A 72,089-nucleotide genomic window follows, 5' to 3' on the forward strand; every position below is an offset into this window, starting at 1 on the left:
TTTAGCTTGCACAAAAGAAGGTGGAGAGGAGACTTAATTGCTGTCTACAAATATCTAAAGGGTTGTCAAGGTGCAGAGGGATCAGCCCTATTCTTCTTTGCACAAGGAAAGACTAGAAGAAATGGGATGAAACTGAAAGGGAGGAGACACAGATTAGATATTAGAAAAAAGCTTTCTGACAGTGAGGGTGATCAGTGAGTGGAACAGGTTACCGCAGAAGGTGGTGAGTTCTCCTTCAATGGAAGTGTTCAAACAAAGGCTGGACAGACATCTGTCTAGGATGATTTAGTGATCCTGCATTGAGCAGGGGGTTGGACCTGATGACCCTGGAGGTCCCTTCCAACTCTACCATTCTGTGATTCTATGAACCCATCAATCGTCCTTCTATCAGCTATTTCCACAGTCCAGCTTTCACATCCACACATGGCTATAGGGGCAATAATGTTTTGCACTATCCTGTGTTTAGTTGCTATACTTATAGCCCTACTTTTACAGATTTTGTCCATATTTAGCATCACGCTTTGTCCCAATGCTATCCTATGTTTTATCTCTGGCACAGATTTTCCAACCTGGTCAATTTTGGAGCCCATTTTTTCACTTTCAGTTTTAATTTTACATGTCAGCTGCTTCAGACCTGCTTCTGTTTCTGCAAGCAGAATTGTGTCATCTGCAAAATGGAGATTGTTGATGTTTCTGCCACCTATTTTCACCCCGATTTCCAATTCATCTAGGTTCATTTTCCGCATGATCACTTCCGCATATAGGTTAAACAAGAAGGGTGAAAGGATGCAGCCCTGTCGTACGCCTTTGCCAATCCCAAACCAATCTGTCTCCCCATACTGTGTTTTCACAGTGGCTTCTTGATTGATATAAAGTGATTTTATCGGCTTGACTAGATGTGCCGATATGCCCAGTTCTTGTAGGGCATGCCACAGCCTGTCATGGTTGACGCAGTCAAAGGCCTTAATGTAGTCGATAAAGCACATGTATATATTCTTTTTGTATTCTCGAGATTTTTACATGGTTCATTGCAGGTTTGCAATATGGTCACGGGTGCTGTGTCCTCGCCAGAATTTTGCCTGTGCATCATTGACTGCTGATCTCAGTCTTTCCTGTATAATTTTGAGATGGACCTTGCTTGCATGCAGAATAAGGGCTATTGTTTGGTAGTTGGAGCAATTTTGGGATTTGCCTTTCTTTGCTAGAGGGATGAAGACAGATCTTTTCCAGTCCCGTGGCCATTGTGTGGATGCCCATACTACCTAGCACAGTGCTGTGATTGTTTTCACTGGTACTGGCAGCAATAGCTCTGCCGATATGTTATCTATGCCTAGTGCTTTATTTTTGGCTAGTTGTTTTATTGCTATAACCACTTCTGACTCCATAATGGAGGCTCCAAGTCTGCAGGCTCCACCTCATGGTCCAGGTATGTGATTGCAGACATATAGTTCCTCTGAGTATTCCTTTCACCTATCCTTGACACTCTGTTGGCCATTAAGTTCCTTCCCATTTTTGCCTTTGATTGTGCCGTTGTGTGCAATGAAAGGTTTTCAGACCATCTTGAGCTGTGGGAATCGGCCTCACATATGGCCTTTCATGGCTTCTGCTTCGCGTTGTTTGCAACGCTCATTCCAATCCATTTCCTTGTCTTTCATTGCCGCTTGCTGAAAATCCACATTTAGTTGCTGAACTTCATCTTTGCTGCCAGCTACCTTTATTGCTCTTTTTTATTGGCTATTCTGAAGGTTTGCTCGGACAACCAATAGCGTTGTTTTTTCTGCTTATAGGTCAGATGCTTACTGGCTGTTTTCATAACTGTGGACTGCATATCATGCCATAGTTCCTCTGGATGCTTTTCTGATGCGTCAAGCAGTTTGAATCTTTTTGCTACCTCAGTAGTATATGATTGGGGGATTTTAGTGGTAACGAATATTCTCACTGGAGCACCTTTATTAATGCTATGGACTTTGATCTTGATCTGCAAGGAGTTCATGATCAGTGCCGCAGTCGTAGCCAGGAAAGGTTTTTACTGCAGCGACTGAATTTCGCCAAATATGATTACACAGGATGTAATCAATCTGATTTCGATGGAGGCCAATGGGAGATGTCCATGTGTACAGTTGACGTTTGGGTTGCATAAACCATGTGTTCGTTATCCTGAGCTGATTTTCTTGGCAGAACTGTATGAGACAATCATCGGCTTCATTTCTTTTACCAAGCCCAAATCGTCCTGTGATGGTTGCTGCTGGCTGGCTGGCGACTTTGGAATTGAAGTCACCCATAATGTAAATGATGTCCTTCTTTGGCACTTTGTTTAGAGTTTTCGGCATAAAAATCTTGATTGGTTTCCTCATCGGCATCAGTCGTTGGGGCATAGACCTGTATGATTAGGATGTTCACTGGCTTACCACTTATCTGGATAGCAAAGATATGGTTGCTGATTGTTCTAAAACTTTCTACTGTCTTTGAGGTCTGCTTGTTTGTAATAAAGGCTACTCCATTTCCTAATCTCCGGCATAGTGCAATGTAAAGTCATCAGACTGAAAATATCCATTACCTGTCCAGTGCAATTCGCTAATTCCAAAAATATTGATGTTCAGTCTTGTCATTTTGCTTTTCACAATGTCCAATTTCCCTAGGCTCATGCCACGCAAATTCCATGTTGCTAGTATGTAAGCTTTGGTACAGCGCTGTCCTTTCCTTTTATCGTGAGTTGCATCAGCAGCTGGGCTTCCCTATGGCTTATATTGTACATCCAGTTGCATCATGAGGAAAACCCTGACTACTTGTACTCAGACCTTGCTCTTTCCCAGTAGCAATTAAAGAATCATTTGGCCTGGAGGGCCTACCATTGCATACCATAACTGAATCATTTGAGAGCTTTTTCGTAGGGTTTTCAAGACAATTTTTTTTACTGGGTAGTTTGGCAGGTCGTTCCCTAAACCTCCCATTTACCAGGGCTTGGGACTGGCATATAGGGATGATGCCTACACGGCTGGGTTACAGTATACTACTGGTATATTCTTATGTAGCAGATGCATGGATAACCTTAGTTACATGCGACTCGTACTGTTGCATGGGGCAGCGGCCATCAGCATGTAAGGGGGACACCTGGCCAGATCATCTTCTTCCTTCATGTGGCAGCGTCCTGTGGAGCTACATGAACCACCCCCCTTCTGGCTCTGTCTCATCTCTGATGTTCTGAGGAGCCATTACCAGCCCACTGGCACGCCTGAAGCACAATTACTTCGTTCTGTTACTGTGTACATGTTATGGGCTTTATTCTTGGACTGTATCTATGTACAGAGGTTGGTTTGTGTTGTATGTATATTTTGATCTAATTCCTGGGGCTGTATTTATGTACAGAAAATTGGTTTGTACTGTATTTATGTTATAAACTTGGTCCCAGTATTGTTTCTATGTAATTAGCTTGGTTCTGCTTCTGTATTTATGTACTGAGTTTGGTTCTGGTACTGTATGTACTGAGGTTGGTTCTGGTGCTGTATTTATGTTATGAGCTTGGTTTTCATGCTGTATTTATATTATATGCTTGGTTCTGGGGCAATATTTATGTTATAAGCTTGGTTTTGGGGATGGATGTATGTATGAGCTAAGATGGTTCTGGTGCTGTACTGAGGTTGATTTGTGCTTTTTTATGTACTTAAGTTTGTTCTGGTACTGTATTTATGTTATGAGTTATGTTCTGGTGCTTTATTTATGTTATGAGTTTGGTTCTGGGGTGGTATTAATTTAAGAGCCTGATTGTGGTACAGTATTTGTTCACTTAGCTGTTCTGGTGTGGGTATGTATATTGTAGCTTTCATGCCAAGCAAAATTCAGACAGACTGCCTATCACAGCTATCGAACCACACCACTATCGATCTGATGACCTCATGGCCAGTTGCCAAATTGGTAGATATGGGAGCCCGTGATGAGAAGATTGCTAGCAGTATCTATGAATAATGTGAAGCACCTTGTGTTATAGCAAGACACTTCTCATGAGAACCCAAGAGAATTCTGTTTAATTGAAGACATTACAAGTTCTTATACAAAAAGAGAGAGGGCATTATCATACAAAGGTTATTATTACAAAGGTTACAAAAATTATTATTACAAAGGTTACAAAAATTATTGATCATAAGACTTATTGACATTCTAGACAAAACAGTCTCAAAGGTCTTAAGACTCGCCTAGATAAGAAAATAGCTGCAGTCAGCCTATTGATATCTCATTATAGTCTAATTCTGCCGGCTTTGTATGTCTTTAAGTTTACATAGTTTAGTATTGCTGTTTTTTTGTTGACTTCCCTTATCTTTTGATTCTTGATTCCGGCAGTACCCAGCATAGGTTTAGTTTCTATATAAGGGTCAATAGTCCAAATACAATTAGAAATATTAACTTAATAAACTTAACAGTTTATGTGCCATTACACTGCAATATTTATATAGATTTCTATATAGTTTTTTTTACTTATCATTGTCAAGGGGGAGCAAAAAAAAAAAAAAAAATCAGGGTGCTATTTAACCCCAATTTTCCAGACACCTGATCTTTGGCAAAACATGTTGGGGGAGGGGGGGGGGGCTAAGTGCTTTCTTTTAAATCAGATCCCCATGTTAAGTTTTTGCCCTACTTGGTTGGTTATGCTTTAACCTTATGGTGTTTGAATGTGTAGCTGTAGAGGAGGGATCACTCCCTCACCTACATTTATATATACTTATGGACATTTATAGCTACAGGACACTGTTTGCCTGACTATGTTGTGCTATACAATGAGACAGTATGGGTTATGGGTTTTTAATTGTTCATATAAAAAGTGTAACATTTTATTAGCTTTCAATAAAAGTTATTTTGTAGGGGATCCCATATAGAGTTTTTGGTTGCCTTTGGCATATAATTGAGATTATTGCCCTCAGTACCAAGGCTTGGGTGCAACTGTTACCTCTGCACCCACTATAGTTACAATCAGGGGCATAACTATAGGGAATGCAGAGGATGTGATTGCATCTGGGCCCAGAAGCCTTAGGGAGACCATAAGGCCTCTTTTCTCCATTGGGCTTATCGGTCGGCCGATATACATTACCATCTGATGCACTGGATTACAATGCATCAGATCACACAGGCATATTCCCGTGGCGTAAAAGTGCCCGGCCAGCCAATAAAGCATTGGGTACTTTTACGCCAGGCAGCAAAGATAGTCCTGAGACTATCTTTCTGCCTGGAATATGTCAGCTGCTGCATAAACACCTATGGGAACCAATCATAGTGGCTGGAGACGGGAGGTGGGAGTGAATTTAGCAGTTTGACTGCTAAACTCCCTCCCCTTCTCTCCTCCTCTCTCTTCCCCTCTGGCTGTTTGCAATGGGAGGGGGTTGGACGGGGTGGAGCTAAGCTCCGCCCCGCTCCCCTCCCACTTACCCCCGTTTCTTCCTGCAGACAAGGGGTGGGGAAGGTGCGGGATCTTAGCTACACTCCTGTCCTGCCCCCTCCCATTGCAAACAGCCAAAGGCGAGGGGGAGGGGAGGGAGAGACAACAGCATTGCGGCCTCAGCATATATGCGCCAGGCCTGGGCCATCTGAACGGGCGCACAAATCTATATTTGTGCACCCATTCACGCATTTTTATGGTGCCGGCGGATGCACATAAAAATGCCCTTATAGTAAGCCCAGTACTATGAATAAAGCATTGGGGCCCAGAAGCTTCAAGTTACACCTCTGCTTGTATATGTTCTTCACTATTATGTAGCAGCTTTTACAGCATCTACTTCAAATTTTCAGTTGTTTTTCTCCTCACAACACTCAGTGACTTTTTGTTCTGATAATATTAAATATCTTCATAGTATAGAACATTTTTTTTCTGCAGCCCCTAGCCCCCTATAATCAGGCAATTTGTGCATTCTCAAGCTGCTCATTTAAATGACACTGTTATATACAGTAATGTATTGCCTAAAATAATTTTTTTGTTCGGGTCACTTTTCCATTGATTTAGTGAAATATGTTTAGCACTTTTCGAAAACAGAAAAAACAGCAGGGATGTAATTATGGTGGCGTAACCCGTGCTTTTTTTTTTAGAAATCTTGTAATGTCGAAAATAATGTGACTCTTTGAAGCTGAAGTGCGGCACCAAATAGGGCTCAAATCTAAAATCAGTTTTTCCTTTATGTGTCGAAAAATAAATAAATTATATATATACATATATATATATATATATATATATATATATATATATATATATATATATATATATTTCTGTAGATAAATAGATAAAAATCAATAAACTTCAGAAAATGAAATAACGGAGAAAAATGTTATGGAAACCAATACTGTACACTGAGTACTGGTGGTGAATAAGTTGTCTTAGACTGCTCTGAACAAACAGTGCTGCTCACATGAGCAGCTCTGGCCAATCAGAAAGCAGCATTGGCTGATTATGCACAGCGTGCATCAAGTAGTCTAGGAAGCCAACTTGGATCATTGGAGCAGGGCACAGGGACTGGTGGAGTAAATGAGGACACCAGGTAATATAACCCGCCCATTCTCTGGTTCTTGGCCAAAATTTTGTTCTGGGATCAAAGAGTCGCTTTAAGGAACAAAGTTATGATCACTTTGAAAATTGATTTAATTGATTGCAACCAGCATTGCAACCAAACACTTTTATTTCACGTCATTCTTACAGAATTACTCCCCTGTTCTTTTCTACAGAATTGCTATATAAAACAGTGGAAGGTTTTTCTGCATGATCAGCATGTTTCCAGTTCTGTCTGCTCTGAGCTTAGGTTTCAGGCTGTGGGTTTGGTGCATGCACAGGCTTCCAGCATCTTCAAGGGGCAATGCACAGAAAATGCCCTTGACCTCAACGAATGGTATTCACTCAAAGTCTCTCTGGTGAACTCTTTCTGCAATACAGTAGATCATGACCATAGTTCCCTCATCCTGATTATCCAGACTAACCAGGTACTCTCAGCTCTGGGGCTTCAACCGCAGCCCAACTTCAGGCTGCACCCAATTTTTTTTAGCAGGCTACAGGGCTTTTCTTGCGGCTTATAATTTAGGTTGCACCCAACTTTTTGCAGACTGCTTGTACTTGCTCTCTTCACCACTGTGGTAACTATGGAACTCAACTTGCATGCCACACCCCGCTATTTATACCAAACATCGGCACCACCCTGCAGAACAAGAAGTGCTCTATCATTCGTCCATCATATGCCCATCATGGTGAACAGCTATGCAAATCTTCAAAATGTCCATCATGACTGGGATTGATACCATTCATAATCTGGGGAGTATTTATCATCATGGGAATTTTTGACATAAGTAGTGATGGTTGAAACAAGGCAGATTATAATTACATACAAATGAAGGTATTATTATGGCAATACCAAATATATATAGTTTTTTTCTTACTACTTTTGCACTATAGAACATTTAACTCGCCATATTCTAAGAGCCATAACCTGTTTTTCCCATGAGTGCAGCTGTTTGAGGAACTGGTTTTTACAGAAAGAGTTGTTTTCATTTATACCATTTTGGGGTACACACAGCTTTTTGAATGTCTATGAGCCATGATGATAGTTCTTCATAGTGATAGCAATTACCGTACAGTTACCTTCAGTGATCACAGTTGACGCCTTCTCTGATTGATGATGGGCTTTCTCTAACTGAGCCCAAAACTCCATCAGTATTTATGACTCTGCACACTCTTCCGATTCTGATGCTACCCTCAATGCCCTTCTCAGTAATTCTCCCATAGTAATTAGTGCCCCTAAGTGGCCCCTCTTAGTTATGCTGATCCTCTGCCGGCTCCTCTTATTTATGCTGACCCCCTGTGCCCCCTCTTAGTTATTCTGACTCTATGTGGCCCATTTTATCTATGCTGTAGTCCACTGTAGTCTTTCTTAGTTGTGGTGAACCTCTGTGGCCCCTTTGGTTATTGTTCCCCACTTCCACTAACTCCTCTATTATACAGTCTGATGCAAAGAAAGATCACTCCCCTCCCTTCATCCCCAACATACAGTCCCATGTAAATACCACATTCTCCCTCCCATCATCTCCTTTAACAATCGCATGTAATAAACTCAACACTTCTCCCACCTTCAGCCTCTTAGTATACCCCTCTAACATACAGTCCCATGTAAAACATATCTGTACCCCTCCTTTCAGAAGGTCTTATATACAGTCCCATGTAAAACACATTTCTTATACTCTACTCTGCCCCATCCAGCATACCGTCCCCTGTAAAATTCTCTCCTCCTTTCACCAGTATGCACATGTAGATGAGCTCTATGCTGACTCCTGCTATGAGCCAGAGTGTAGCTTCACTTCTCCCTCACTCCTGACTCCTGTTCTCAAGATTAACGAGATCCAATGGAGATATGAACAGTAGAGATGAGCGAATGTACTCGTTTCGAGTAATTACTCGATCGAGCACCGCGATTTTCGAGTACTTCCGTACTCGGGTGAAAAGATTCAGGGGGCGCTGGGGGGCGGGGGAGGCGTGGCGGAGTGGGGGGTAGCAGCGGGGAACAGGGGGGAGCCCTCTCTTTCTCCCTCTCCCTCCCACTCCCCGCTGCAACCCCCCACTCACCCACGGCGCCCCCCGAATCTTTTCGCCCGAGTACGGAAGTACTCGAAAATCGCGGCGCTCGAGCGAAAAAGGGGCGTGGCCGAGTATGCTCGCTCATCTCTATTGAACAGCTTTGCATTTGTCCCCCGGACCACCTGTTAAGTACCCCTGCTCTATAACCTTAGCAATAATGCAATTATCCACAATGACTACCACTCTTACGCAACTATACAAAGTTACCTTTTTTATCCCCCTTACATATCGCTATATAGTGTGCATGGGAAGGGTGTATTGCATACTGAACCATCTATGTTTATCTAGATTTTGGATTTTTTTTCCCATAATCACTGATGCCTCTAAATATCAGGTCTATAGAGACAGCCGAAAACTAATTAATCAACTTTGCAAACTGCAGAGATTTCTCCAAGTCGACACTGCAGAAGTAACTACCTTGGGAGTCATTTTCTTGTATTTTTTCATGCATTTTCCTTATCTAATTATTGTACATCTAAATAAAGGTTTTACTCCTACAAGACTTGATTAATTGGATATGTATTTCTCTATCAGGTCAGTAATCACCAAAGGATTGATGATAAGCTTCAAAAAATCAAGAAAGACTTGGTGTAAAGAAATGCAATTACTTCACAATTAAAAGATCTCCTGACATATATGACACATTAGTCGGAAATTAAATTTGTTATTAAGCAAAATAATTAAAATAAATCAATGTTTCCAGCAGACGGAGAAAATGCTTTAATCAAATGTTTGAGCGGCGTAGCTGGTGCGCAGATACTGCAGATGTAATGAATGACGGTTCCCTCGCAGGCTTCATGCACGGAATAGTTAAGCGATATTTAATCTATAGAAAACAAAACCTGCATTTTAAATATTTAAAACCGATGCGATGCAGCAATTTCATTAAAGGGGCTCGCTATAATATCTAGGAGATAGCGCGGGTTACATTGTTGCAACTATAGGAAAACATCAATCCAAAGTACAGAGGATGTGGAACATGTATGTTCATTCATAAGAGCAGCAATTAATTGTCATGCGGGATATGCTGTTCCTTTGTATCGTATCACTGATATGCCAAAAGTCATAGGATAGTGGTATGTAAGTTGATGATGAAGTGGCACACCTGTAGTGAGGTGTTATCTTGTGAGTGCGGTTGAACACCGGCTAGCCTGATCACAGCAAAGCAACATGAATTATTGGAACCATGATAGTTGGCACCAGATGGTGGAATACTCCATTTCCGAAGTTATGTAGGCATTTATCATTCTTTGATCCACAGTGTCACATATTTTCTGGAGATACATCATGGAAGACATTACCGCCAACAGTGGACAGGGCAGTGACGGTGACCTTTGGTGCCTGGCTAGAATTGTCCGAATAGACAGACAACCAACTCTGGCAAAAATTATATGCACATTGCAAAAGGCTGCACACATAGATCCCGCCGGTCGGCGCAGCGTTCTGTAGCTTCCATGGAATATGGGAGCAGAAGACCACCTAGAAAGCCTCTGTTCTCACCCCAACACTGGACACAGCACCTCATCTTGGCTCATGAGCATGCTAACTGGACCCTAGAGGACTGGCAACATGTGATGTGGTCTAATGAGTCATGGTACCAATTGGTTTGGGCTGATGGAAGGGTTTGTGTATGGCACAGACCCTATGAAGCCATTGACTCCAGTTTTCAACAAGGCACTGTGCCAGCTGATGGTGGTTCCATACTGGTGGGGGGTGTTCTTATAGCATGGGTTGGGACCACTTATCTGCCTAAACATTGCCATTAACCAGTGTCTCCTACATTTCACTGCTTGGTGACTATTTCCAGCCTTTTATGGACTTTTACGTACTCTCACAATGATGGGATATTCCAAAAGGGTAATACACTGTGCTATAGGGCCATATTGTCCAAAATTGGTTCAAGGAACATTCTGGAGAGGTCTTATAAATGGAATAGCCTGCACATTCACCTGACATGAGCCCAATTTAGCATTTATGGGATAGAGTGCAGAGGTCAATTCACAACAAGATCCTGCACCTACAAATATCCCGGAGCTGCATGGCTCAACATCCCTCCAGACATTATGTGTGCACTTGTGGAACTGATGCCACATCAAGTTGCTGCATTTAGCTAGCCCAGGTGAAATTTTATATATTAGTTCCTATCCCATGATTTATGGCACGCCAGTGTAATTTCAGTGGTATAAATACTGCAGTACTCCATGTTAAGCCCCAAACATATACAATGTTAGATGTAGCCTTAGGGCTTAAACAGAAGAACGTGTCTGCGCGGGTTTTTGTTCGCATGGATTTGTTCTCATAAGCGTGTTTCTCGCACGCAAATCCTGCATGCGAAAAAAGATAGGACCTGCTCCATCTTTCTGCGTGTTATTTAGAAAGCTGTCATAGAGGTCTATGGGAGTTTTAAAAAAATCACAGTGAAGGTATGATAACCCTTTATTATGTGCAAACGCGCTCCGTTCCCCCAAGCATATTTGCACAGTCCGTCTGTGAAACCCCCATACTCATATTTTGCAGTATCGGAGGTTATGAAAAGATTCAGAATTGTGTTTACAGATGTGACTACCCTACCCTCAACTTGAAATTGCTTAAAAGGTTGTTCACCTCTACACTGTTGATGACCTACCCTCAGGATAGGTCAGTCATCTATAGTTGATCATCGGGGGCCGCCACCTGGGACCCCTGGCGGTCAGCTGTTCCCTCAGGGGCTGTCGCGGTGTACGTAGCAGGATGCAGAGACTGTAGCTCTGTACACATTGGAGCAGCCTGGGTTTGTAATGCAGACAAGTCTCCTGTTTTAATTCACTGTTTTCTTCTCCACTTTAAAAAATCATAACTCTTTTACTTTTCTGGCCTCACGAGGTCTTGTTTTTCGGTGAACTAGTTGCATTTTTAGTGGTATCCTTTATCGCATTATATAGGGGAAAAAATTTTAATAAAATGCAATTGCGCAATTTTTAGTGAGCATTTAATTTTTCAGCATTCCTGATGCAGTAAAAATGACATGTAATATTTATTCTTTGGGTTAGTATGATTATGGTAATACCAGATTTATATAGTTTTTTATGTAATAAGACTTATTATTATTATTATATACAGTAAGAATACCCTGCCGGACGTCTTCCAACATCAGAGCTGTACAGCCTTCAATCAGAATGTCTGAAGAGTGGAGTGGAAAGGGTTAATGACTCACAGGCCACAGTGATGCCTATAAATTACTCAGGACACAGTAGGGCCTATGAATTAAAGGGGCACAGTAGAGCCTATAAACTACTAAGGAGGCATTGTGGAGCTGTCACGCTGCATCACCGGAGCTCACCTACCCTGGGATTGCAGTCAGACACTGCTGCCTGTCGTATGCTGCACTAATGCGCCTGCTTGCTTCCAGTCCTCTGTCTGCAAGACTCTTGTTAGTTCCTTCAGGAACCGCAATATATAGAAAGATCCAGCTCACCGACCAAATCCAAGCGCTTCAACCAGAGCAAATGCCCACTCAGCAGAACGTGAAATTATGTAGACTGTACAAAAGCCAACTCATACCAGGCCTGGAACAGTTTAAAATAAAAAGAACTTTGTTAGGTACCTCGTGTCCGCCAAGTGCAGTGGGTGCAGCCGCACTACCGGGACTATCTGGACAGGTAAGAGTTTGAGGACCTCACAGCAAAAATCATATCCCACTTCAAGGATGAAAAACAGGATTCCTCATGTGCTGCCTCCTCAGATAGCCCAAACATAAACCTGTGTGCAGCAAGGTAGATCCACACCTTCCTGACAGGGGCCTACAAATTGCTAAAGGGTAGAGCGGAGCTACAACTTAATATAAATTATGAAGGGGGCATGGTGGAGCCTATAAATTACAAAGTGGGCATTGCAGGAACTACAAATTACTAAGGAGACCCACTGTGACTTTGTCATATTGGCCCATGTAAACCTGGAAATGGTCTTGCCTACCCCCAAAAGGTGTGGATGGAGTCTTATGGGTATTTTCAGCTTTACAGACAAAATATCAATCAAACTATGAAGAAAATGCACCTAAATCTCAAGTTCTCAATGTTGTCACATATTTTTAGAACCAGTATTTTGCGTCGTCTATTCAGCCAAGATATCACCAGGTGCCGTAACAACCTCCAAACTCCTAAAATATCTGCAGAATTATCCATCTTCCCATAACGTCCTTCACGACAAGAAACATTTCTCCAAACTCTGCGACTCTTTACTTTGCAATATATGATTATCCTGGCAATTAATATTTCCTGAGTTGCATTCTTATTTGTTTGTTGTTCTCAGCAAATACTTTGGAATGAGACATTTAGATATGCAGAGACATGATTTAAATGTTTGTTCATGCCGTTTTATAATTCAAACATAGCGACCAACCACACTCCTCATAAGAAAGTAATAATTATTCAGCTCTGAACTTCAAATATGATCCTGAATTACATTTATAGAATCATATTTCTTTTATGAATATTTGCTTTCCCTGTGTGGTTTATTTCAGAAACGGAGAGAGCTTGGAAGATGTTCAATTGAAATATCCAAGCAATGAAATGTGATGTTTTTTTGTAACTTGATTAAACAAATTCAAACTTAAAATATTTATGCATTGAAAGTGCTTGGTGAATGTTTATCAAGCAGGAGCTGCCGAGAAAAGTGCAACACAGTAGCAGCAGGTAAAGACGAACAGCTGATAAATCCTGACAACCAGGGGGAAATAAGAAAGAAAGGGGAAGGTGATTTATAGTTAATAATTGGATCCTCTTTGGCTTGTAGTCGTGGGACCTCTATATTCAATTGTCCTACTACACTATATATTACACCAGTTATGAATTATTACATTATCTTTGCACTTTTTCCAGTTCTTTTTTAGCCTACTTTCATAACTGCTTGCGGATCTAAAGGTCCAGAGCTCAGTAACCCTTCCTCTCTAGAGATGAGCGAGCGTACTCGGTATGGCAAATTACTCGAGCGAGTATTGCTATTTCCGAGTACATGCCTGCTCGTCCCAAAAGATTCAGGGGGCCGCGAGGGAGAGCGAGGAGGAACGGGGGGGGGGGGGGGGGGGGGAAATCTCTGCGGCATCCATGAGCAGAGAATCATAGCGATTCTCCACTCGCGGAATCTAAATCGTGGCATGCCGCGATTTCCGGTGATTGTCCGCGGTGAGCCTATCTGTCAGATAGGCTCACCATAAAGAACTGACAGCAGCCCCCCTGCTTTCGCCGTGTACATGGGGCCTCTGTCTCTTCTGCTCTCTCTCATTATTCTCTGTTTTTCTTTCTTTCTCTCTCTCTCTCTTTCCCTCTTCTTCTCTCTTTCTGTTGCTTTCTTTCTCTCCCACCTATTTTTCTTCCTTTCTCTGTTTCTCTATGTCCTTTTTCTCTTTTTCACTTTCTCTCTTTTGCTGTCTCCTTCTTTTTCTGTGTCTCATTCTTTCTATTTTCTCATACACTTTTGTCTGAGAAGCATGGAGTCTAGATAACGTGAGGTAATTATCCCCCTCTACTCTTCCTTAGTCAGACCTCATCTGGAATAATGTGTCCAGTTCTGGGCACCCCACTTTAAAAAAGACATAGACAAAGTGGAGCAAGTTCAGAGAAGATTAACCAAGATGGTAAGCGGTCTGCGAACCATGTCCTATGAGGAACGGTTAAAGGATCTGGAAATGTTTAGCTTGCAGAGGAGAAGCCTGAGAGGAGACTTAATAGCTGTCTACAAATATCTGAAGGGCTGTCACAGCCCAGAGAGATCAGCCCTATTCTCCTCTGCACAAGGAAAGACTAGAAGCAATGGGATGCAACTGAAAGGGAGGAGACACAAATTAGATATTAGACAGTAAGGGTGATGAATGAGTGGAACGAGTTACCACGGGAGGTGGTGAGTTCTCCTTTAATGGAAAGGTTCAAACAAAGGCTGGACAAATATCTACATAGGATATTTTAGTGATCCTGCACTGAGCAGGGGGTCAGACCAGATGACCCTGGAGGTCGCTTCCAACTCTACCACTCCAGGATACTATGATTTTCTTCTTCACTCTCTCTTTCCTTTTTATCCTCCTTTTCTTCCTTTCTCTTTCTCTATATATTTTTCTTTCTTTATCTCTTTATTTCCTTCCTTCCACTCTCTCACCCACCGTGGCTGTACAGCACCGAACTAATCTGAACAGAGTAAAAAAAAAATCTTGGTATTTGTATAGCGCCAACTTATTACGCAGCGCTTTCAGGTAATTATTACTTAATTACCCCCCACCAAGCTGGGTTCTCATTTTACCGACCTCGGAAGGATGGAAGGCTGAGTCAACCTTGAGCCGGCTACCTGACGCATGTGGGGATTGAACTTGCAACCTCCAGGTCGTAGGTGAGAGCTTACACTCTGTGCCACACGAGAGTAGCCTTAATATCCTCAGAACGAGTTCAGCATAGTGTAAATCAAGAATACATGACTGCAGAACACACTGCACATTAGTTTGTTTGTCGTCTGTAATCATGCAAAAACATGGGGGCACATTTGGGACAGATTTACATGAGCGTATGCGTATTTGCATGTGCATTTCCACCACGTTTGTGCATGTTGGGTCCTGTGTTTATTTGCATGTACAACTGCATTTTTTACTGTACTTCTTCCTTGCACATGTCATGCGCATATGAAATGGCCAATTAGTGTAATTAGTTTCATATGTTCTATTTTCCTGCACGAATGCACAAAAAATAGAACATGCTGCACATTTTTTTTGAGCAACAGAATTGCGCATGCAAATTATACACCTGTGAACGAATCCATTGAAATCAATGAGTTCTATTCACTGTGTGCACAAATACGGTTGTGTGAATCCAGCTTAAGCTACTCTTATGCCAGTTTCCAGTGTAAAAAATTCCCCAATTTTTGTGCAAGTGGATAATTGTACAACAATTTGTATTTTTTCTTCTTCTCTAAAAGTAGACGGGGTTTGTCAGGAGGGGGCATGGCTGCCTCAGATCAACAGATTAATCCATTATTTACAACAGAAATTGGTGCAAACTATACCAGAAATGTTCACTATGTCAAACTTGGCATTTTGGAAGGGACACATGAAAGGGGTGGGAATATGCGTAATACATGAAGACTCATGCACCTCTTCATGCATTAAGTGCATTGTGTATCGAGGAAAATGTACGAAGACTAATTGTACTAAGATTTTCATATAAACTGCACACACAAAAAGTATTAAAATTTCCTCTTTTTTTTTTTCTTTTAGATGCCCTCAAAAAAGGAAATCTAAGATTTGAAACGCACACAAAGCCTTTAAATCACGTATAAGAAAGCTGAAAGAAAGCAACAAAATGCTGTAATAAATTGTTGATGTAATGGCACTTCACGTGGAGCTTATACCATCTTGCTTCAGGGGATGCGTTAGAAGAGAACTTTCCTTCACGTATGGTGGGGATATTAAGAAGCAGGAAGCTTGAAGAAATCCCCTCATGAGACACTTAATAAACCTCTTCCAGATGTCATTCTAAGAATTAATAGACATGAGTTATCTAGATATTTACTAGCTAGAGTGACTCTATGTGAGGCATAAAAAAATCCTAATATTGACTGATCTTAGCAGAGAAAGCATTAACTAGGCCATGATTTATCAACTCACATTCATCAACAAAAAAATAATTGAAGGATTTTGTTGTGCTGTCTCAATAAGACATCTTCAATCATTGGATGTGTCTTGAGCTATAACTCCTCCTCTTCCTCCTTCTCCCCCTCTTCCTCTTCCTCCTTCTCCTTCTCCAGCAATAAGACATATGTATGAAAAATTGTCTTCATGTTGTGGTGTTGTTGAGCTGTAAGCAAGCTGGCGGTGCAACTGAGGATTACAACTGCTCATAAAATGAAATGTACCTACTATATCTGCAGATACCTAGTCCATTTTATTATGAAATAAAAAATAGTATGAAAAAATAATGATAATGGCTCCTTTCTTTTCTCTTATGTACTTATTTCTACCTAAATTGTTATATGAAGAGAGGCACAACAAAGACTGCAATAGCAAGGTGCAGAAAGTTACAATCAGCAGGATAATTCCTGCTGAATTGTTATCTCCTGGTTGCTAAGTTGGTGTTGGGGCAGTTACTACTGGAGGGGATCTGTAAGTCACACTGATCTGCCTCATTACAGAGAGGAATGTCTGATTGGTTAGCTTCCCTATAAATACTTTTGGTTTCTGCAGTGTGGTGCCAATGATAGCTGTGACAACATGTGTACTATCTAATATTCCTTGTTCTAGTATTAGGGCAGCATCATGAGTGTGTTTGCACATGCTTCTGCATGTGCCCAAATCTGTGCATGCTAAACACACAGGATAAAAGCCACTGTTTTTATTGGGTTTGTTCTCATAGGTGTGTTTTGCATGCACATTTTGTGGTGCACAAAAAATAGTTCTAGCTTTCTGCATTTTGGAGCTGTGAAACTGCCATAGAAGTCTATGGCAGATGTGCAAATACACAGGAGGAACGGTCATACAGTGTACAAAATGCAGGAAAAGAAGACATTTGGTCCGTATTAAACTTTAATAGCCATTAAATTCCATGGAAAAGGTGTGTCATGCACGCCTGTGAACTGGTTTTGCACGCAAAAATACAGTAATATTGGCAGACACATGCAAAACCTTGATTATAGCCTTCGCCAAACCACATTTATGTGCAAATATGCTGAGGCGAGCATATTTACACAAACACTTGTGTGACACCACCTTTAGTGCTAGTCCAGTCTCATCTAGTCGATTCAACCAGTATGTCTTCCACCTTGGTTTTTCTAATCCAGTCTGTGTTTTCCTAGTATATGGTTTATTTAATCTTTGCTTGTTTCTTTCTGTCTGCCTTGACCCAGTCCAGCATTTTCTTCTTCAGCCTCTTATTTATTTCCCAGTTCCCTTCTCAGGTATAGTATGTTAGACAGGGCCATCCATACGGATAACTAAGTGCTATTTGAGGACAGTGAGGTCTCGTGTTGAGGGAAAGAGTCAGGGGAATTTAGAGAGAGATGTCCTGATGTAACAATTGTTAAATTAGCATTTAACACATTCTGATAATTGTTATACAATGTAAGTTAATGCTGTAGATTGAGTTCTCTTGATACACCAATTCATCTTAATGAGTGCTACATCTGTGGGGAGAGACAGTATTAGGGTCAGCATTTTTATGGTTTTTATTTCAGTTCCATACCACCTGTACCAGTCTCCACTGCCAATTTCATTATTATATTCTCATCATAGAATCATAGAATGGTAGAGTTGGAAGGGACCTCCAGGGTCATCGGGTCCAACCCCCTGCTCAATGCAGTATTCACTAAATCGTCCCAGACAGATATTTGTCCAGCCTTTGTTTGAAGACTTCCATTGAAGGAAAATTCACCACCTCCTGTGGTAGCCTGTTCCACTCATTCATCATCCTTACTTTCTCATATCCAATCTGTGTCTCCTCCCTTTCAGTTTCATCCCATTGGATCTAGTCATCCTTGTGCAGATGAGAATAGGGCTGATCCCTCTGCACTGTGAAAGCCCTTCAGATATTTGTAGGCAGCCATTAAGTCTCCTCTCAGCCTTCTTTTTTGCAATCATTATCCTCATCATCTGGTTACCATGACCATCTGCCCATTATCTAAGTTATCTAAGGCAAATTCATAGTTACATCTTGTTTTCACTGTGTTGATACATGCTTCATTTCACAGTTATGTATTTTTCTTCCAACATCCAGGTATTACGCTCTTTAGCTCTACTGTAAGTCCTGGGGTACTGGCAGAAACTGAACAGATTCAATATTGAGAATTTGACAGTTTTCTTGTGCAAATTGCAGCAGAAAACTGTCTAACATACTTTGCAACGCATTTATTATATGTTTTAGACACTTTCAGACACTTTTTTCGACATGTACACTACGGTTCAAAAGTTTTAGAACACTTCAATTTTTTCAGTTATTTTTGACATTAACACAGTTCATATCTATCAAATAAAATTTAATGGTTCAAAATTTCAAAAGTAAGTCAAAAACATAAAAATATTATGAAATTTTAACCTGAAACGCAATGGTAGTCTGAATTTCAGATTGTAACCAAAGGGCTTATTTCAGGAAACACATCAAGGACCGCTGCTCTGCAGCACAGAATAGAAATGTGGTTTGAAATTTTAGGCAAACTATTCCTACTGATGTCTCAAGTCTTGCAGTTTTTTTTAAAAACCCTCTGTTATATATAACCAGTGCTGGAACAGACTGCATTATAACACCCTTTAGGACGGGATTTGGGCAGTTTTGCTCTTCAGAACAAAGAACATTGCTATCATAATGGCAAGAAAAAGGTAATTAACCAAAGAAGACAGACAATTATAACTCTTAGACGTGGAGGTCTATTCTACAGAGATATTACCAATAGAGATGAGCGAACCTACTCGGCCACACCCCTTTTTCGCCCGAGCGCCGCGATTTTCGAGTACTTCCGTACTCGGACGAAAAGATTCGGGGGGCGCCGTGGGTGAGTGGGGGTTTGCAGCGGGGAGTGGGGGGGAGAGGGAGAGAGAGAGGGCTCCTCCCTGTTCCCCTCTGCAATCCCTCACTCCGCCACGCCTCCCCCCGCCCCCCGAATCTTTTCACCCGAGTACGGAAGAACTCGAAAACCGCGGTGCTCGATCGAGTAATTACTCGAAACGAGTACGTTCTCTCATCTCTAATTATCAATAAAGCCAAGGTGTCAGTCAGTGCAGTTTCTTATACCATCAAAAGCTGCTTGGAAACAGGAGGAAACTGACAGGAAGAGATCTGGTAGACCAAAGTCCTCAACAAAATCAGATAAGTTTTTGAGAGTTGACAGCTTGCATAATGGGTACCTCACAGCACAAAATCTACAAGCACAGCTTAAGGCCTCGGTCAGACGAGCATTTTCTCTGTGCTGTCAGCCGCGCACAGAACGCACATCTAATAGGAAATCAATAGGTTCCTATAGAAGCACTCACATGAGAGAATGTTAGGCATTCGAAACTACAAACAACTAACAAAGATAGGACATGCTGCAGGTCACATGTAGCTCTGCTGTGCGCATCAAAGATAGGACCTGACCTATCTTTGGTGCGCTGCGCTGCAGAGGAGTTTCCATTGACTCCTATGGGAGCAGGAGTTTATGGAAATTCTTGCACAGGAAAAGAAAATTCCCCGCAGCTTACAGCAGGACATTTAAAACCTGCTGCCCAGAAGCACATTTTAAATAGCCACTGTAAACTCCTCTTAGTCCCCGCGGGGATTAAGGGAACCCTCAGGGAGTCCACTTATTCTCATGGGGACTAACAGGAATTTACAGTGACATATGTAAAATGTGTTTCTGGACAGCATGTTTTAAATATTCTGCTGTAGACGGCGGGGTATTCCCCCAGCCCCGCTGCTGGGTAATTCCCCAGCGGGGCTCAGTAGGGGACTCTCTCCACTTTTCTCCCCAAGGAATTTCCCTATAGCGAGGAAAGAGATGGCGCGGGGTTACAGGGCTTTCCCCGAGAGTGAGGGAAGGAGGGGAGGCTAGAGTGATTTGCCCTCTTGCACCACCCCCTCTATATTTGCTCTGCGGAATCTCTGTGAGAAGCCCTATAGACCCATTCACTCTCCCTGCACAATGGGGATATCCCTTGGTGGTCCCTAGAACTTGGAGAGAGAAAACGGGACTATGGATTAATCCCCCATAGCAGGGAGAGAGAGCGGAGCTAAGGGGAATTAACCCATAGCTCTGCTCCGTCTCCCCCTGCTATGGGTCAATCCTCCATAGCTCCGCTCTCTCTCTCCCTGCTGTGGGGAAATCCCCAAGCCCTGCGGGGCTTCTTCTCTCTCTCTCCTCCTGGAGCAGCTGGCTTTTTAAAGCGAAGCTGCTCCAGTGAATGGGCAATTTTATGCACGTGAAGCTTGGGTCTTTTGCGCCCAGTCAAGCGATTTTTATACATGCGTACGGTGACCTTTTTGCGCTGCTATTCGTTCGCGAAAAAGACATTCATCTGACTGAGCCCTAATGCAGCAAAAAATAAGCAAGTTTGCATTTTAACTGTGAATAGAAGACTTCTATCTGCAGGTCTGACGGGTGGAGGATCAGTAAGAAACCACTGCTAAGATTGCAAAATAAAAAGACCTGCGTGGACAAAGCAGCCCCTCCAGTGGACTACTGAAGAGTGAAAGAGAGTCTTATGGACTGATGAATCAAAATTTGACATCTTTTATACATCATCCAGGGTTTTCTATGCTGTTGAGTAGGTGACAGGATGGATCCTGAGTGTCTCACCAACTGACAAATATGGAGGAGGAAGCGTGATGGTCTGGGACTCTTTTCCTGGATCCAGAGCTGACTGGCATACTGGACAAAAAGGCCTACCACAGCATTTTCATACACAATGCAATACCCTCTGGTGTGGGCCTAGTTGTTCAGGGATTCATATTACAGCAGGACAATGATCCAAAATATACTTCTGTCAGAACTACTAAATAAGAAAACAAGATACCAACAGGCTGCAAACAATGGAATGGCCGACACAGTCTTCAGACTTAACCCTTTCCAATCCACTGTCTGACGTCTTCCTACATTCTGATTGAAACTTGTACAGCTCCAATGTCTGAAGACGTCAAACAGGGTATTCTTACCGTCTATTGCCAGCCACTCTGTTGTCAAAGTCTTTCTGGTGCACACACACACTGGCTTTAACCAGCAGATGGCACCGTTATACAACAGCAAAAAGAGAAAGCCTTTTAGGAAACCCTGAATCGAAAATTGAATTGGAAAGTGTTAAACCCTACTGAGCTTGTTTGGGATGAACTGAACAGAAGGGAGAAAGCAAAGCAACCTAAAAGTGCAGCACATTTGTGGGAACTTCTGCAACAATGTGGGGAAGAAATTCCTGAACAATATCTGAATGTAATTATAAAAAGAATGCCTCAATGGTGTAAAGCTGCTATATCAGCTAGAGGGGGCTACTTTGAAGTGTCTAAAATCTAGACTTAATTTACTGAAACAAAGTTAATTATTTGCATTTGTCTTAACTTACGTTTGTTCTCTGCTTTAATGTCAAAGTATGTTTGAAACTTTATACTGTGTAAATAGCAATAAAAACTGGAAAAAATTGAGGTGTTCTAAAACTTTTGACTGATAGTGTATGTAGAGCTTGGAGCTCCTATCAGTGCACACTAGGGAAACAAAGTAGGTAAGCATATAACTTCTTAGGTAAGATGCAGGAAATGTATTTTACCATTGAACCAATGGCTAATTGTCTGTCACACTCCGGACATCTCCAAGGTATACTGCACTCAATTCCATCACAGTCTGGAGTTGGCATTTTTCTTATTTTTAAGCATAGAGGGGGAAGTGAACAAAAACGTTTTGTATTTGTTTTTATGTCTTTCTTTTTTAATACATGTTTTTGGTCCCTGTAGGGGACTTGAACCTGCAATGGTCTGTGATAATATATTGCCGTACTTTTGCTAATCATAGCAATCACAGGCCATAGAAGACCCGGCATCCATGGCAACCCATCCATCCTCCGAGATTACTTTGCAGAGAGCCAATGATGTAACAGAGGGAGCATCCTCTCTCTGTGAACCCTTTACATGCTGCAATCAACATAAATTGCGACATGTAAATGGTTAACAGCAGGGATCGGTATTCTTACAGATCCCTGCTGGTGCGGTGGGAGGCCAGCTGTCAGTCACAGCCGAATCCTGCTGCAGATGGTACGGGCTAACTTCCATCCATAGGGCGCAAGTTTACGTCCATTTGTGGGAACCCTTTCCCAGTCAGAATGTACATTTATGTCCTGGGACTGAAAGGGATTAAAGACTGTCTAGTCTACGTTTCTACTGTCCATTAGACAGTATTAGTAAATCTGCCCTACTCTTAGCACCCAGGAAAGACGACTGCTAAAAGTGAGGCCGAGTTCTGCCTGTTAGAAGAACACTGGTACCAACCAGACAATGGGACTACAGTCCAACAAGTAACTCATGTCTACAAAATAACAGAGGTTCATAACTGTCAACCAGAAGACCGCAATGTCCTCTACATCATTAGCCTACTGAGCTCATGAGATTAAGGTTAAACAATATAAAAAATGTATTTCTTGTAGTGGAGGGACGATGCATGAGGCAAAAGAGTTAAACTGCACTTTCCTCTAGCGAATGCTTTCCTTGCTATATACTTCTCTAAGTAAATCTTTTCTTTCAACCGAATTTTGCTGAAAGGCAAATTTAATATTCCCTTGACTAATTCCAGTATGGGTCATCGGCAATGCTCCAAGGAGAGCATCTTAATAAAGAGATATGAAGCCGTCTAATGCTACATTAACAGCTCCCAATGCGTTCCTCTGTATCAACGCAGGGAATAATGAAATGACACGCGAGTCAAATAATTACAAAATAATAATTTGGAGGATTTGAAGTTTCACGGCGCAGTTCATGAGCCTAAATTTATTATGGAACATCTGTCATTGAATTATGCAACCATAAAGATTTTTTTTTAGTAATTTTTTTTCTTTAACAATGCAAATGGTTTAGTTTTTCATCACATCAAAGTACGGCATCCAGTGAAGTGTCTGCAAGACGCACAAAGGATTAGCAAAGCGCCCGGGCTAAAACAGGGGAGGGTTTCTACCACCTGCAGCGCTTCGAGTTAACAAGTTGTACTTACTGTAGTTCTATTAAAATTTAAACAGCTCGTGTTAAGAAGAACATTCTGTCTGTTTTGATGTATTTCAGACGTAAATGAACTCACTCTTTCATATGAAATGATTCTCCGAGGAGACAGGTTTGGAGCTATTACATTTATTGAAGCCTTGCTGTGGTTTCATACATATAGTCGGCATCTTTACCTATCGCCATTTTCCCACATTTCACTCTATCTTGGTAATGCTGGATTTTCTTGAATAATTACTTTGTTACATAGTAGACATGGGCCGCTATGTCACTGACTTATTTGACTATGGGCTACTCCAATTGGCGGATCCAAGAAGAGCCCTGGTTTTCAACCTTTAAAGGGGTGTTTCCATCTTGGGAATCCTACTTCACTGTGTTCGAAATTGTAAAACAATGCCCTCACCAATAGCATGTTTGTTTCCAAAATACTCCGTTCCCCAGATATTCACCAAATTAATTCCTCTATTCTCTGGTTGCCATGGAAAAAAACTACCTCTTCTATGGAAAGAAATAGCAGAAAAGCAGAGGAGACTGGCGCTTGCACACTTCTTTCATCTTAATCTGATGAGCACTAGCTTTCGGCCCGGCCATCAGCTTCTGTTGTTCTCTGCTATTTCTTTCCATAGAATAGGTGGTCTTTTTCCATGGCACGGAACAGTTTACAACCAGAGGGAAGAGTAATACAATATTTGCAATATCTAGAGAACAGAGCAAACAAACATCTTATTGGTGGGTGCATTGTTTTGTGATTTCAAATACACTAAAATAGGATTCCTGAGATGGGAATATCCCGTTAACCCTATTTTTTAGAGAGATCTGGTCTTCACTGTAGGGAACTTCCTCGATGTTTCCCCAGGAGTAGTCTCAGTACAATGACAGCTCATCCGAGTGAGTCAAAAGGCACTGGAGTGTGGTACCAAGGACAAATATGGGGCCGAGGTCTGGATGAGCAGAATTTATGTAATATGGTAAATAGGCAAGAGGTCACGGCAGGCACCATTCAAGCAAGACACAGTCAGTAAGCAGGCTGAGGTTAGAACTGGTAGAGCTTTGGATAGCCAGATATTGATGCAAAAGATCAAAACTGGGAAGCAAGCAGAATTCAGACACAGTTTTACTGGAATACTAGGATGCTTATTACTCAGATAATTTTCCAAAGGGCAGATATGCCTTTAGTAATCTAGGAATGTCTGGGATAGGCTGGGGACAGGAAAGTTGGGTGCACACCCTGGCTCTTTAATAGATGAATTGATTAATGCACCCTTTGAAACTAGCCAGTGACTGTAGGGATGATGCGGGACCAGTGGCACAACAAATGGTGTTGCCTGTGAAAGCAACCAGCGACAGAGGAAGGCAAAGATGAGGCGCAGCTGGTGTCAGCTGCAGTCCATGACACACTACTGTATTAGCTATAGCTAAAGGGCTTGTGTAAAGGGGTTTCTAGGCAGAAATGGTATTGGTGACCTATCTTTAGGTTAGGTCATCAATAGTTGACCTATCAGCTGATAATGGGGTGCCTGCAATCAGTGTTGCAATACAAAGCAGTTGAAGCGGAAGCTGCTGCTCCTACCCCTGTGTAGTGGCTGGTGCTTGTAACTGCAAGTGCAACTCCTAGGGTCCAGAGTGGCAGACCCTGGCTGATCAACTATTGATGACCTAAACTAAGAATAGGTCACCAATAGTATTTCTGTCTGGAAATCCCTTTAAATAACCCCTTTAACTATAGATAATACAGTTTGCTACCCGGAAAACTTAATTTAAACCCCAAAATTCCCCACATCCCCCCCCCCCCCATCCCCATGAGCCTTTGTGTCTTGGTGTACCACTACATCACTTTTGGGGGGGGGGGTTTCTTTCATTCACATATACTGTACATAGAGAATATAATTCAGTATCAGTATAGGATAAGGTTGTGTTTACATCAGTGTCAGAAGCTCCATGTAGAACCTTCGTGTAATATGTCAAACTGGGACATGAATACACTGCAGAGTCACGGCATGTGACCTGCAGAACTGTGAACTGGACATGAAACTCACGGATATGACTGAGAATCAGACATAAACTTTACGCCATTTACACTCACGAACTGGCAAAACCAGACTGAACAGCAGAACTGAGGAATGGACTATATACTTGCAGGCAGACACAAACCAGCGACTGATAAATGCTCAAAACACATACCAAGGATACCCACATGTATAAACAGATGGAATACATACAATATGAGTTATTAGTTTGTATTTTGGCCAAGATAACTAACCCCAAGAAACCTGACTACAATGCAGGGTGATCGTCATAATAGGGACGACCCCGTGCTGGAACCTAGGTACCTATCTAGTTCTAGATGATAAAAGACCCACAGAAAGACACTGTTCACACTACACGTACCAAGAGCTTCACAGACACACAGGAACATGACACTGTTCATACTGAACATCCTGAACGAAAAGAGAAAAGGTCAGCAGCCTCTAGCAGAGGATCTGGTATTCATGAACAGCAAACCTTGGTGATTGGCTGACTCATGCAATTAACACCCCAGCCAGCTCAATCAACACCACCTGTGAAGCTATTCTGTTGAAAACTCATGTAATACAACAGATCCCAGCAGCGAACCCTAACACATCGTCACTGATTTTTGTGAAAATCCTAGATGGAATAGAGCAGCATGAAAAATTCTGTACACTTCGAATGAAACTAAATGGACCCCTTCATAGTCAATGAGGTCTACTTGGTGCCATTTGGCTCCATCATAAGATGTATCTGTTCATTTGGTGGGTTCCTCTTTCCTGCTCCCGTAGTGGATCAGAAAACCAGAATCCATAATGCAAATGTGAACGAGCTCTTACCAATGTCTTGATTTACAAAGTGACAGCTATTTATATAGATGGATTTTATATGTAAACTAGAAAATGGAATTCAAAGCTAAGCAGAGAGTTTCATTATAAATCTCCTATGAAGATACGTCTTGCACCACGTCCTGCAGGACGCAGAGCTCCCCGGTGAAGAGAAGTTATGTTAGGCTCCGTATCGCAATTCAACCAGCATCAATCCTGGCCAGCACTGGGAATTCACCTTAATATAATAGCATAAATTCTCTGTGATTGCCGCTTATCTCCAGGGATATTAATTATTCACTGAATTCTTCAAGAATCAATCTACATAGAGGTTCTTACTGCACATCTACTCTACTTGACCAGATTGCAGATTCCTAAAAACCAAGAAATGAAAGAATCTGATTGTGACTGGTTTAAAAAAAAAAAATTGGTAGAAAAGTACATATTTGCAAATTTCACAATTTTGATAACGCAAGTGAACTGGTTTCCATGGCAACCAAAGTTCATAAAAATCTTTATTTAAATACAGAAATCTTAAACTAGACTTGATGTGAGTTTCCAAGCTGGAAAACCATGATTGCACTGTTGTGCGATTAATTATACATTGTATATTCACCGTCGCCTCGTTTCCAGGTATTCATGCGGTATTTATTTTCAAAATTATGCAAACATTAAAATTACTAAAGAACTCTTAATTATAATGTTCATGTGCAAATATATTTAGATTAATACCAGCTAGTTGGAAATTAGAGACTTTCTACCTTCTTTACATATCTAAAAAGCCAACAATCTGATCCAGGAGGAGAACGGTTGACAATTAGCCGCGGCATCTCAAGGTATTTGTACGCCATTTATCATTAGACCTCCTTGAATTAAGCCGTCCTAAAATCTGTTTCAGGGAGAGAATTACAATGTATCTGTACAGAATGTTTTAATAAATAGGCATAATATCAATTGTTTACGACTAATATGGAATTGCACCGCGGGGACTGAGTGTCTTTCATATGTAATTAGCTAAGCTCTGAACATATTAAAGGTATTCATTTTGCATTAATTTACTGAATTCTAATTATGGCGCTACAGTTGCTACAAATCGCAAGAGGCATCACAAAGGTCACTGCATGAATGCAGTAAACAAGTGTGCGCCTTGTGTTTGGAAGGTCTTGTGTTTTAGGTCTTCGTGTCCACATAGTGTAAAGAGAATTGTCTATTTGTCTCTCACCCCCTGTCAGTTTCAGTGATCAGATCATAAGGATAAGACATTGCTTCATTTTTTACCCCAGGGCGCTGCAGTGCTGAAGGCGAGACACACTTATTACTTCATTAAGTTTTAATTATGTAATGAGATCTATCTGACCATAGCAGAAACGATGGCGGACATATGGCGCCTCCTTCACTCTTCAGTCATGAATTGATACAAATTAGCTCATTAATAGATGGCAGGTGTTTATGTCAAGTAACTACCGAATTCCTGAGATTGCTGGAGTCACCTGGGACAGAGCTGAGCGGTTCCCCCATCCCTAGAGTATGGCTTGCAAGAAGTCAGGTGACTGCTGCTGCCAATCAGAGGCCACTGATTCACTGTCACAAACTCCAGGCATCATAGTGCCAAGGATGTGAGCACTGATGCTATGAGTTCTGTCACTTGACTTCCACTGGGTTGTATACCAGGAAGTTGGGGTCGGGAGAATTGTGCCCTGGGGGTGCTAAGAAGAGGTGAGTATGCCCAGCTTTTTATTTTACACCAGCCTCAGTGGCTAGCAAAATTTTCCTGGCAGTCTCCTGGTTGGGAAAACCCATTACACTGTGCAACAATTTTTTTTACATTTTCATAACAGAAAGTAATATGTTTCTGTTAAATTAAAGCTTGCTGATTACACTGGTAAAACTGAATAATAGCGGCACGTCTCATTTTCAAGTTATTTAACCCCTTAATGAGCAAGCATTTTCTATATATATAAAATTGAATGTATGTCTGTCTGTGTGTCTGTCTGTTTGTCCTTTATGCGCTACTACACCATTCATCCGATCGCCATGAAACTTTGGGAAGTTGTTAAGTACACTCCTGGGAAGATTATAGGCATAGTACATTTATGCTATGATAAATGGCGTGCGTGCCAGCGTCGTTGACAGTTACGCCCCCCCACATAGATCGTTTGATTTCCATCATTGCCACTAATTCTCTCACTTCCCGATGTCGTAGAAACATGAAATTTGGCCCGAGCATTGATTATGTCATAAATAGGAAAAGTTAATGGGTCCCAACTCGATTATTCAATTCTAAGCGTCAAAGAATTAGCGTCCAAATTTTAGGTATGGAATCTAATTCTCTCACTTTCCAATGTCTTAATAACATGAAATTTGGCATGAGCATTGATTAGGTCATAAATAGGAAAAAAGGTAATCAGTCCCAACTCGATTATTCAATTCTAAGCACAAAAGAATTAGCATCCAAATTTACGTACAGAATTTAATTTTCTCACTTCCCAATGTCATAGAAACTTGAAATTTGGCATGACCATTGATTATGTCATAAATAGGAAAAGTTAATGGGTCCCAACTCGATTATTCAATTCTAAGCGCCAAAGAATTAGCGTCCAAATTTTACGTACGGAATCTAATTTTCTCACTTCCCAATGTAATAGAAACTTGAAATTTGGCACGAGCATTGATTATGTCAAAAATAGGAAAAGTTAATGGGTCCCAACTCGATTATTCAATTCTAAGCGCAAAAGAATTAGCGTCCAAATTTTACGTACGGAATCTAATTCTCTCACTTCCTGATGTCATCTATATATATAAAAAGGAATGTAAGTCTGTCTGCCTGTCCTTTTTGCACTACTACACCATTCATCTAATCGCCATGAAACTTTGGGAAGTTGTTGAGTACACTCCTGGGAAGATTACTGGAATAGTACATCTATCCTACGATAGGTGGCGCGCGTGCGAGCATCGTCGACAGTTATGCCCCCCAGACAAAGATCGTTTGATTTCCATCTCAAGCACAAAAGCAAAAGGCATTACGACTCGAGCATTACGGGATGCGTGTTCAACTACAAAATGATGCATCCGCCGAACGTTTCGCAAGACAATTGCTGAGGTAAAATGAAAGTCGTGCTGTGATTGGTTGCTATTTCTTATACTGATGAGGTAACATGAAAGCTGTGCTGTGATTGGTTGCTATATATTATACTGCTGAGGTAACATGAAACCTGTGCTGTGATTGGTTGCTATATATTATACCGCTGAGGTAACTTGAAAGCTGCGCTGTGATTGGTTGTTATCTAGATATATATAAAACGAATGTTATGTATGTATGTCTGTCTTCGCAGCAACGCGCGACGGGTAAGCTAGTTTTTGTTATAAAAAATTGTAACTCCTTTATTTATCCATCGACGTTGCTGTATGAGGGCTTGTTTTTTGCAGGACGAGTTGTATTTTTCAATGGTACTATTTAATGCAGCATATAATGTACTGGGAAACTTTTACAAAGTTCTAAGTGGAGTAAAATGGAAAAAAATGAAATTCCGCCTTCTTTCGGTGCATCTTATTTCTTATGGCCCATAAACTGCAACAAAAATGACATAATAACTTTATTCTGTGGGTCAGCATGATTGCTACAATACCAAACCTATGGAGGTTTTTTTGCTTTACTATTTTATTTTTTTCAAAGACATTTGATTTTTTTAAATTATGTCCTGGTGCCATCTTCTGCGCGCAATAACTTTTTTATTTTTCCGTCCACATAGTTGTGCCTGGGCTCATTTCTTGCAGAACATCCTGTAGTTTGTGTTAGCACCTTTCTGGAATACATATAATTTTTGATCACTTTTTATTGCATCTTTTCTTGGAGACAGAATGACCAAAAAAGCGCACTTCTGGTTTTCTTAATTTTTTTTCACCATGCGGGGTAAATAATGCATTACTTTAATAGATTGGACTTTTACGGATGCAGTGATACTAAACATGTATTTTTAATTTATGATTTTGATCCTTTGAACCAATGACCTGTAAAAACACAATTCATTAATCACAACTTACTGGTGGGTGACCCGCACTCTTTACGCCATGTAGAAACATACCCTATATGTTACATAAACCTACCCTTCAGTGTTCAGTCAGCGCACGGTGTGTAACAGCGATTGTGAAATAGTTGCACAATCACTTTTGTTTTTCTATTTATCAAGCAAGGTTAATGGCGAGCCGACTGGATTAATTATATAGGCATATTTCCAAAAAAAGCCAATACAATGGCAATTGGATTACATTATTGCCCATAACTGGAAAACCTTCTGTGGCAGAAAAAATGGATATCATATTTGAATTCAACGCACTAAAGTTACTATGAGCCACCTATCTGCTTATCTGTTATAAAAATTGTGTTGCAAAGTGTTATTAGCCAAAGCGGCTCAGTTAATCAGAAGCAGCACTTTCAGCAGGTGGGGATTTTAAATCAGCTCCTGCTGAAAGAACTGCATCACAGAAACGGGGACAGCGCAGAGAGGATGCGGCTGAGCCCCGGCAGCTGAAGGAAGGTGAGTATGATTTTTTTTTTATTTTCAACACTACTTTTCCTTGTTTTTCAGGGAAGGGCTTATATTTAAAGCCCTTCCCTGAGAAACAATTACAGGATGCCGGCAGTTAGATCCCCTACTACAGCTGTCATCTGTGACAACTGTGGTAGGGCATTCTTTATTTCCCGCAGAGGATCCTTGCAGCAGATGTGTTCTTCATCCCCGCGGGGACACAGAGGATAGGTAAGTATTTTTTTTTAACACTAAAATTCTTACTTTTTAGGGAAGGGCTTATATGTAAAGTTCTTCCCTGAAAAACAATTCAGGAGAGCCGGCAGACCATTGCCTTTAATGGAGCTGCCAGCAGCAGCCGCAACTCCATTGAAGGCAATGAATGGACCATCATATATCTGTGTTTTTGCACGTACAGGGGTGCGCACCTATGTACATACAAAAACACGCTCATGTGAAGCAACCCTTAGGCATTATTTACACAAGCATTTTTACACAGCTATTTAGCTGCGTAAATACATAAGTTTAAAATAGCAATTGGTTTTCAATGTATTCTTTCCGATGACCGATCGATTTTTAGCCACGTAAAAATGTTGTACCAGAAAAAAATAGAACGTGCGTGACCAAAATCAGCGACCGAATTTATACACTGCTGGAAAAGATATCTCCTGTCCTATTTTTTAGTCGAGATAAACTGGCGGCTCCCATAGACTCCTGTGGGAGCTGCAAAAAAAAGGAAGGGGAGGGAGTTTAGCAGCATCCAGTGCTGCGAAAGCTTACAAGGGCCTCTATTTTAACATTAGAAGTCATTCTGAGGATTTATGCTGACCGAGGGGTTTCTGGGCTGCGGAGTATTTTTTCGCTAGTACGTCGCATCTGACCACCTGAATAAATGAGAAAACACTCAACTCAATCACACCTTTTTTTTCATTCATATAATTTTACGGAGCATGCGGGCGGCCGTAAAAACACATACGCTCGAGTGGATAAAGCCGAAAAGTGAATTGCTTTTGAAGTAAGTTGGCATCATACTTATGATCTCCTGGGGAGCAGCTTTTTTATCAGACAGTTCATTTCTGTTGTTGTATTTAGGAAAAACTGGCAGCTCTCTGATTTGCTATCACTGATCATGTGAGCAGAGCTGGCCAACTGGAGAGCAGGTATTGTGCATTGGTAGTCTAACACTACCTGTTCACTGTGGAGATTAGGTAGTCTAAGGATTGCATCAGCCATCTTGGACAGCTTAAAATAGGGCCTGGAACCTGCAGATTAGAGAGACGTGAGCAAATAAGACCAACAGCAGATAACTTCCCCTTCCGGTCCCAGAAGAAAGTTTTATATTGAAACCGCATTTTCGCTTTAAAAAGTATTTTTTTTTTAAATGTACATCTCGGTAAAAGCATTTGCTTATTTGTTTTAAACTTTACAGGGCTCTTAGTCATTGTCCAGAAATGAGGCTTGTTTAGCCACTCATTACTGTATGTTACTGTAAGTTAGTGAAATTAAACTTCCCCAACCCAGAGGCCTTTGTAGAACGTTCTACTGCTTCAAATAGGATAAAATTCAGACAATGTGTTTGTCATTTATGGAAAAAAGAAGTAGCAGATAGGTGGCGCTGCAGCTGACCAAGTTTACCATAACAGACCTGCATTAGTGCCAGATCTGAGGGACAGCATTAGTCCACATGTCGTAGTTATTAAAGCTGGTGCACTGCGTTCAGCGTTGGCAAACATGGATTTGTGAATGGAGTCCATTGTTGAAAATCAAGGGGGACTTATTGAACGTTTGTAGCATGGATTGCATAGCTACAGCACCACCTACTGGTGACTTGTTTACAACTTTTTTTTCATAAAGGGCAAGGACATCATCTGAAGTGGCCATTGTCCGAATTTTGTCTGATTTGGAGCAGAGTAGCACCCTTCAGAACGCCCTCAGAGTTGGAGAAGTTTAATTTCGCTAACCATTTATTTATGAAAAATGTTTACAACTTTCTCATAATGAGTCCTACAGAAGTAGGATCACCATCCCTAAAGAATGGCGCACTGCATCTGCAACTAGACTGCCCGGCGCCTATAAGCTGCGTTATGCTAATTGCATAATATGTCTGCTGCTATTCACTTTGAACCGTGCCATGCCACACAGATAGCAGAGCTGTGGCACATTGCAATAAGCTGCAACTCATTAATGCAGTAAGCCGCTAACGCATCAGTTACATTGGTATGGGCTGTGGAAAAAGTAACTTTTAGGGATGAGCGAGTATACTCGCTAAGGCACTACTTGCTCGAGTAATGTGCTTTGGCCGAGTATCTCCCTGCTCGTTCCTGAAGATTCGGGAGCTGCCGCAGCTGACAGGTGAGTCGCGGCAGGGAGCAGGGGAGAGCGGGCGGGAGAGAGGGAGAGAGAGATCTCCCCTCCGTTCCTCCCCGCTCTCCCCCACAGCTCCCTGCCCCGCGCCGGCCCCCGAATCTTCAGAGACGAGCAGGGAGATACTCGGCTAAAGCACATTACTCGAGCGAGTAGTGCCTTAGCGAGTATACTCGCTCATCCCTAGTAACTTTCTTTCCTATGTTACTGCTATGGGAAGGACAAAGCACATATTGTTGTCTTCTTTTAGATTCTGCTATAAAACAGGCATAATTAACAAAATTTCCAGAATAGTCCTGTTAGTGTATTTGATTATCAATGACTTGTCACTCCTGTTCATAAGCATGGTCAGTGGAGCTAAAGCTTCTGGTTCTTATAAGATACCATCCTCAGCCTCAATAATAAGAAACTGAATGATGATTTTTAGCTGCATATCAGTCACATTGAATAACATTCAAAAGCTAAGCAGTCTTGTTTTTGCTTTTTAAGATATTCACTATCACAAGAGTAGGTGAGACAATTCTGCTGGAAATAGCTGGATTTACACCTGAAACAAATTAGCAGCTTTAATTAACTGCCATGAGTTTCATCTGATCTGCAAATGGCCTGCCAATCAATGCAGCGGGAGAACAAAAATGATTCCATAAGTATAAATTATATGGGCGCTATATGTATGCACAAAAAGATGACAGCATTATTATTAGTAGTAGTAAGACTAGTCATTGTAGAAATAATAAAAGTAGTAGTCCTGGCAGTAGTAGTAGAAGTGGTAAAAATAGTACTAGTAGAAGTAAAAAAAAGAACGTAGTAGTGGTCATAGTAAGAGTAGCAGTAGTAGAAATTGCAAAAAAAAGTAGTAACGTAGTAGCACTGCCGGTAGTGCCGTTTCCCTGAAAATAATCCCTAGCAAATTTTTCAGGAGTTTTGAGGATGCAGTTAATAAAAAAGTAAATTTAAATAGTGTCCAGGTAGCTATGCATGTAAAAAAGTAAAATCTTTTGGAGCAAAAATGAATATGTCTTGTTTTGTTTTTGGAGAAACAGGGTAGTAGCTGTAAAAGGAGCAGTTGAAATAGTAATACTAATGGTAAAAGAAGTAGTACTGGTAGAAGTAGTGGTAGGGGTGAGAGTGGTTGTAGTAAAAACAATAACAGTAAACCTACTATTATTGGCAGTAATTGTAGTAGTGATGGCACTACCAGTAATGGAAGCCCTAGTTGTTACGGATTTACAGAATTGTGGATCCGCCGGACCAACCAACCAAGGCTAGACAGTCCTGGAGTCATTGTTAGCTGACTCCTCGGATAGAGGGACAGTTGCCAGAAAAATGGAGACTGACCCTTGGCTACATGGGGTATGGGGGATTCCTACCTATAGGCAAGGCGATCGCACCAGTAAGGGTGCCCCTGCGCTGAAACCTCAGGTCTGACTATCCCTGGTTGGGTAGCAAATATAGGAACTGGCAGCAGACAGAGGAGCACACAGATGCAGGACAGAACAAGGGCAAACCATAAACAGGAAGGGAACTGACAGAAAACAAACATACAGACAGATGCAGAGCTAAGACATCATCAACAGAATCTGGACACAAACTTAGAAATACAGACAGAACTCAGGCTGCAAACACAGAACTCAGAGACCAGGCAGAACTGAGCAACAGAGCACAGACAAAACTAAAACAGAAGTAGGTGACCAAAGAAAGCAGAGTGTCAGAACCTAAGACACACCAATTCTGAGGCAAAAGGGGGGTGCCATAGCTCAGCTTAAATACAACTCCACAGGTGAACTGAGAGCCAGATAGCCAGATAGTGCTAGACGAAAGCAGACAGGGAGAGTAGAGGGACATTTGCAGCTGAATAGAACCGCATGAGGGTGGCAGACATGAGTAGCTACCTTACACTAGTTATAGTAGCAGAAGTAACAGTAGTGGCAATAGTAGAAGTTCTATAGCTGTTTATTCCAATGGGTTGGGTCTTCTTATGATGTATCCAGAATTGGACCAGAACATAATGAAGCTTCATTTGAATTGGTGCAGGATTCAGGTTTGTTACTAACACTAAAGTTCAACCTTCAACCCTGTTGATATTTGTATCTATCCTCATTGTCTAGTTTTTACTCCTGTAATACTATATAGCAAATATGGAAGCCTGTACAATGTGAGGTTGTGTTTTTGTAGGCATATTATAGACATACCTTTCCTACCTCATTCTTATCATGTGATGCACTTGTAATCTTGGAAAATAAATTAGAAAGTGGTAAATGGGCACAATTTAATTAACCTGGGAAGACAATATGTATTGAATCAGTTTCATGTCAACAACCATACTATTCCAGCAATATGGAATGAATGAGCCCTACATTAGACTGAAAAAACACATCTGGAATATCATGTTCAGTTCTAGAGACTTCATGTACAGAAAGACATTAATAAAGTTTAACAAGTCCAAAGACGCGCTACAGAACTGATGGAAGGTATGACAAATAAGCTAAATGGGGTATTCATATCTTTACAAGTTATGCTCTATCCACAGGATAGGGCATAACGTCCTGATCGATGGTGGTCTGACCACTAGTAACTAGAAATGAGCAAGCATGCTTGCTAAGGACAATTGCTCGATCGAGCGTTGTCCTTAGCGAGTATCTCCCCGCTCGGAAAAAAGGGTGACAGGTGAGTTGCGGCAGTGAGCAGGGGGGAGCGGGGGGAGAATCTTTTCTTACGAGCGGCCAGGTACTCACTAAGGGCAATGCTCGATGGAGTAATTGCCCTTAGCGAGTATGCTCGCTCATCTCTACTAGTAACCCATTATTCCAATGAAATTGCGCCCAGTGTGTCCCAAATTTTTGACAGTGGTGGCTACTAAAAATAGCCAAGTTTATGTGCTCAGCAATCACCAGTGGACTGCTGGAGATAACCGGGTTTGAGTGCCTGGCAATCACTAGAGGTCCATTGAAGTGAATGGGACTGCAAGTGGTTGCCAAATGCTTTAACTCGGCTATCTCTAGCAGCTCCCACTGAAGTGAATGGTGTGGTGGCATGCATCTATGGCTGTCAAACTTCAGGGACACACCGAAAGGGATATCTCTGGATCTGTGAATGTCCCAGTATTTGGACCCCCACTGATTGGCAAATTATCTCCTATCTTGCAGATAAGGGATAACTTGCCAAAATAGGAGTACGCCTTTAAGGAGCATTGTGATTGCTGCACATTCTACACTTCTAGTATCATATATCTTCTTTTATTTTGAGCTTGGTTATATCACAGCCGCATTTTAATATTTCTTGTCATAGCAGCTCATAGATCTCTGGAAAATGATGTCTTTCAAATTTAAACAAACCCCGAGGAATTTATTCATATTCCTCGCTGTGCAGATCCGTCTTTCCTTTGAGCGAGGCGAAACAATCCCGGCTCTGTGTAAAGCGTTGCTTTAATTAGGTTTTACTAAAAACAAACTGCAAACATAGGGGACCCCTAAACGCACCCTTATCACAATAATACAATGTAATTTACTGTCTGTTTACACTTCACAAATATGCTGACAAATAGAGCGATAGACGGAGCTTTTACCTGGGTAAAACAGAATTAAGAGACGACTTTTATTTGTGTCGCTGATTTACCGTAACAAATTGATGGCAACTTTTTATAAAACAAAAACAAATTTGCCGTCTGGATGTTAACAGAAGCGGGAAAGACAACAGCTTCTTCTCCATCGCCAACAACATTGAGCACATGACTATTATTAAGGGCAGGCTCACATGACGTGACCAGGCGTGCCACATGAGACCCTCATGCGGGGGTGCTCAGCAAGTAAGCAATGACATGCCTGCTTGCTGTGTACTGCCAATTCCCATGCACTACGGCATGTGTCATGTGAATGTGTTATGGGTTTGCTCACATACACGTATTTTATGTGTATATTTCATTTGCAAAAAAAAAAAATACGCAGCATGGTCTATTTTCCTGCACATTTGCGCACAAAAATAGGACATGATCATGATAATTAACTTAATGGCACATTTCAATGAATAGTAGCATGGTTGCATGCTTTTTTGTGCGTGCAAATGCGCACAGTATGCATAGAAAAGGGGTAAAGTAAAACTTATAGATCCGTGCACAAAAACACAATAAACATTCCAAAAATATGTAGCTCAAATGTAAATGTGCTTACACCCTTCTGTCACCAGCCAAAGTGTAATTTCTATTGGTATCATCTCGAGGTTCAAATGCATTTTTTGATCACTTTTATGGAGGTTTTGTTGGGAGGCAAAATGAACAAAAAACACTTTTGACTCAATTTTTTGCTCTTCTATTGTATTTGCCGTGCAAGATAAAATTGTGTTCCATTTATCGCATTGGCCATTATTAGAGATGAGCGAGCACCAAAAAGCGTGGGTGCTCGTTGCTCGAGTCAAACTTTTTGCGATGCTCGAGAGATCGTTTCGAGTAATGGACCCCATTGGAGTCAATGGGGGACTCGAGCATTTTTGTATATGACCGATGCTCAGCATAGGTCTTCACTTGTGAAACTCTGGAAAACATCCAGAAGTCATGGAAACACCACAGAAACGGATAGGGCAGGGCAGGGCAGTGGCAGCATGCAAGGTTGCATCTCAAGCTCCCAGGTCCCACTATTAAGCCACAATAGGGGCAAGAGTCCGCCCCCGCCTAACAATTTTTACTTCAGTCAAATCCTCATTAGCAAGGCACACCTTAGCTAAGCACCACACTACCTGCAACCAAGCACAATCACTGCCTGTGGGTCACACCGCTGCCTCTTCTCCTGGGTTACATGCTGCCCAACCCCCCGCACGACCCTGCGTCCACAGCGCACACAAAAGTTTTCCTGCCCAGCCTTCAGCTGCCCTCATGCCACACGCTCGCTTCATAGCTACACCACCCTCATGTCTATTTCCAAGTGCGTCTGCGATGAGGAGGAACAGGAGGCACAGGGTTGGCAGGGCCAGGCAGCGACCCTCTTTGAAAGGGGGGGGGGGATAGCCCACAATGCTGTTGAGAATCGATGATAAACGATCATGATTCCAATCCCGTGCCACCTCCGTCACAAAATAATCAGGAGCTGCAAACGTGGGCATAAAGGGGACTTAGGTGCCAGCACTTCCACATATCTCCACAATGCAGCAATATTCTGTGTGGGAAACACATGAGCGGGCCCAGGGTCAGGCTCCGTCCTAGCCTCCATCTTGTGTGACCCAAGGTGCCGCGAGTTGTATAGCAATGGGAAATCTATGTGTCCCCACATGCTGTCGGTGCACAAAGATGGTATTACATAAGAAGAAATCAGAGCACCCAAACATGGCAGACTTTCACCCCGCCAAGGACCTCGGCCCTCATTTCAACCCTAGTCAGTCATTGTTTTTGTGCCAGACAGGTTAAGCAACGCAATGGGAGCTCATTGTGCACCCACAGCATAGGCGAGCCCCAGGAACTTAAAGATGGTATTACGCATAAAGAAATCACAGCGCCCGAACATGGCAAAGTTTCACCCCGCCAAGGACCTCGGCCCACACCCTCAGCAATCGCGGGCATAAAGCAGACTTCAATGCTAGTACAGCTGTGAACGTCTCATTAAATTAGTTGTGGTTGCTTTCACCACTCCAAAGACCGGATTAACCAGGAACAAGTTCCACAGGCCAAACCTGGCGCAGTTGCATTTTCCCCAGGACATAGGCCTCAGCCCACACCCTCAGCAAACGCAGGCATGAAGCGGACTCCGATGCTAGTACAGCTGTGAACGTCTCATTAAATCAGTTACGTTTTCCTTCACCGCTCCAAAGACTGGATTAACCTGGGACAAGTTCCACAGGCCCAACCTGGCGCAGTTGCAGTTCCCCCAGGACACAGGCCTCAGCCCACACCCTCAGCAAACGCGGGCATGAAGCGGACTCCGATGCTAGTACAGCTGTGAAGGTCTCATTAAATCAGTTACGTTTTCTTTCACCGCTCCAAAGACTGGATTAACTTGAAACAAGTTCCACGGGCCCAACTTGGCGCAGTTGCAGTTCCCCCAGGTCATAGGCCTGAGCCCACACCCTTAGCAATCGCAGGCATGAAGCAGACTCCGATGCTAGTACAGCTGTGAACGTCTCATTAATGCAGTAATGCTCCTCTTCTTTGGCCCAAACGAGTTTCTCAGATAACTGCGGTAGCACGAGAGAAAATACATGATGCCCAGTGCTGATCCCCTGACCCCAAGCAGGAGGAGGAGGTGGCCTTAAAAGGCCAAGAAAAAATGACCAGGACCTGTAGTAGCCTGTGTGGGAAGTATTTGAGCGGGTCCTTGGTCAGGCTCGGCCCCAGCAAACACCTTGTGTGACCCAAGGTGCCGCGAGTGACATAGCAATGGGAAAATCCATGTGCCCACACACTATTCATTCTGTGTAGGTGTTTGATAGCTCAATCGCCAAACAGGTAAAACACTGCTATGGGAAGTCTTTGTGCACCCACAGCATAGGCGAGCCGAAAGAACCCAAAGACAGTAATAAACATGAAGAAATGACAGTGCCCAAACATGGCAGATTTTCACTCTGCCGAGGACATAGGCCTCTGCACACACCCTCAGCAATCGTGGGCATAGAGCGGACTCCGGTGCTAGTACAGCTGTGAGCATCTCATTAATGCAGTAACACTCCTCTTCTTTGGCCCAAACCAGTGTCTCAGATAACTGTGGTAACACGGGAGAAAATACATGATGCCCAGTGCAGATCCCCTGACCCCAAGCAGGAGGAGGTGACATTACAAGGCCAAGACACCATGACTAGAACCCGCTATAGTCTGTGTGGGAAGCACGTTAGCGGGCCCAGGGTCAGGCTCGGTCCCAACCTCCACCTTGTGTGACCCAAGGTGCCCTGAGTTACATAGCAATAAGAAATCCATGTGTCCCAACACAGATCGCTCAACACTGCAAAGGGAAGTCTTTGAGTTCCTTGGGCTCGCCTATGCTCTAAGTGCACAAAGATGGTATTACACAGGAAGAAATCAGATTGCCCAACCATGGGAGAGTTTCACCCCGCCAAGGACCTTGGCCTCGGCCCACAATTCTGGCCTAGTCAGTCACTGTATTATTTGTGCCAGATAACATTTCTGTAGCAAAGGTATAGGCAGACCCCTGTAACATTTCTGTAGTAAATGTATAGACAGACCCCATTAACATTTCTGTAGTAAACGTATAGCAGACCCCAGTAACATTTCTGTAGTAAAAGTATAGGCAGGTCCCAGTAACATTTCTGTAGTAACAGTATAGACAGACCCCTGTAACATTTCTGTAGCAGAAGTATAGGCAGACCCCAGTAACATTTCTGTAGTAAAAGTATAGACAGAGCCCAGTAACATTTCTGTAGCAGCAGTATAGGCAGACCCCAGTACCATTTCTGTAGTAGAAGTATAGGCAGACCCCTGTAACATCTTTGTAGCAGCAGTATAGGCAGACCCCTGTAACATTTCTGTAGCAGCAGTATAGGCAGACCCCTTTAGCATTTCTGTAGCAGAAGTATAGGCAGACCCCAGTAACATTTCTGTAGTAAAAGTATAGACAGACCCCAGTAACATTTATGTAGCAGCAGTATAGGCAGACCCCTGTAACATTTTTGTAGCACCAGTATAGGCAGACCCCAGTAACATTTCTGTAGTAACAGTATAGGCAGACCCCAGTAATATTTCAGTAGTAACAGTATAGGCAGACCCCAGTAACATTTCTGTAGCAGAAGTATAAGCAGACCCCTGTAACATTTATGTGGCAGAAGTATAGGCTGACCCCAGTAACATTTCTGTAGCAGAAGTATAGGCAGAGCCCAGTAACATTTCTGTAGTAACAGTATAGACAGACCCCAGTAACATTTCTGTAGTAACAGTATAGACAGACCCCAGTAACATTTCTGTAGCAGACGTATAGGCAGACCCCAGTAAGACTTATGTAGCAGAAGTATAGGCAGACCCCTGAAACATTTCTGTAGCTGCTTAATTTGTAACACAGCCTGGAGGCAGCCCTGTTCAAAAAATTGGTTCATGTTAAAGTATCAATACTTTTGAAACTTATAAAAATTGGAAAAAGATTCTTAGATGAGCCTTTTGGGCCACAGAAAAATTGGCAGTTCAGCGTGATGACATGATGTTTCAGGAGGAGGAGTAGGAGGAGGAGGACTAATATCAGAGACAGATTGACAAAGGTAAATGCCCCTTTTGTTCCGGTGATAGAGAAGAATGCTTTTATCTGTGGTCGCAGTAAAAAGAATCTTTAGGTTCCGCTGCTCTCCGCCGGTGGAGAAGAGAAGTCTGGGGAAATCCAGGCTTTGTTCATCTTTATGAGTGTAAGCATGTCGGCACTGGCAGTTGACAGGCGGGTACGCTTATTCGTAATGATTCCCCCAGCTGCACTAAACACCCTCTCTGACAAGACGCTAGCGGCAGGGCAAGCCAGCACCTCCAGGGCATACAGCGCAAGTTCAGGCCACGTGTCCAGCTTTGACACCCAATAGTTGTATGGAGCAGAGGCATCACGGAGGATGGTGGTACGATCGGCTACGTACTCCCTCACCATCTTTTTACAGTGCTCCCTCTGACTGAGCCTTGAGTGGGGAGTGGTGACGTAGTCTTGCTGGGGAGCCATAAAGCTGGCAAAGGCCTTGGAGAGTGTTCCACTGCCTGTGCTGAACATGCTGCCTGATCTCTGCGCCTCCCCTGCTAGTTGGCCCTCAGAACTGCGCCTTCTGCCACTAGCGCTGTCAGATGGAAAGTTTTGCATCACTTTGTCGACCAGGGCCCTGTGGTATTGCATCATTCTCGTACCCCTTTCCTCTTCGGGAATGAGAGTAGAAAGGTTCTCCTTGTACCGTGGGTTGAAAACGGTGTACACCCAGTAATCTGTGTTGGCCAGAATTCGTCTAACGCGAGGGTCATGAGAAAGGCATCCTAACATGAAGTCAGCCATGTGTGCCAGGGTGCCAGTACGCAAGACATGGCTGTCCTCACTAGGAATATGACTTTCAGTATCCTCCTCCACAGCTCATACACGCTGAACAGATGAGAGGCAAGCAGCATGGGTACCCTCTACAGTGTGCCCAGCTGTCTCTTTCCCCTCCTCCTGCTCTTCCTCGTGCTCCTCCCCCCTCCTCCTCCTCCAAAACGCGCTGAGATATAGACATGAGGGTGGTCTGGCTATCAAGCGACATACTGTCCTCCCCCATCTCCTGTTCCAACCGCAAAGCGTCGGCCTTTATGCTTTGCAGCGAACTTCTCATCAGGCATAGCAGCGGGATGGTAACGCTAATGATTGCAGCATCGCTGCTCACCATCTGGGTAGACTCTTCTAAGTTTCCGAGGACCTGGCAGATGTCTGCCATCGAGGCCCACTCCTCAGTAAAGAATTGGGGAGGCTGACTCCCACTACGCCGCCCAAGTTGGAGTTGGTATTCCACTATTGCTCTACGCTGCTCATAGAGCCTGGCCAACATGTGCAACATAGAATTCCACCATGTGGGCACGTCGCACAGCAGTCGGTGCTCTGGCAGATTAAACTGATGATGCAGGGTCAGCAGAGTGGCAGCGTCCGTGGTGGACTTGCGGAAACGTGCGCAGACGCGGCGCACCTTGCCGAGCAGGTCAGACAAGTGCGGGTAGTTTTTCAGAAACTGCTGAACCACCAGATTGAAGACGTGGGCCAGGCATGGCACGTGTGTGAGGCTGCCGAGCTGCAGAGCCGCCACCAGGTTACGGCCGTTGTCACACACGACCATGCCCGGTTGGAGGCTCAGTGGCGAATGCCAGAGGTCGGTCTGCTCTGTCAGACCCTGCAACAGTTTGGGGGCCGTGTGTCTCTTGTCACCTAAGCTGAGTAGTTTCAGCATGGCATGCTGACGCTTGCCCACCGCTGTGCTGCCGCGCCGCATCACACCGACTGCTGGCGACATGCTGCTTACACTTCTTAATTGAGAGGTAGAGGTTGCATAGGAGGATGTGGAGGGGGAGGGTTTAGATGAGGTGGCATAGACCACCACAGATACCAGCACTGAAGTAGGACCTGCTATTCTGGGTGTGGGTAGGACGTGAGTGGTCCCAGGCTCTGACTCGGTCCCAACCTCCACCAAATTCACCCAATGTGCCGTCAGGGAGATATAGTGGTCCTGCCCGCCAGTACTTGTCCATGTGTCCGTGGTTAAGTGGACCTTCCCCATAACCGCGTTGGTGAGGGCACGATTTATGTTGCGGGAGACGTGCTGGTGTAGGGCTGGGAAGACACACTGGGAAAAAGAGTGGCGACTGGGGACCGAGTAGCGCGGGACCACCGCCGCCGCCATCATGTTTTTGAAAGCCTCCATTTCCACAGCATCTCCAGGCTGATTAATTTGGCAATGTGCACGTTTAAAGCTTGTGCGTGCACGTGCGTGGCGACGTATTTTCGCTTTTGCTCTAACGCTTGTGCTGGCGACAGCTGAACACTGCGCTGAGAGACATTGCTGGATGGGGTCGAGGACAGTGGAGGTGAGGGTGTGGGTGCAGGATGGGAGGCGCTCGCGCCTGTGTCCTGAGAGGGGAGTTGGATCTGAGTGGCAGGTTGGGACACAGGGGAAGAGGCAATGGTGTGACCCAGAGGCGATGAACGGGCTTCGTCCCACCCTGTTGGGTGCTTGGCCATCATATGCCTGCGCATGCTGGTGGTGGTGAGGCTGGTAGTGGTGGCTTCCCGGCTGATCTTGGTGCGGCACAGGTTGCACACCACTGTTCGTCGGTCGTCTGCGCTCCCACTGAAAAACATCCACACCTTTGAACACCTAGCCCTCTGCACAGAAGCTTGGCGCGAGGGTGTGCTTTGGGAAACAGTTGGGGGATTATTCGCTCTGGCCCTGCCTCTACCCCTGGCCACCCCACTGCTTCTTCCAACCTGTCCTGCTGCTGCACTTGCCTCCCCCTCTGAAGACTGCCCTTACTACTACCTCACTGTGTCTCATCATCATCGTCCTCCTCACCTACTGAAAGCTCTTGAGACAGTTGCCGGAAGACACCAGCTTCATCACCCGGATCCCGGGAACTTTCCAAAGGTTGGGCATCAGTCACGACAAACTCCTCAGGTGAGAGAGGAACCATTTTTTCCCACTCAAGGCAGGGACCCGAGAACAGTTCCTGGGAGTCTGCCTGCTCATCATAATATGTCATTTCCATGGAGTGAGGAGGCTGGGAGGAAGGAGGAGCAGCAGCCAGAGGATTCAGAGTTGCAGCAGTGGACTGCGTAGAAGACTGGGTGGCCGATACATTGCTGGATGCATTTTCTGCCATCCACGGCAAGACCTGCTCACACTGCTCTGTTTGTAATAAAGGTCTATTGATGTTCAATATCCCTGCTTTAGCCAGCAGATGACACTGTTGTATAACAGCAAAAAGAGAAAGCCTTTTAGGAAACCCTGAATCCAAAATTGGATTGGAAAGGGTTAAACAGATAGGTTTACGTAATTATACTTTTGTGTATTGTTTACCATGGTAATAAAAATAGCATTGTTAAATGTCAAAAGAATTAATATCCCTCAAAAATAGGTGTTTATATGGGAAAATGTTAAGAAAATTATCTATATTATATTATATTTTTGTGCACAAGAAACACTTACTTTTAGGTAATACTTTTCAAATCAAACACTCAACTATCCTAAACCATTTCAAGGCCATTTTACCAAGTTGAGGAGTGTTTTGATTGCATTTAAAAACTCTGTGGCTTTTCAACCTATACAGGAAATTATAGATCCACAAGGTAGATACATCATAGTAGTCTGTTCTATAAATAATGCTATATACACACTAGCCACTACCAATACCCCAAACAAAAAACAAAGGTGCTTTACTCTATGTATACTTTCTAAGTGTAAACATGGTAAATTGATAATCTGTGGAAATGTTAATGCAATATCAGATGTGAAGATAGGCACTGCATCTGGTTCTCGCAGAAAAGCTAATTCATAGGGTGATATTTGGTGGAAAGAAGAACTTTTTGATGTATGAAGAAACATGCACAGGCCCGAAAGAAATGATTTGTTTTATTCCTGAATTCACAACAGCTATTTACATGTCAATATGTTAATAATAGACAGGACTGTATTTTCTCTTTTTCAAAGTGATAACATGATCAGGCCATGTGGCAATTTCTATAATATTAGCAGAACATTATAATCAAGCACTAACACACATTTGGAGAGGCAATGGTTTTTTGTTATCACAGGCTTGCCACAAGGCTAACTTGGAGAGAGACCTGAAAGGGTATTTAGTAGAGATGAGCGAACACCAAAATGTTCGGGTGTTCGTTATTCGTAACGAACTTCCCGTGATGCTCGAGGGTTCGTTTCGAACAACGAACCCCATTGAAGTCAATGGGCGACCAGAACATTTTTGTATTTCGCCGATGCTCGCTAAGGTTTTCATGTGTGAAAATCTGGGCAATTCAGGAAAGTGATGGGAATGACACAGTGACGGATAGGGCAGGCGAGGGGCTACATGTTGGGCTGCATCTCAAGTTCACAGGTCCCACTATTAAGCCACAATACCGGCAAGAGTGGGCCCCCCCCCCTCCCAACAACTTTTACTTCTGAAAAGCCCTCATTAGCATGGCATACCTTTGCTAAGCACCACACTACCTCCAACAAAGCACAATCACTGCCTGCATGACACTCCACTGACACTTCTCCTGGGTTACATGCTGACCAACCGCCCCCCCTCCCCCCCACAGCGCACACCAAAGTGTCCCTGGGCAGCCTTCAGCTGCCCTCATGCCACACCACGCTCATGTCTATTTAGAATTGCGTCAGCCATGACGAGGGACCGCAGGCACACACTGCAGAGGTTGGCATGGCTAGGCAGCGACCCTCTTTAAAAGTGGCGGAGCGATAGCCCACAATGCTGTACAGAAGCAATGAGAAATAGAATCCTGTGCCACCGCCATCAGGAGCTGCACACGTGGGCATAGCAATGGGGAACCTATGTGCCACACACTATTCATTCTGTCAAGGTGTCTGCATGCCCCAGTCAGACCGGGCTTTTTAATTCATAGACACAGGCAGGTACAACTCCCTATTGTGAAGTCCCTGTCGACCCACAGCATGGGTGGCTCCCTGGAACCCACCGGCGGTACACAGAAATATCCCATTGCATTGCCCAACACAGCTGAGGTAGTAATGTCGTGCTTAATGCAGGTGGGCTTCGGCCCACACTGCATGCCCCAGTCAGACTGGGGTTCTTTACAAGTGGACACATGTAGGTTAAACTCCCTGTGGACCCACTGCCTGGGTGGGTGCCAGGAAGCCACCGGCGGTACATAGAAATATCCCATTGCATTGCCCAACACAGCTGAGGTAGTAATGTTGTGCGTAATACAGGTGGGCTTCGGCCCACACTGCATGCCCCAGTCAGACTGGGGTTCTTTAGAAGTGTACAGATGTATTAAAAACTCCGTGTGCACCTACAGCATGGGTGGCTCCCTGGAACCCACCGGCGGTACATAAAAATATCCCATTGCATTGCCCAACACAGCTGAGGTTACGTCAGCTGTAATGCAGGTGGGCTAAAAATTAATTTGATTACACTGTAGGCGAGGGCCCACAAAAATTGCTGTATCAACAGTACTAATGTACATCCCAAAAATTGGCCATGGCCAGCCAAGAGGGCAGGTGAAACCCATTAATCGCTTTGGTTAATGTGGCTTAAGTGGTAACTAGGCCTGGAGGCAGCCCAGTGTAACGAAAAATTGGTTCAAGTTAAAGTTCCAATGCTTTTAAGCGCATTGAAACTTTTAAAAATTGTTCTGAAAAATTATTTGACTGAGCCTTGTGGCCCTAAGAAAAATTGCCCGTTCAGCGTGATTACGTGAGGTTTCAGGAGGAGGAGCAGGAGGAGGAGGAGGAGGAATATTAGACACAGATTGATGAAGCAGAAATGTCCCCGTTTTGGATGGTGAGAGAGAACGTAGCTTCCATCCGCGGGTGCAGCCTACGTATTGCTTACGTATCGCTGCTGTCCGCTGGTGGAGAACAGAAGTCTGGGGAAATCCAGCCTTTGTTCATCTTGATGAGTGTTAGCCTGTCGGCACTGTCGGTTGACAAGCGGCTACGCTTATCTGTGATGATTCCCCCAGCCGCACTAAACACCCTTTCCGACAAGACGCTAGCCGCAGGACAAGCAAGCACCTCCAGGGCATACAGCGCGAGTTCAGGCCACGTGTCCAGCTTCGACACCCAGTAGTTGTAGGGGGCAGAGGCGTCACCAAGGATGGTCGTGCGATCCGCTACGTACTCCCTCACCATCCTTTTACAGTGCTCCCGCCGACTCAGCCGTGACTGGGGAGCGGTGACACAGTCTTGGTGGGGAGCCATAAAGCTGGCCAGGCCCTTAAAGACTGTTGCACTGCCTGGGATGTACATGCTGCTCGATCTACGCACATCCCCTGCTACCTTGCCCTCGGTACTGCGCCTTCTGCCACTAGCGCTGTCGGCTGGGAATTTTACCATCAGCTTGTCCGCAAGGGTCCTGTGGTATAGCAACACTCTCGAACCCCTTTCCTCTTCGGGAATCAGAGTGGGCAGGTTCTCCTTATACCGTGGATCGAGCAGTGTGTACACCCAGTAATCCGTCGTGGCCAGAATGCGTGCAACGCGAGGGTCACGAGAAAGGCATCCTAACATGAAGTCAGCCATGTGTGCCAGGGTACCAGTACGCAACACATGGCTGTCCTCACTAGGAAGATCACTTTCAGGATCCTCCTCCTCCTCCTCCTCCTCCTCCTCCTCAGGCCATACACGCTGAAAGGATGACAGGCAAGCAGCATGGGTACGGTCAGCAGTGGGCCAAGCTGTCTCTTCCCCCTCCTCCTCATCCTCCTCATGCTCCTCCTCCTCCTCCTGTACGCGCTGAGAAATAGACAGGAGGGTGCCCTGACTATCCAGCGGCATACTGTCTTCCCCCGCCCCCGTTTCCGAGCGCAAAGCAGCTGCCTTTATTGTTTGCAGGGAATTTCTCAAGATGCATAGCAGAGGAATGGTGACGCTAATGATTGTAGCATCGCCGCTCACCACCTGGGTAGACTCCTCAAAATTACCAAGGACATGGCAGATGTCTGCCAACCAGGCCCACTCTTCTGAAAGGAATTGAGGAGGCTGACTCCCACTGCGCCGCCCATGTTGGAGTTGGTATTCCACTATAGCTCTCCGTTGTTCATAGAGCCTGGCCAACATGTGGAGCGTAGAGTTCCACCGTGTGGGCACGTCGCACAGCAGTCGGTGCACTGGCAGCTTAAAGTGATGTTGCAGGGTGCGCAGGGTGGCAGCGTCCGTGTGGGACTTGCGGAAATGTGCGCAGAGCCGGCGCGCCTTTACGAGCAGGTCTGACAAGCGTGGGTAGCTTTTCAGAAAGCGCTGAACCACCAAATTAAAGACGTGGGCCAGGCATGGCACGTGCGTGAGGCTGCCGAGCTGCAGAGCCGCCACCAGGTTACGGCCGTTGTCACACACGACCATGCCCGGTTGGAGGCTCAGCGGCGCAAGCCAGCGGTCGGTCTGCTGTGTCAGACCCTGCAGCAGTTCGTGGGCCGTGTGCCTCTTATCGCCTAAGCTGAGTAGTTTCAGCACGGCCTGCTGACGCTTGCCCACCGCTGTGCTGCCACACCGCGCGACACCGACTGCTGGCGACATGCTGCTGCTAACACATCTTGATTGCGAGACAGAGGAGGAGGAGGAGGAGGAGGAGGGTGCTTTAGTGGAGGAAGCATACACCTCCGCAGATACCAGCACCGAGCTGGGGCCCGCAATTCTGGGGGTGGGTAGGACGTGAGCGGTCCCAGGCTCTGACTCTGTCCCAGCCTCCACTAAATTCACCCAATGTGCCGTCAGGGAGATGTAGTGGCCCTGCCCGCCTGTGCTTGTCCACGTGTCCGTAGTTAAGTGGACCGTGGCAGTAACCGCGTTGGTGAGGGCGCGTACAATGTTGCGGGAGACGTGGTCGTGCAGGGCTGGGACGGCACATCGGGAAAAGTAGTGGCGACTGGGAACTGAGTAGCGCGGGGCCGCCGCCTCCATGATACTTTTGAAGGACTCCGTTTCCACAACCCTATACGGCAGCATCTCAAGGCTGATGAATTTTGCGATGCGGACGGTTAACGTTTGAGCGTGCGGGTGCGTGGCGGCGTACTTGCGCTTGCGCTCCAACAGTTGCGCTAGCGACGGCTGGACTGTGCGGTGCGAGACATTGGAGGATGGGGCCGAGGACAGCGGAGGTGAGGGTGTGGGTGCAGGCCATGAGACGGTCGTGCCTGTGTCCTGAGAGGGGGGTTGCATCTCAGTGGCAGGTTGGGGCACAGGGGGAGAGGCAGGGGTGCAAACCGGAGGCGGTGAACGGCCTTCGTCCCACCTTGTGGGGTGCTTGGCCATCATATGCCTGCGCATGGTGGTGGTGGTGAGGCTGTTGGTGTTGGCTCCCCGGCTGAGCTTTGCGCGACAAAGGTTGCACACCACAGTTCGTCGGTCGTCAGGCGTCTCTGTGAAAAACTGCCAGACCTTAGAGCACCTCGGCCTCTGCAGGGTGGCATGGCGCGAGGGGGCGCTTTGGGAAACACTTGGTGGATTATTCGGTCTGGCCCTGCCTCTACCCCTGGCCACCGCACTGCCTCTTGCAACCTGCCCTGCTGATGCCCTTGACTCCCCCTCTGAAGACCTGTCCTCCTGAGTAAGCGTTGCACACCAGGTGGGGTCAGTCACCTCATCGTCCTGCTGCTCTTCCTCCGAATCCTCTGTGCGCTGCTCCCTCGGACTTACTGCCCTTACTACTACCTCACTGCAAGACAACTGTGTCTGATCGTCATCGTCCTCCTCACCCACAGAAAGTTGTTGAGACAGTTGGCGGAAGTCCCCAGCCTCATCCCCCGGACCCCGGGAACTTTCGAATGGTTGGGCATCAGTGACTATAAACTCCTCTGGTGGGAGAGGAACCGCTGCTGCCCAATCTGAGCAGGGGCCCGAGAACAGTTCCTGGGAGTGTTCCCGCTCCTGAGCAGGTGTCATTGTAGTGGAGTGAGGAGGCTGGGAGGAAGGAGGAGCAGCAGACAGAGGATTCGGATTTGCAGCAGTGGACGGCGCAGAACTGCGTGTTGACGATAGGTTGCTCGAAGCACTTTCTGCCATCCAGGACACGACCTGCTCACACTGCTCATTTTCTAATAACCGTCTCCCGCGTGGACCCATTAATTGGGCGATGAATGTGGGGACGCCAGAAACGTGCCTCTCTCCTAATCGCGCAGCAGTCGGCTGCGACACACCGGGATCCGGAGCTCGGCCTGTGCCCACACCCTGACTTGGCCCTCCGAGTCCTCGGCCGCGTCCACGTCCTCTAGGCCTACCCCTACCCCTCAGCATGCTGTATTACCAGTGATTTGATTTCACAGGCAGGAAATAAATTGGCGCAAGACTGCAGGCCAAATATTATTTTTGCACTTTTTGGAAAACGAACGGCCCCACTGCCTTTAGTGAATGAATAATCTAAGTTTAATAACTGTGCTGTGTCCCTGCTAATGTGTCACTGAACGTGAGGGTAGCAGAGTTATTATAACTCTGGCAGAGCAGGTATTTTTTTTCCCAATTAAGGAAAGCAAATGGCGAAGCCAGCAGTAAAGCGTAACTGGGTGCGTATGATTTAGCACTGTTCTTCACGCAGCTCACACGTCTCCACCGCCCGTAAGGACGGACAGAGGCTGGACAAATAGATTTGTTTTCAGTTTTTTCCCACCAAAAGGCAGCACTGCGTATATTCAATGAACATGAGAAGTTTAATAACTGTGCTGTGTCCCTGCTTATGTGTCACAGAACGTGAGGGTAGCAGAGTTATTATAACTCTGGCAGAGCAGGTATTTTTTTTCCCAATTAAGGAAAGCAAATGGCGAAGCCAGCAGTAAAGCGTAGCTGGGTGCGTATGATTTAGCACTGTTCTTCACGCAGCTCACACGTCTCCACCGCCCGTAAGGACGGACAGAGGCTGGACAAATAGATTTGTTTTCAGTTTTTTCCCACCAAAAGGCAGCACTGCGTATATTCAATGAACATGAGAAGTTTAATAACTGTGCTGTGTCCCTGCTTATGTGTCACAGAACGTGAGGGTAGCAGAGTTATTATAACTCTGGCAGAGCAGGTATTTTTTTTCCCAATTAAGGAAAGCAAATGGCGAAGCCAGCAGTAAAGCGTAGCTGGGTGCGTATGATTTAGCACTGTTCTTCACGCAGCTCACACGTCTCCACCGCCCGTAAGGACGGACAGAGGCTGGACAAATAGATTTGTTTTCAGTTTTTTCTCACCAAAAGGCAGCACTGCGTATATTCAATGAACATGAGAAGTTTAATAACTGTGCTGTGTCCCTGCTTATGTGTCACAGAACGTGAGGGTAGCAGAGTTATTATAACTCTGGCAGAGCAGGTATTTTTTTTCCCAATTAAGGAAAGCAAATGGCGAAGCCAGCAGTAAAGCGTAGCTGGGTGCGTATGATTTAGCACTGTTCTTCACGCAGCTCACACGTCTCCACCGCCCGTAAGGACGGACAGAGGCTGGACAAATAGATTTGTTTTCAGTTTTTTCCCACCAAAAGGCAGCACTGCGTATATTCAATGAACATGAGAAGTTTAATAACTGTGCTGTGTCCCTGCTTATGTGTCACAGAACGTGAGGGTAGCAGAGTTATTATAACTCTGGCAGAGCAGGTATTTTTTTTCCCAATTAAGGAAAGCAAATGGCGAAGCCAGCAGTAAAGCGTAGCTGGGTGCGTATGATTTAGCACTGTTCTTCACGCAGCTCACACGTCTCCACCGCCCGTAAGGACGGACAGAGGCTGGACAAATAGATTTGTTTTCAGTTTTTTCCCACCAAAAGGCAGCACTGCGTATATTCAATGAATAATAACTGTGTTGTGGCCCTGCCTATACAATTCTTTCCCTGCAGTATCAATGGAGGGTGGAATGCTCTGCAGAGGCGATTTTGAAAAGCCCAAAAAAAATGCAGCACAGCCAACAGCAGCCTGGACAGTACTGCACACGGATAAATATGGCCCTAGAAAGGACCGTTGAGGTTCTTGAAGGCTACACTCACTCCTAACACTCTCCCTGCCTATGCAGCACTTCTGTCCCTAATGCCAGGTGCAACGGTCTGCAGAGGCGATTTTGAGAGAAAAAAAAATGCCACTGCTAACAGCAGCCAACACACAGCTATCAGTGGCCCTAATAAGGACCTTTGGGGGGTCTTGAAGCCTACACTAACTACCAATTCTTTCCCTACAGCAGCTCCGGTATAAACAGCACTGTCCCTCATCTAACTCACACCGCATCTGAGGCGAGCCGCGGGAGGGGCCGACTTTTATATTAGGCGAACACCTGATCTTCCCAGCCACTCACAGCAGGGGGGTGGTATAGGGCTTGAACGTCACAGGGGGAAGTTGTAATGCCTTCCCTGTCTTTCAATTGGCCAGAAAAGCGCGCAAACGTCTCAGGGAAGTAAGTGAAAGTAACCAGAACACCGCATGGTGTTCGTTACGAATAACGAACATCCCGAACACCCTAATATTCGCACGAATATCAAGCTCGGACGAACGCGTTCGCTCATCTCTAGTATTTAGCTTTTAATGGCTCTTCAGACACAAATACTCATGTTTTGTGGAATTCCCATAAGGCTCATGTATTAGAATTGGCCACCACGACAAAAGTAGATCAAAACTTTAAATGATTTATTAGATAAAATTAACTATTTAGTGATGAAGCCTACTTGCACCTTAATGAGCAACTCATTTTAAATTTTTTTTACCGTCCTAGTCCAAGAGCCAGAAACATTTTAATTTTTCTGTGGGACAAGTTGTGTTTTCTAACATCATTATTTTTGGGTATACGTAATGCATTTAATAATTTTTAATATTTTTTTTATAGCGATTGGGGGGAAAAAATAATGTCATTTGTTTCTTGAAATTTCATCTCTACGGCATTCAGAGTACAAAATAAATAATGTGCTACCATTATTCTCTGGGTGAACATGATTCCGGCAAAACCAAGTTTATACAGTTCTTTGTGTTTTTCTATTTTTATACACAGAAAACCCTTTTTTAAGATTTGCTTATCGGGGCTTGTTTTTTGTGGCAAGAACTCTACTCTTCATTTATACAATTTTTGGGAACATATAACATTTTGATTGCTTTTATTCCATTTTTTATAGAGGCAAGATTAACAAAGTCTGCAATTCTGGCATGATTTTTATTTTTAATGGCGTTCACCATGTGGCATAAATAATATGTTAAATTAACTTTGCAGGACAGTACGATCACACCAATACCCAATTTATATATGTTTTTGTAACTTTTTCACACTTTTTAAAAAATAATTACCGTATTCAAAGCCCCCTAACATTTTTATTTTTGTCCAGGATGTTGTGTAGTTTTACTTTTTGCTTGTGAGAGGAGTTGTACTTTTTAATGGTACCATTTGTTGATCAAGGCAATGTTTTGATCACTTTCTATTATATATTTGTAAGGCAAAATTTGCTACTTTCGCCGTGTTTTTTGTATTATTTTTTTCATGACATGCACTGTGTGGGTTAAACAATGTTTTATAATTTTTTCTCTGGGTCATTATGATAGCAGCAATACCATGTGTGATTTTTTTTCAACATAGTAAAGGGAAAAAAGTGGATTTCGCTGTTTTTTTTTTAAATGATTGTTTTTATACTTTTTAATAGAGATGAGCGAGCACCAAAATGCTCGGGTGCTCGTTACTCGGGACGAAATTTTCGCGATGCTCGAGGGTTCGTTTCGAGTAACGAACCCCATTGAAGTCAATGGGCGACTCGAGTATTTTTGTATATCGCCAATGCTCGCTAAGGTTTCCATTTGTGAAAATCTGGGCAATTCAAGAAAGTGATGGGAACGACACAGCAACGGATAGGGCAGGTGAGGGGCTACATGTTGGGCTGCATCTCAAGTTCCCAGGTCCCACTATTAAGCCACAATAGCGGCAAGAGTGGGGCCCCCCCTCCCAACAACTTTTACTTCTGAAAAGCCCTCATTAGCAATGCATTGCTCAGCTAAGCACCACACTACCTCCAACAAAGCACAATCACTGCCTGCATGACACTCCACTGCCACTTCTCCTGGGTTACATGCTGCCCAACCCCCCCCCCCCCCCCCGCACGACGCAGTGTCCACAGCGCACACCAAAGTGTCCCTGCGCAGCCTTCAGCTGCACTCATGCCACACCACCCTCATGTCTATTTATAAGTGCATCTGCCATGAGGAGGAACCGCAAGCACACACTGCAGAGGGTTGGCACGGCTAGGCAGCGACCCTCTTTAAAAGGGGCGGGGCGATAGCCCACAATGCTGTACAGAAGCAATGAGAAATATAATCCTGTGCCACTGCCATCAGGAGCTGCACACGTGGGCATAGCAATGGGGAACCTATGTGCCACACACTATTCATTCTGTCAAGGTGTCTGCATGCCCCAGTCAGACCGCGGTTTTTATGAATAGTCACAGGCAGGTACAACTCCGCAATGGGAATTCCGTGTGCACCCACAGCATGGGTGGCTCCCTGGAACCCACCGGCTGTACATAAATGTATCCCATTGCTGTGCCCATCACAGCTGAGGTAACGTCCGATTAAATGCAGGTGGGCTTCGGCCCACACTGCATGCCCCAGTCAGACTGGGGTTCTTTAGAAGTGGACACATGCAGTTACAACTCCGTGTGGACCGACAGCATGGGTGGGTGCCAGGAAGCCACCGGCGGTACATAAATATATCCCATTGCATTGCCCATCACAGCTGAGGTAATGTCATGTTTAATGCAGATGGGCTTCGGCCCACACTGCATGCCCCAGTCAGACTGGGGTTCTTTAGAAGTGGACACATGCAGTTACAACTCCCTGTGGACCCACAGCATGTGTGGCTCCCTGGAACCCACCGGCGGTACATAAGTATATCCCATTGCAGTGCCCAACACAGCTGATGTTACGTCAGCTGTAATGCAGGTGGGCAAAAAATTAATTGGATTACACTGTAGGCGAGGGCCCCCAAAAATTGGTGTACCAACAGAACTAATGTACGTCAGAAAAATTGCCCATGCCCAACCAAGAGGGCAGGTGAAACCCATTAATCGCTTTGGTTAATGTGGCTTAATTTGTAACTAGGCCTGGAGGCAGCCCAGTTAAAATAAAAATTGGTTCAGATGCAAGTTTCAACGCTTTAATGAGCATTGAAACGTATAAAAATTGTTTACAAAAATTATATGACTGAGCCTTGTGGGCCTAAGAAAAATTGCCCGTTCGGTGTGATTACGTCAGGTTTCAGGAGGAGGAGCAGGAGGATGAATATTATACACAGATTGATGAAGCTAAAAGGTCCACGTTTTGATGGTGATAGAGAACAATGCTTCCATCCGTGGGTGCAGCCTACGTATTGTTTAGGTATCGCTGCTGTCCGCTGGTGGAGAAGAGAAGTCTGGGGAAATCCAGTCTTTGTTCATCTTGATGAGTGTAAGCCTGTCGACACTGTCGGTTGACAGGCGGGTACGCTTATCTGTGATGATTCCCCCAGCCGCACTAAACACCCTCTCTGACAAGACGCTAGCCGCAGGACAAGCAAGCACCTCCAGGGCATACAGCGCGACTTCAGGCCACGTGTCCAGCTTCGACACCCAGTAGTTGTAGGGGGCAGAGGCGTCACGGAGGACGGTCATGCGATCGGCTACGTACTCCCTCACCATCCTTTTACAGTGCTCCCGCCGACTCAGCCTTGACTGGGGAGCAGTGACACAGTCTTGCTGGGAAGCCAGAAAGCTGTCAAAGGCCTTAGAGAGTGTTCCCCTGCCTGTGCTGTACATGCTGCCTGATCTCTGCGCCTCCCCTGCTACCTGGCCCTCGGAACTGCGCCTTCGGCCACTAGCGCTGTCGGATGGGAATTTTACCATCAGTTTGTCCGCCAGGGTCCTGTGGTATAGCATCACTCTCGAACCCCTTTCCTCTTCGGGTATGAGAGTGGAAAGGTTCTGCTTATACCGTGGGTCGAGCAGTGTGTACACCCAGTAATCCGTAGTGGTCAGAATGCGTGTAACGCGAGGGTCACGAGAAAGGCATCCTAACATGAAGTCAGCCATGTGTGCCAGGGTACCTGTACGCAACACATGGCTGTCCTCACTAGGAAGATCACTTTCAGGATCCTCCTCCTCCTCCTCCTCAGGCCATACACGCTGAAAGGATGACAGGCAAGCAGCATGGGTACCCTCAGCAGTGGGCCAAGCTGTCTCTTCCCCCTCCTCCTCATCCTGCTCATGCTCCTCCTCCTCCTCAACGCGCTGAGATATAGACATGAGGGTGCTCTGACTATCCAGTGACATACTGTCTTCCCTCGCCTCCGTTTCCGAGCGCAAAGCGTCTGCCTTTATGCTTTGCAGGGAACTTCTCAAGAGGCATAGCAGAGGAATGGTGACGCTAATGACTGCAGCATCGCCGCTCACCACCTGGGTAGACTCCTCAAAGTTTCCAAGGACCTGGCAGATGTCTGCCAACCAGGCCCACGCTTCAGTAAAGAATTGAGGAGGCTGACTCCCACTGCGCCGCCCATGTTGGAGTTGGTATTCCACTATAGCTCTACGCTGCTCATAGAGCCTGGCCAACATGTGGAGCGTAGAGTTCCACCGTGTGGGCACGTCGCACAGCAGTCGGTGCACTCGCAGATGAAACCGATATTCCAGGGTGCGCAGGGTGGCAGCGTCCGTGTGGGACTTGCGGAAATGTGCGCAGAGCCGGCGCACCTTTACGAGCAGGTCTGACAAGCGTGGGTAGCTTTTCAGAAAGCGCTGAACCACCAAATTAAAGACGTGAGGCTGCCGAGCTGCAGAGCTGCCACCAGGTTACGGCCGTTGTCACAAACGACCATGCCCGGTTGGAGGCTCAGCAGCGCAAGCCAGCGGTCGGTCTGCTCTGTCAGACCCTGCAGCAGTTCGTGGGCCATGTGCCTCTTCTCTCCTACGCTGAGTAGTTTCAGCACGGCCTGCTGACGCTTGCCCACCGCTGTGCTGCCAAGACGCGCGACACCGACTGCTGGCGACATGCTGCTGCTGACACATCTTGATTGCGAGACAGAGGTTGCGTAGGAGGAGGAGGAGGAGGAGGAGGAGGGTGGTTGAGTGGAGGAAGCATACACTGCCGCAGATACCACCACCGAGCTGGGGCCCGTAATTCTGGGGGTGGGTAGGACGTGAGCGGTCCCAGGCTCTGACTCTGTCCCAGCCTCCACTAAATTCACCCAATGTGCCGTCAGGGAGATATAGTGGCCCTGCCCGCCTGTGCTTGTCCACGTGTCCGTTGTTAAGTGGACCTTGCCAGTAACCGCGTTGGTGAGGGCGCGTACAAGGACGGGAGACGTGGTCATGCAGGGCTGGGATGGCACATCGGGAAAAGTAGTGGTGACTGGGAACTGAGTAGCGCGGGGCCGCCGCCGCCATCATACATTTGAAAGCCTCCGTTTCCACAACCCTATACGGCAGCATCTCCAGGCTGATAAATTTGGCTATGTGCACGTTTAACGCTTGAGCATGTGGGTGCGTGGCGGCGTACTTGCGCTTGCGCTCCAACACTTGTGCTAGCGACGGCTGGACGGTGCGCTGAGAGACATTGGTGGATGGGGCCGAGCATAGCGGAGGTGAGGGTGTGGGTGCAGGCCAGGAGACGGTAGTGCCTGTGTCCTGAGAGGGGGGTTGGATCTCAGTGACAGGTTGGGGCACAGGGGGAGAGGCAGCGGTGCAAACCGGAGGCGGTGAAGGGCCTTCGTCCCACCTGGTGGGGTGCTTGGCCATCATATGTCTGCGCATGCTGGTGGTGGTGAGGCTGGTGGTGGTGGCTCCCCGTCTGATCTTGGTGCGACAAGGGTTGCACACCACTGTTCGTCGGTCGTCTGCACTCTCAGTGAAAAACTGCCAGACCTTTGAGCACCTCGGCCTCTGCAGGGTGGCATGGCGCGAGGTGGCGCTTTGGGAAACAGTTGGTGGATTATTCGGTCTGGCCCTGCCTCTACCCCTGGCCACCGCATTGCCTCTTCCAACCTGCCCTGCTGCTGCACTTGCCTCCCCCTCTGAAGACCTGTCCTCAGTAGGCATAGCAAACCAGGGGGGGTCAGTCACCTCATCGTCCTGCTGCTCTTCCTCCGAATCCTCTGTGCGCTCCTCCCTCGGATTTACTCCAATTACTACTACCTGAGTGATAGACAACTGTGTCTCATCGTCATCGTCCTCCTCACCCACTGAAAGCTCTTGAGACAGTTGCCGGAAGTCCCCAGCCTCATGCCCCGGACCCCGGGAACTTTCCAAAGGTTGGGCATCGGTCACGACAAACTCCTCCGGTGGGAGAGGAACCATTGCTGTCCAATCTTGGCAGGGGCCCGAGAACAGTTCCTGGGAGTCAGCCTGCTCCTCAGAATGTGTCATTGTAATGGAGTGAGGAGGCTGGGAGGAAGGAGGAGCAGCAGCCAGAGGATTCAGAGTTGCAGCAGTGGACGGCGCAGAATTCTGGGTGGTCGATAGATTGCTGGATGCACTTTCTGCCATCCACGACAGGACCTGCTCACACTGCTCATTTTCTAATAAAGGTCTACCGCGTGGACCCATTAATTGTGAGATGAATGTGGGGATGCCTGAAACGTGCCTCTCTCCTAATCCCGCAGCAGTCGGCTGCGATACACCTGGATCAGGAGCTCGGCCTGTGCCCACACCCTGACTTGGGCCTCCGCGTCCTCGCCCACGTCCACGTCCTCTAGGCCTACCCCTACTCCTCAGCATGCTGTATTACCAGTAGTGCAGAAACAGAACGCTGTAATTAAATGTGCCGCTTATTGGCCTGTGGTTGGAGGCTGACTTCCCTTACGGAACGCACAGCAGAGCCAGGAAACAATTTTGTGCACGCCTGTAGTGAGACGTAGGTGCGTATGACTGAGCTAGTGGAATTCACAGCGCAGGAGCATTCAAGCGGCCAAAGGCCAGTAGTAGGCCTTAAGTATTTTGCTTCTATTTTTTTTAAATGCTGAGCTGATACAGCAAACAGATACTGTAGGCAGCGTATAATATTATGTATACTCTTTCCCTCTGGCAGGATGACGGCGATCATGTAACAGAGACAGCAGATCCAGGAAACAATTTTGCGCAAGCCTGCTGTAACGCTTAGCTGCGTATTAATTAGGACTACTACCCCCAGCAGATAGATACTGTAGGCAGCGTATATTATGTATACTGTTTCCCTCTGGCGGGATGACGGTGCTGATGTAACAGAGACAGCAGATCCAGGAAACAATTTTGCGCAAGCCTGCTGTAACGCTTAGCTGCGTATTAATTAGGACTACAACCCCCAGCAGATAGATACTGTAGGCAGCGTATAATATTATGTATACTGTTTCCCTCTGGCGGGATGACGGCGATCATGTAACAGAGACAGCAGATCCAGGAAACAATTTTACGCAAGCCTGCTGTAACGCTTAGCTGCATATTAATTAGGACTACTACCCCCAGCAGACACGCAGTAAACTGAAGACGGTCACAGGCAGCCCAAATATAGTATTTTTCCCCAATTTTTGGGAAAAAGCCCACTGCCTATATAGCCTGAATATCTCTTTCCCGGCCTCACCAGTACTGGCCCTATACTCTGTACAATGACTGCAGACCGGACGCAATGCTCTGCACGCCCGATATACAAAAAAAAAATTGTGCAACACTGCTAAAAGCAGCCTCAACAGTACTGCACACGGTCAGATGTGGCCCTAAGAAGGACCGTTGGGGTTCTTGAAGCCTAAAATAACTCCTAACGCTCTCCCTATAGCAGCTCCGGCATCAGCAGCACTTTCCCTGATCTCTGTCAGAATGCATCTGTGGCGAGCCGCGGGAGGGGCCGATTTATATACTCGGGTGACACCTGATCTCGCCAGCCACTCACTGCAGGGGGGTGGTATAGGGCTTGAACGTCGCAGGGGGGGGTTGTAATGCCTTCCCTGTCTTTCTATTGGCCAGAAAAGCGCGCTAACGTCTCAGAGATGAAAGTGAAAGTAACTCGAACATCGCGTGGTACTCGTCTCGAGTAACGAGCATCTCGAACATGCTAATACTCGAACGAGTATCAAGCTCGGACGAGTACGTTCGCTCATCTCAACTTTTTAAACTTTTTATTTTTGTTCCTCTAGGGCAGTGATTCTCAACTCCAGTCCTCAGGGACCACCAACAGGTCATGTTTTCAGGATATCCTATAGTAAGAACACCTGTGGCAATGTCTGAGGCGCCGACAATAATTACATCACCTGTGCAATACTGAGCAAAACCTGAAAACATGACCTGTTGGGGTCCCTGAAGACCGGAGTTGAGCAACACTGCTCTAGGGGACTTGAATATCAGCATATTTTATCATTATTCTGATAGACTACTACTATCCTTCAGTATAGCAGTGCATTAGAAAGCCTTTGAAGCTCAGCCAAAAGATGAGCCTTGTTGGTCACCGTAGCTAGCGGATCTGGAAGTCATATTCAAGCCTTCAGGTGCCATAGCATCATGTGGGTCCGATGGATGAGAGCGGTAGCTCCCTTCCTCTGTCAGCATTTTACATGTTGCGGCCGCACTGCTATAGCGTGCAAGGGGTTAAGCAGCAGGGATCAAAGAATTCTTCAGTACCCACTGTTGAAGCAAGTGTCAGGCTGTCATCTGACAGCTGAGCACCCGCTCTTCATGTCACAGGAGACAGGCATTAGGCTAGTGATTCAGCACCATCAAAAGAGGGCATAACAGAATGAAGCCTATTAACAACCGCCATTAAAAGACGTATGGGGAGTCATTAAGCAGTTAAGAATCTTGAATCACAACATAACATCAACAAATACCTTAACTGGCAAAAGAGCTTTTCTAATATAGACACAAACTTCAAATTCATCTTCTTCAAAACTATGACAGGAAATTAAAGACAGTTAAATCCCAATATTATTCACAAAATAACAAGTCCAGAAAACTGTTAGCCTCCTATTTTAAAGCACAACATATCAAATCAGGAATTTTGTATCTGATAGACCGGAATGATAAAGGGAGACTCACAAGCCTTACAGATATTGCTAATAGCTTTAGAGATTACTATTCAATGCTATACAATTTAAAATACAACCCCTTCATGTTCCCAAGCGAGGCACAATCAATCAACAATTTATACAAAAGATTAACCTACCCACTCTCTCTAAAAATCAGAAAGACACTTGAAATTGCAATCACAGTTGTAGAAGTTCTTAAACACATCAACTCCCTACCAGAAGGGAAATCACCAGGCCCGGATGGACTTATTAATGCTTACTATAAAACTTTTTGAGATATTTTATAACTTTACATGTGTAAAGCATTTCAATTGGCAATAATAGATAGTTCTCTCCCCAAAGCAAATCAACAGGCTGTAATTGTCACTCTTCCCAACCCAGGGAATAACCCAGATGTTCCCCAAAACGTTTGACACATTTCACTACTAAATACTGACATTAAAATTTATGCAACGTTATTAGCTTCTAGACTTTCTTCTATTTTACCAACACTTATTAAGGAGGACCAAGTAGGATTTGTAAAAGGTAGACAAGCCCCAGATAACACCAGATGAGTTTTACATTTCATACACTATGTGGAAACGACTAAAGTCCCTGCATTTACTTGGCCTTGAATGCTGAGAAAGAATTTAATAGCGTAAATTTGGTATATGCTTTCACAGTTCTAGGGAAAAAAAGGGCATTGGAAGCCAATATCTGAAAGCTGTATCTGCATTATACTCTAACCCATTGGCGAGGGTCTTTACAAATGGGACCCTTTCAAATGAATTCAACATTACAAATGGTGCTAGACAAGGGTGTCCATTATCTCCGCTAATATTTATACTATCTTTGCAACTGTTGGCCCAGGCTCTAGGGGGGAAACACCTCAATTACAGGTATACAAATTGGAGATCACTCTCACTTAATATCTCTATATGCTGACAGATTCTATGTGTTCCCTACAAATGGCCAAATCTCCTATTACAAAATAAAAACTCAAAAATCACAAATTATACCTATAAATATCTTATTACATTACTTACAAAATAAATATCACTTCAATTGGCAAAGTAACCGCATAAATTGGACTGTAGATTTAACTGGAGCAATCAATGCCAGTCAGCTCTCAAAAAGCAAATAAAGTCTTGGGGTGCATTAAAAGAGGTATAGGGATGTACAGTTCTGGACACCGGTGCTCAGGAAAGATGTTGCAGTGCTTGAGGGGATTCAAAGAAGGGCAACTAAACTAATAAATGGAATGGCAGGACTGGAATACCCAGAGAGGCTATCAAAATTGGGATTATTCACCATGGAGAAAAGATGGATAAGGGGCAACCAAATAACTATGTATAAATACATTAGGGAACAATACAAGGATCTGTCTTATGATTGTTTATAGCCAGAACTGCAATGGTAACAAGAGGGCACCTTTACATCTAGTGGAATGAAGGTTTGATCACCAACATAGAGGATGTTTCTTCACTATAAGAGCAATGAGACTGTGGAACTCCCTGCCTGAGGATGTGGTGATGGAAAAATTGATAGAGGAGTTTAAGAAGGAACTAGATGCCTTCTTAGAGTGCTATGATATTACAGGATATAGGCACTAAATAACCAGCGGAGGTTGTTGATCCGGATCTTTGAGTCAGGTAGGAACTTTCAACATCTATCTAAGGATTATTTGGACTGCCACTATGGAGTCGGGAAGGAATTTTTCCCCCCAAAAGGGCTAATTGGCTTCTGCCTCATTAAGGTTTTTTTTTTGCCTTCCTCTGGACCAATGGGGGGTATGGGGGGTTAAAACAGGCTGAACTAGATCAACGTTGTCTCCCTTCAGCCTAACATACTATGTTACAACATAAACTCTGCATAGCCCAACATATATTCTCTAAATACAGAATCATGGAGATTCTAGGTCTACCGGATGTCCAGAATTATTATGTAGCTACACAGATCTCTTGAATAGCACCTTGGTGGAGATCAGAAACCCAGAAACATTGAATCCATATTGAACAACAGCAAGCTATCCCTATCTCCCCAAAATCCTTATAGGTGCTGTCCTAATGCGATTACCCTCATCCATTTCCTCAATGTCTTCTATATCATATTATCATGCATAGAGAACCACTTGTCCTATTTAAACAAATTTATCCAAATACACATTGAACTCAAGGGTAATGTTTAAGTATATGCAAATACAACATTTTTTAAATTCACATAAATCCACATTGTTTAAAGGCAACACAAATATATTCCAAATTTTCACCAAAGGTAAAAAACCTATATATACTTTAATTCACAACCGTGCACTAGAGATGAGCAAGCACCAAAATGCTCGAGTGCTCGTTACTCGAGTCGAACTTTCAGTGATGCTCGAGAGTTCATTTCGAGTAACGAACCCCATTGAAGTCAATGGGCGACTCGAGCATTTTTGTATATGACTGGTGCTCCCCAAGGTTTTCATTTGTGAAAATCTAAGCAAATCACCAAAGTCATGTAAAAAACACAGAAATGGATAGGGCAGGCGAGGAGCAACATGCAGGGCTGCATTTCGGGCTCCGAGGTCTCACTATTAAGCCACAATAGTGGCAAGAGTGAGACCCCCCCCCCCCCCCCCCACTGTCAGCATAACGATCATTCTCCTCTGCCGCAGCTGTAACAGCTGTGGCAGAGAAGAACGATGTTAGCCTATTGAATTCAATGGAGCCGGCAATACAGCCGGCTCCATTGAAAGCAATGTGCTGCCGGCGAGTGCGGGATGAATTTTCGGGAAGGGCTTAAAAATATAAGCCCTTACCTGAAAAAGAAAGATTTTAGTGTAAAAAAGAATAAAAATGCAGGCATTCTCTTCAATGGAGCCGCTGCTGCTGCCGGTGACTCCATTGAAGACAATGGTCCGCTGGCACACCTGAATTCTTTTTCAGGGAAGGGCTTTACATATAAGCCATTCCCTGGAAATGAATTAAAAGTGATTTAAAAAACAAAAAAATAGATACTCACCTCCCTTCAGCTGCCGGGGCACAGCCGCGTCTTCTCCTGCTGTCCCCTGCACTGTGGTGCTGAACTGATGTCATTCAGCTGAGAGCTGCGCTGAGCCAATCAGAGGCAGCATTCACTCACCCATTCATGAATTCATGAATGGGTGTGAGTGAGATCTGCCTCTGATTGGTCAGGCTGTGACCAACTAAGGCAGCTCATTCAGCAGGCGGGGATTTTAAATCCCCGGCTGCTGAATACTACTCACAGCTGTTCAGAGCAGTTCAGGAGAACTGCCAGCTGGCTGCAGCTGAACTCCGTCTGCCGGGGCCAGGAGAGTATATATATATTTTTTTTATTTTTACACATTTCTGGATGAATTGCAGGGAAGGGCTTATATATTTAAGCCCTTCCTGAAAATTCATTGTGCGATCGCCGGCAGCCCATTGCTTTCACTGGAACCGGCTGTATTGCCGGCTCCATTTAATTCAATGGGCTAACATCATTCTGCCGGGACAAGGTGAGTATATTTTTTTTTTTACTTTTTACACATTTTAGGATGATTTTCAGGTAAGGGCTTATATTTTTAAGCCCTTCCCGAAAATTCATCCCGCGCTAGCCGGCAGCCCATTGCTTTCAATGGAGCCGGCTGTATTGCCGGCTCCATTGAATTCAATGGTCAGTGCTCGTTTAATCAAGATGAGCACCGCGTGGTGCTCGTCTCGAGTAACGAGCATCTCGAGCACCCTAATACTCGAAAGAGCATCAAGCTCGGACGAGTATGCTCGCTCATCTCTACCGTGCACATTTCCATAAGACATATCCACTAAAGCAAGGGGAAGGAGATCTAAACCAGAGATTCAGTAATAAGGAATGGAAGCAGATTTTAAACATAAGCCATAAGGCACTTAAAATTAGCTCACATATTGAGACACGTTTAGCTCAAATATATCCCAAATGCTCAGATAGATGCTGGAGGAACTATTGCAATGGAGGTTCACTACTGCATAGATTGGGAAGTTGTCCTTTCCTCCGACACTGTTGGGACGCTGTGTTTATACTACTGTCTTGTCTAATGGGTCACACAATTCCGAAGTCTCCATCATTAGCCTTATTAAATTTCATCATATGTGATCCCATTGAAATTCAGAATTTTGGGGGGCAAAATATTTGCATTATCAAATTTGAACATATTGAGACATTGTAAAAGCACAAGCATTACTAATATAGGAGAAGTTATTGTGTAGATCAACTAGGCAAATGCTTATGAGAAATGCTTGCTGGTATTGCATTATCACTTCCAACATTGTATAATGTCACAATGCCACCACTCTGTAAAAGATTTGAGAGGAAGCTGATGCTGGTACAATTTCATGATTTTCCCATTGTACCTATGGATATAGTCAGGAGTTAGGCTGCTTTCACACAGCCAAGGAAATCACGCAACATGTCCTATCTTTGGGCATTCCCTCAGAACACCTCACCCATTGTTCTCAATGGGGCCGGCAAAAACATCACACCGCATGTGAAGTGCACGCAAGTGTAAAGAGAGGTTTTCCATTGAAAACAATGGGAAACACTTAACAATCCCCTGTTACTTTCCTGAAGGATCGTTACTTCCCTGAAGTACACCTCGCATCCATGGGGAAATTGCACGCTCTGAGTGCGATATCGGGCTGAGTTTTATGGCCCAATATCGCACTCGCCAGCGTGAAATTTGCCTTACATTTATATATGTTTATTTCCGGTTTTACCGTATACATTTTTTATTTTATTTTCATTTTATTTATTCCATTACCACTCTCTATATATTTCTATGCTTAGTAATACAGAATGATAGTTTAATTGTCATAGGATGGTAATAGCTGTTCATAACTAATAATATTGTCCTGCGGTAAACTCTATTGTTAAAGCCTTGAAACTGATGGATATTGACTTATAAAGTAGCTACTTTCCAATAGGTGTCGCTATAGAAGATTATTCCGTCACTCATTTGCATAGTGTTTTTTTTTCCAATGCGGCATTCCATGGCTCATCTTCCTAACCCTAATGGTGGTCTCCAGGAGGAAAAACATTACCCCCCTCCTGGATTGAGTATTGGAGCAGAAGCAGATAGTAATCCTGGATCGGAGGGAGAACTATAGGCTATAAAACATCATAAAGCTTTATAATTCTTTGATAGTTTCTAAGGGGAACCTCAGGGGCTGTCATTTTCTTGTTGGTACTACAATTCCTAATTATTAAAGGGGTTGTCCCGCGCCGAAACGGGTTTTTTTTTTTTTTCAACCCCCCCCCCCGTTCGGCGCGAGACAACCCCGATGCAGGGGTTAAAAAAGAACACCGGAGAGTGCTTACCTGAATCCCCGCGCTCCGGTGACTTCTTACTTACCTGCTGAAGATGGCCGCCGGGATCTTCTCTCTCCGTGGACCGCAGGGCTTCTGCACGGTCCATTGCCGATTCCAGCCTCCTGATTGGCTGGAATCGGCACGTGACGGGGCGGAGCTACACGGAGCCCCATTGAGAACAGAAGAAGACCCGGACTGCGCAAGCGCGGCTAATTTGGCCATTAGACGGCGAAAATTAGTCGGCTCCATGGGAACGAGGACGCTAGCAACGGAGCAGGTAAGTGAAAAACTTCTTATAACTTCTGTATGGCTCATAATTAATGCACAATGTACATTACAAAGTGCATTAATATGGCCATACAGAAGTGTATAGACCCACTTGCTGCCGCGGGACAACCCCTTTAACTTTGCATGTAAAAACATCAAGCAAAAAAGATTTACTAATATTGTTTAATAATTAGCCAGTGCAAACATAGACTGGACTGTTTTAATATATGCTGGATTTATCACAACGATAAATTTGGCGCATCTTTAGACAGCCTATTCTAATGTTATGCTACCTTTTAGTTGGCTTATTTTATGCCAGATTTTGCACCAAAATTTTCGGCCAAATTTGACACAGTCTTAGGGCTCAGTCACACGGGTGCTTCGGCACCCGTACACCGGCGCCTATGCGCCCTTGTGACTGACAGTTAGAAGACGGCCGTCTCTCTCCAGCGCTGATGAAAGAACACATGACCAGCAAAGAAGCCGGTCACATGTTCTTTCTCCCGGCGCTGCAGAGAGACGTCCGTCTTCAGGTACGTCCGTCTGCTGGCTGCAGTAACACGGGCGCCGATGCGCCCGTGTGACTGAGCCCTTAGGTGTACAATGTCATATTTAGGCCACACTCCCTTTCCACAAAGTCCTTTTCTTGGAAATGGACTGAAAACTGTCCAAAAGTATCTAAAATACTTCATAAATGTGGTACATGGCATTCAAGACAGTTTTTGGCACGATTTACTGGCAAATTTTCAATAGTACATCTGCCCCGTTATTATTTCATTAGCTTTAGTTTCTTTTCATTACCTTTGATGCTTATTACTCTGAAATCAGTTTTCACATTTCACATCACTCTTTGCTGAGTTTTCCTAGCGCTCCCTATGACTGGCATCCCAGGATGTAGTAACAAAGCTAAACCTGATACAACTGTAATTCCTTAATTATACCCTGTGTCAAGTATCTGCCTCGCTGCGCTCCATATTGTAATTTTAGTAAATGGAAACTCTTGGTTTTTTTATAGTAAGATTAAGAAAAACTACGGCAAAACTGAATGTTTAAATGGTATTTTACTCTATCTGTACCCTGTAGAATAATTACATTGCATTATTGCTTTTACACATAATCACAGATGATGGAGCAGTAGGATGAACATAATCAGTATTTTCAGGAATTTGTCATCGCCCTCCATGTAGCATAGAACCAGAGAACCAAACTCTGAAAGTTAGAATTCACTAATGAGGGCTCTTAATGATTTCATAAGATAAATGTTACAGATTTTCAGCTGCCCATCTACATCCATGGACTCTTTTTCCTGGACAAGGAGGAAAGACCATTTTTCAATGAAAGTTCAGTTTTCAGCTGCCCTATGAGTTGGCATAACCTATGCCTTGTCATAGCACTGACAGCGCTGTGACTTCCTGTTTGTGGGCTCTGGTCTAGGGTGAGGTCACAACGTCCTCCCTGGACCATATGATGCACTGGGTGGCACATGCCCAGTATCATTTTGTTTTGGACACCAAGGGAGTAACATTTTACTATAGTTCCAGTGCTCATAGGCTGGTTGAGCAGTCAGTCCAGTCAGCCTATCATTCTCTCAGTAAGAATATTCCAATTGCCTCCTGGCTGAAAAGGATGTAGCTTATGCATATTGCCCAGAAGGGGCGTAGCTAAAGGCTCATGGGCCCGGGTGCAAAACTTTATCTCAACTTCTCTTAACCCCTTAACGCAGAGGCATAACTTGAAGCTCCTGGGCCTCAATGAAAACTTGTAACAGGGCCCCCAACTATAAGGCTTTATCCATAGTACTGGGCTCCCTATATGGACAAGAGAGGACTTATGGGCCCCCTAAGGCTCCTGGGTCTGGGTGCAACTGCATCCCCTATAATTACGCCAATGCTGGCCAGCACTCTGAGTTAATGTATCTTATGCTCTGTGTATATTGCTCTCAGTAGTTTTGATTGATATATGTTCTGTGCCTTCAACCGCATTACTCAGTATATTAGTGTGCAGTGGTCAGTATCAACATTTTGTCTCTGCATCTCTTTCTCATAGAGGGGTTACCCTTTTCAAGTCAGGTGCTCTAGTTATTGAGGAGATGGTCCAATTTGGGTGGTTCTGGTGATATTTGGTAATCATTTGTCACAGTTATAGGTTTCAGTCAGTTTTGGTCTCCTGAGCGAGGCTATACATATCCCATTTATTTGTCCTTTGGCTGTATCACTATAGAATTTGTTCTCAGTGGCTGTACAGACACATCTTACTATTGATCAAGGGTGAAGAAACATAGTATAGGATGCCTGTCTAGAACTGCTTGTGAGCTGCTTAGACTCCAACAGCCAATTAACAAAGAGTGAAGGACTTGATAATTATTGATCATCATTCTCTTGCAAGACCCTCATCCATTTGTTGGTGGACTGTAAACCACACATACAGCGGGGAAAAAAACGTATTTAGTCAGATACCAATTGTACAAGTTTTGCCACTTAAAAAGATGAGAGAGTCCTGTAATTGACATCATAGGTAGACCTCAACTATGAGAGACAACATGAGAAAACACATCCAGAAAATCACATTGTCTGATTTTTAACGAATTTATTTGCAAATTATGGTGGAAAATAAGTATTTGGTCACCTACAAACAAACAAGATTTCTGGGTCTTACAGATCTGTAACTTCTTGTTTAAGAGACTCCTCTTCTTCACTCATTACCTATAGTAATGGCGCCTGTTTGAACTTGTTATCAGTATAAAAGACACCTGTCCACAACCTCAAGCAGTCACACTCCAAACTCCAATATGGTGAAGACCAAAGAGCTGTCGAAGGACACAACAAACAAAATTGTAGCCCTGCACCAGACTGGGAAGACTGAATCTGCAATAGTCAAGCAGCTTGGTGTAAAGAAATCAACTGTGGGAGCAATAATTAGAAAATGGAAGAGATATAAGACCACTGATAATCTCCCTCGATCTGGGGCTCCGCGCAAGATCTCACCCGTGGGGTCAAAATGATCACAAGAACGGTGAGCAAAAATCCCAGAACCACACGGGAGAACCTAGTGAATGACCTGCAGTGAGCTGGGACCAACGTAACAAAGGCTACCATCAGTAACACACTACGCCGCCAGGGACTCAAATCCTGCAGTGCCAGACGTGTCCCCCTGCTTAGGCCAGTACATGTCCGGGGCCGACTGAAGTTTGCTAGAGAGCATTTGGATGATCCAGAAGAGTATTGGGAGAATGTCATATGGTCAGATGAAACCAAAGTAGAACTGTTTGGCAGGAACACAACTCATCGTGTTTGGAGGAGAAAGAATGCTGAGTTGCATCCAAAGAACACCATACCTACTGTGAAGCATGGGGGTGGCAACATCATGTTTTGCGGCTGTTTCTCTGCAAAGGGACCAGGACGACTAATCCATATACATAAAAGAAAGAATGAGGCCATGTATCGTGAGATTTTGAGTGCAAACCTCCTTCCATCAGCAAGGGCACTGAAGATGAAACATGGCTGGGTCTTTCAGCATGACAATGATCCCAAGCACATCGCCAGGGCAACAAAGGAGTGGCTTCGTAAGAAGCATTTTAAGGTCCTGGAGTGGCCTAGCCAGTCTCCAGATCTCAGCCCTATAGATAATGTTTGGAGGGAGTTGAAAGTCAGTGTTGCCCAGCGACAGCCCCAAAACATCACTGCCCTTGAGGAGATCTGCATGGACCAACATACCAGCAACAGTGTGTGCCAACCTTGAAGGATATATAACAAAGCATTGAGATGAACTTTTGTTATTGACCAAATACTTGTTTTCCACCATAATTTGCAAATAAATTAGTTAAAAATCAGACAATGTAATTTTCTGGATGTGTTTTCTCATGTTGTCTCATAGTTGAGGTCTACCTATGATGTCAATTACAGGCCTCTCTCATCTTTTTAAGTGGGAGAACTTGTACAATTGGTATCTGACTAAATACTTTTTTTCCCCACTGTAAGCCATGGACCTAATTAGAGCAGTTCTACTGAGCTCCACTAGATTTTTATACGAATATCTATTGAAAGCTTAAAAGTGTAACTACACTTTTTAAAACCTTTTGACGTGTCATAGTAACATGTCAGAAATTTTGATTGATGGGGTCCAGGCACTAAGAGCCCCACAGATTACTAAAGCAAATTGATAGAAGCGCTCATTCAAGTGGTGCTATGCCTGTTCAGCTGTTTGCAATAACTGCTTATAGTGGTGTACAGGCTCCATAAAAAGACTGAGAGCTTGTTTTTTTGTGGGACGAATTCTATTTTTTTTTTAAATTATTCTATTTAATGTACCATATAATGTACTGAAAAACTTTTATAAAAGTTTTAAGTGGAGGGAAGTGGCAAAAAATGCAATTTCTCCATCTTTGGGGGGGGGGGGGGGGTTCTACAGCATACACAGTGCAGCAAAAATATCCTGATAACTTTACTCTATGGGTAAGTATGATTACAACGATGCAAAATTGCTATAACTTTTTTATTTTTCCATCGATCTTGCTGAATAAGGGCTCATTTAAGGAATGTCTTATTGTTTCTTTTGGAATATACATGACTTTTTAATCAGTTTTTATTCTTATTTTCTTCTTGCAGGCAGGGTGACCAAAAAAGGCAACTCTATGGGCTTATTTACACGATCGTATATCGGCCAGCGTTTTCACGACCGGCTGATATACCCTTCTATCTAAGCAGTTCCCCTCTTTCCTCCCCCTCAAGGGCTCTGTGCCTCTCTCCTCCACTCTGGCGTTTGCATTTGGTGGGGGCTCTGTCCCACCCAATCCCATTGCTGGCTATGGACAAGCGTCGAGAGCTTAGCTCCTCCCCTCCCCACTCCCATTGCGAAACGCCAGACGATACACGCTCATGTACATAAAGCCCTTAGCCTGTGACATCTTATTTATCATTCACATGACCTCTCTGCGGCTCAGTCCTATTCAAGTGAATGGAACTGATCTGCTATACCAGACAGTGCTACGACACAGCCAATGAATGGCACTAAGGGTTTATTTACACAAGTGTATATCAGACGGCGTTTTCGCGGCCGGCCAATATACGCTGCCATCTAAGCAGCGTATATTTCCCTCTTCCCTTCCCCTCACCGGCTCTTTGCCCTTCTCCTCCACTCTGGTGTTTGCAATGGGAGGGGACAGAGCTAAGCTCTGCTCTGCCCTGCCCACTCTCATTGCTGGCTATTGGCAAGGGGTGGGGACATAGCTCCACCCCCGTCCCACCCATTCCTATTGCAAACCACTCGGAGGGGAGGAGAGAAGCAGAGAGTGGGTGAGGGGGAGGGGAAGGAGGACTGCACAGATGGAAGCGTATATCGGCCAGCCGTGAAAACGCCAATCGATATACGCTCGTGTAAATAAGCCCTAACATGGTGTAATTTTTTTTCATGACAACGTTCATCATACAGCATAAATAATG

The 72,089-nt window shown here is 44.6% G+C and overlaps 1 pseudogene; it reads right to left on the reverse strand.

Annotated features, from left to right (window-relative positions):
• Positions 1-1,958: 1,958 nt before the first annotated feature.
• On the reverse strand, positions 1,959-44,078 carry LOC136581102 (craniofacial development protein 2-like; annotated as a pseudogene).
• Between the last annotated feature and the right edge of the window lie 28,011 nt (positions 44,079-72,089).

Source organism: Eleutherodactylus coqui, chromosome 10, assembly GCF_035609145.1.
Source record: "Eleutherodactylus coqui strain aEleCoq1 chromosome 10, aEleCoq1.hap1, whole genome shotgun sequence".
NCBI classification, from domain to species: Eukaryota; Metazoa; Chordata; class Amphibia; order Anura; family Eleutherodactylidae; genus Eleutherodactylus; species Eleutherodactylus coqui.